This window comes from Rhineura floridana, chromosome 11 (genome assembly GCF_030035675.1).
Source record: "Rhineura floridana isolate rRhiFlo1 chromosome 11, rRhiFlo1.hap2, whole genome shotgun sequence".
NCBI lineage: Eukaryota > Metazoa > Chordata > Lepidosauria > Squamata > Rhineuridae > Rhineura > Rhineura floridana.
This window is the reverse complement of record NC_084490.1, coordinates 12,175,984-12,248,072: the sequence shown is the minus strand read 5'-3', so window position 1 is coordinate 12,248,072 and position 72,089 is coordinate 12,175,984. Positions and strand designations below refer to the sequence as shown.

The following is a 72,089-nucleotide window of genomic DNA, read 5'->3' as shown; positions in this document are numbered from 1 at the left end:
TAAATTGTTTTTTTTAAATAATGTGTTTTAAATTGATATATTTGTTTTTAATGTTTTTAATTGCTGTAAACTGCCCAGAGAGCTTTGGCTATTGTGTGATATATTAATGCAATAAACAAACAAACAAATAAAACAGATCCAAGGCCATGGCTGAGAGGAAGAGACATTCAAAAGTGCCAAGGGAGAAAAAAATGTAAAACTGGAGGGAGCAGGCATGGAAGGAGATGACCCCACCTGGAAATGACAGGTCAAAGGGCATCCTTGGCACAGTGGCACTCACATAACATATCTCCAGCCAGGAGAAGTTGCTCAGCAGGATGTACATGGGCAGACGAGCCAAGCAAGCATCTTGAACCACTATCATGATGATGATGAAGTTCTTGGCCAAAGTGAGGGTGTAGATGTTGAGCTCTTGTGCCCCGAACCAACAAAGCAGACATTACTTGTTGCACAGGACACAGAGGTGTGTGAGTAACAGCACTCCCGAGCCGGCAAACAGGAAGAAACCACTATTGAGCTTTGTGCCAGTAAAACAAACTTTATCCAAGTGCATACAGAAATAATCACCAACATAAGCTACACTCCTATCTTCTCCCACACAGCCTGGCTCTCTGGGCTTGTGTTTTATAGCCAGCCCCTTTGATCCGGTACAGCTGTGTGTCCTTCACATAATTACTGTGATATAGTTAACCCATTCCCAACATGGGGAATGACTCAGCTTAATGAGCTAACAGTAGACAGCTGTAAAGAAGATGAGAAGGAGCAGGCGTCCCTGTGGTCCAACTCTGAAGCCCAGAAGAATGAATTCCTGCACTATAGTCTCATTGATCATCTCCATCTGGATCACACACAAAACTGCATGGAGGCTAGTCTTTCATTGTTCAGTACTAATCTAAAATACTCTGTTGAATGCTTGGAATGGGCAAACCGTCTCTTTATCTGGCATGAGTTATCCCCAACATGAAGCTATTTCTGAGATTAGGGCTGCTATCTGTTAATTTGCAAGGAAACAAGTTCTTCAGAACTACTGTGTTGGTGGCAGAGGGAGGGTTAAACAAGTTTCTTTAGCACTCGGTAATGTGGCACAGACCCCGACAGACTGAGTTCAGTCTTAAGTGATCTATTTCTTCAAAATCCTCTTCATCTACTGATGGGTTTTTAACGTAGCAGCAACTGTTCTCATTGAGGATCTCTGAACAGTTATGCAGTGAGTCATCTGTTTTAAGCAATGCTCACAATGTCTGAGAATATCACTGTCTTGCTGGATCCAGAAGTCTTTGCAAATAGAATTCTGCACCAAGAAGAATTCTGCAACCAGTAGTCACTTATGGGCTACCAGAATTCTGCAACCAGCAGCCACTGATGGGCTACCAGAAACTGACCAGAGATCCCCCCCCCACCTGCAAATCTCAACTTTCTTTCTGCCGAAGTCTGGCTTATGGTTATTAAGCAAGCAGGCATCAACAATATGAATCTGCTTTAATCTATTATTTCTCCTGCAAAGCAGCAAAACGTACTGGAACCTTTCAGGCTATTCTTCAGAAATAGCATCTTAGCAAACCTAGCCCTCTAAGATGCCCATCTCATCCCTCTGTAATAACCTGATATTTCTGTACCTCAGTAGCACAGAGGAAACTGCTCCAACCAGCCAAAGATTGGATGTGCACAAAATCCCAGCATTTAGAGTCCCTGCATTCTTCATCGCTCAGAGCTGGGTTTGGTAGTGGCTAGAGAAAAGTCTGCATTGTAGGGTGTAGACTGGACAGCTTGGCCGCTGGTGCCATACTCAGCTTGAAGCCTTATTTTAAAAGGTTAGCTGAAGCTTCATCCAAGAAAGATGGCTCTTGAGGATTTGCCTTTCAAAGCTAGTTATGATTTCCATCCAAAGAAGAACTTGGAGATCGCTGAAGAGAACTAGTAATTTAAAGTATCTTGGGTTTCTTATGTACTGAGCCCTCCAAACTGGGTGAAGACAAACACTGGGGCTTGTTCTCTTTCTCATTGTTTTACTTTTTAAAAAAGTGGATTTCTGTATTGAAATAAAGTTGAAATTACAAGCAAGAGAAAGGGGAAGACATACATCACAATATAACAAGATCACTAATAAAGGAAAATAGAAAAATCAGTGATTACAACCCTTTGTATATTGTGGGTAAACATCTTCACTGAACATTGCAAAACAAAAATCAGGAGATGAGGCACTCTTATGTAACTGAGTGTTTTAATTTTATGACTTCACTTGAGTGTTTGACAGTTTTGAGGTTTTTGGTTTTCTTGACTCCTGTCCATATTATACTGCCACCTTTCTCCTAAGGAATGTTTCCTTTCTCTTGAGTAACCTGCCCAGGGCCTCTTTCACCTGATCATTTCTCAGACAGTAGATCAGGGGATTAAGAAATGGTGTGATGGCCGTGTAGAACAGCGTGACTGCCTTAGTGGCCTCTGAGCGACTTTCTCCCCCTGGAATAAAGAACTCCACTGCCACACTGCCATAAAAAAGTGTCACCACCATTATGTGGAAAGAGATGGTAGAGAAGGCCTTCCTACGACTGGCTTCGTTTGAAGATTTTATCAGGTTGAGAATGACAAAGCCATATGATAGCAAAACAAAGAATACATTGCATGAAAACAGAACATACAGAAATGTTTGGAAGACAACGGGAGCATTTCTGAGTGGAGGGCAGGCCAGGGACAGAATTGGCCCAGGATCACACAAAAAATGATCAATAATGTTAGGACCACAAAAGGACAACTTGGAGATCAAAATCACTGGGATAGAAAACCACAAGAAGCCAACAACCCAACATGTCCCTACAAAGGCATAGCAGGAATGTTGGGTCATGAGTTGTGGGTAGCGCAGAGGGTGGCAGATGGCCAAGTACCGATCCAAGGCCATGGCTGAAAGGAAGAAGGCTTCAGTGCAGCCAAGGGAGAACAAGAAGTAGAACTGGAGGAAACAGGCCTGGAAGGAGATGATTCCATAAGTGGAAATCAGGTCAGAGAGCATACGGGGCACAGTGGTGGTCACGTAGCACATCTCCATCCAGGAGAAATTGCTCAGCAGGATGTACATGGGAAGCTGGGCCAAGTGATTATCTAGAGACACCACTGTGATGATGGTGATGTTCTCAGCCAAAGTGAGCATGTAGAGAATGGAGAAAAAGCCAAGGAGCAAGAATCGTGTCCGCTGTTGAACATCAAATCCCAGCAAAATAAATTCCTGGCTGATGCTGCCATTGGCCATCTCCATCTGGAATCACATGACAGAATCACTATCATATACCATAAGGACTGAGATATAAATTACATGACATACGACATACCCTATCTGTTTTAATGGAATTCAAAGGCTAAGGAGACATATGTTTTAGACTGGATACTCCTTCCACCCATGTCTTGGATCACAAGTGAGCATTCACAAAAGTAATAATGCTCCTTTTAAACTATTAATTATAATAGTATTAAAAGGGCAACACCCACAAGCACACTTAAAATAAACACACAAAATTGTTTTGGGGCAATTTAACTCTGAATATATCCAGCAGCCTTCCATTCCCAAGTAAAAAAGAGGTAGTTTAGATCTTTGTGAAGGAAGCAAATTGGTCAGGCTGCAATTTGGATTGATAAAAAGTGAGAGAAAAACAGAAAGTTGAATGTTAGGGCTCTGAAGACCTCTTCAAATGTTTTTTACTCCCTGGAGATCAGATGTAGGAGCAGTGGACTTTGGTTATGTTTCAACCTATGTTCAGACTGTATATTTGTTTATTCACTAATTGTCAGGGAAGTTTCCTCCTTTCTATTCTGGGAGGTAAGAAATGGGATCCTGTGCATTTTTGCTGAGAATGGAATGATCATTTGCATGCTTATTGAGTTCAGTAGGATTTACTCCCCTGCAATCATGCTTAGGATAGGTGAAACTGACCACAAGGGATGGGGAGGGGAGGAGGGGGGAGCAGGAGGAGAAAGGCAGATCTGATCATTTGTATGCTGTTAGGTTCAATAGAATTTATTCCTGTGCAATCATAGCTAGGATAGGTAAAACTGACCATGGGGGGGGAGGAGGGGGAGGGGAGAGTAGAGGGAAGGAAGAAGGGGGGAAAGAGGAGCAGAAAGAGTGGGAGGGGGAAGGAGGAGATTGGAAGGGGAGTGGGGTGAAGGAAGGGGTAGGGAAGGGGGAAAAGGAAGGTGATGGGAAGGAGGAGGAGGGAAGGCAGGTTTGATCATTTGCATACATATTGAATTCAATGGGATTTACTCCCGTGCGATCATGATTGAAAATGAAATGGACTGCCTTCAAGTCGATTCTGACTTATGCGTGACCCTATTTTCATGGTAAGCGGTATTCAGAGGTAGTTTACCATTGCCTTCCTCTGAGGCTGAGAGGCAGTGACCGGCCCAAGGTCACCCAGTAAGCTTCATGGCAGTGTGGGGATTTGAACCCTAGTCTTCCTGGTAGTAGTACTAGGATAGGTAAAACTGCCCATGGGGAAGGGGGAGGGCAAAGTGGAGGGGGAGGAAGAGTTTGTTGCAACACATGCAAACATCATTCACTGTTTTTCCTCCCAGTTCCCCATAATAAATGAAAAATGATGAAAAAAATGAAAAATGGGAAGGAGGAGGAGGAGGGGGAAGGGGGGGATTGGAAGATTATGGGGGAGGGGAATGGAGGGGTTAAGGAATGGAGAGGGAAGGGGCAAGAGGTAGGGGATAGAAGGGGAGGAGGGGAATGCAGGTTTGATCATTTGCATGCCTTTTGAGTTCAAGGGGATTTACCTCTGTGCAATCATGTTTAGGATAGGTGAAACTGACCTAGGGGAGGGGCAGTGAGGGGAGGAGGAGGGGGAGGAGAGGAGATTGGGTGTGTGAGCACTGGGCAGAAGGGAAGCCCCTTTCCTTTCCAAAAGGAAAACATTGTGAACAGTATCATTGCTGTTCAGCGTTTTCCCCATCTTTTTATTCTACAGCAGGCACATGTAGCCTCCCACCCAAATTTAAACCAAAGCTGTCCCTGGCCACATCCACACCAGACCTTTATTTCACTTTAGACAGTCATGGCTTCTCCCAAAGAATCCTGGGAAGTGTAGTTAGTTGAAGGTACTGAGAGTTGCTAGGAGACGCCCTGTTTCCCTCACAGAGCTTCAATCAGAGTGGCTGACTGTTAAACTACTCTGACCACTGGCACTCTTTCAGGGGAATAGGAGTCTCCTTTCAGCACCCTTCACAAGCTACACTTCCCAGGATTCTTTGGGGGAAGCCATGAATATCTCATGTGAAATCAAAGTCTGGTGTGGCCCCCTGATTAGGCAAGCCCAGCAGCTGTGAGTCTGGTTTTAGAACACTGCCAGTTGATTCTTACTGAGCATGCCCGCCCTTATCATTGGCTTCCAGCCAAAATTTCTTAAATTAATTAAAAATCAGCCAGGCATTTTTTTTAACTTTTAAACTGCAGAAGATGAAAGTCATAGTATGGGGCAAGGCCAGTAATGGGATTACAGGTACTCTGTGAACATGGCTGATCTTTAATGAATTTCAACAGATTATGACAATTCTGACAAGAAAAAGTCCAAAAGGGGTCTGGCTTTTTCTCTCTTTTTACACTTTGAACTCTCAGTTCTCTCTGACTGTTTTGTTTATAGCCATGAAAATTGAGAGGGTTGTTAAGCAAGCGTTTCTGAGGTTTTGTTTTGAAATGAGCTTATGGGAAGCATCAGAATGGCATGTTGGGGGTGTTTTCAATTTAACTTTGCAGAATGCAAAAAATCCATACTGACTATAGTATACAGCCACTCTTGTGGCTGTATAATGAAAGCTAATATTGGAGAATACCATGACAGCTTCTGTGACCTCCTTCCAAAGGAAAGTAAACCTGAGTAAACATGGAATGTCTTACCATTCGTAGAAGTGGTGTGAAGAAACTTTATTTATCTATTTACATAATTATATACAATCAGTGGAAGCAAATGGGAATATAAGAAGAGTTCTGCACAAGGTCAATTATCGCCCCATCCTGAGGCCCGTCAAGTCTTGTAAAAACCCTCCTGCTGCTCTGTTGTTTCTGTACATTTCTGTACCATTGGTTTTACAAAAGGTTGAGGCTGTCCAAAATGGTACCTGCAAAGACCTGAGGAACTCTGGTTTGCTTTTTGTAAAGTTTTGTTAAAAATCCTACATTGCTCTGTATAACACAATGACAGAGTTCTTCTGAGCTCCACAGACAACATTCTCGACAGTGTCAAGAAGCTGGCATTAAAAAGTATCAGAAACTAAGGACAGCATAGAGCTACAAAGTTTGAAAAAATGTACAGGCAAGAATACACATATACTTCGTCACCTGTCTATCAATTTGAATGTAAGAAATAGGAAGAGACTAAAACCTCTCCCCCCTCCATAAGGGAGCATGGAGGAAATTTAATACCATTTGCTTTCCCTATAAATTCGTCTACAATTTGGCAGGCTCAGTCTACTCTGGAGGGGTCTTGTGCCTGGAAATTTCATCCGTTTCATCCATAAAACAAAAAGGCATTGCTGTTTCTACAATTTCCTTTACAGTGACTAAGGAACACACAATTTCACTGTATACAGATTGGTTTAGAACCTGGAACACAGATTGAAGTGGAGACAGTAGAGAACAATTCAGCAACTGATTGAAATTCTGTAAAAATGCAGAACTGCAGATGAAAGGAGAATCTTGGGGCCCACGCACAAGTCAAAGCTATCTATCTATGTGTCTCCTTTGACAGATAAAGATTAAGCAGGGACTCCATGGGGGTGATATACAGCCTGTAGCTTCTCCTCTCATCTGAGATAACATAAGTTTATTTTTCAGAAACCATGATGATTCTGATTAGATGACAACTATGATGTATACAAACTAAGTGCTGCAACTCCATTTGAAATAGTTTGGTTTGGGCAAGGACAGCTATGTCTTCACACTGGGTCTTCTAACCCTTTTGCGAATATTGTTACCTCTCCTGGTGAAATCTTTCATCTCTCCTTTATTGACCACAGAAATATAGCTAAATTAAATCATTTAAAATCTAATTAATCATCCAAAATGTTCAAATGTTACATTTCTTTCCTCTCTCATATTTATCTCTTATTTATTTTCAGACATTCCCAATGCCCACTGCATCATGGACATTGCCAGTGTACCCTGTAATACTTCCTCCTCTTATGAATCTATCTATCTATCTATCTATCTATCTATCTATCTATCTATCTATCTATCTATCTATCTATCTATCTATCTATCTATCTATCTATCTATCTATCTATCTATCTATCTATCTATCTATCTATCTATCTATCTGTCTGTCTGTCTGTCTGTCTGTCTGTCTGTCTGTCTGTCTGTCTGTCTAAACGTCTTACTTTTGAAAAACAGAATACCTCCTGTCATTAGCTCCATTGATGAAAACTCAGCCGAGTATTCTGACCTTTCAGTTACCAGATGCTTTGAAGGAGAGACCAAGAAAATGTTCCATTTGGCAAGCAGGGACTCCCAAACAGCTTGAAAGGGAATACATCCCAACTTCAGTTAACAAAGACATTAAGGGGGCAGGCCTATGTACATTTACCAGAGAGTACGTCCCATTGAAATACATGAGGATTGCTTCTGCAGAAATGTCTGTAGGTTTGCACTGTCACAGTCCAAGGCTGTGGCAGTAACGTTCATAAGTCAGTCATGGGACTGACTTCTGAGTAGACCTGTCTAAAATTGTTCTCTTGCCATGAAAGTGGGAGGAACATTTTCATCACACCTTAGTTTCAATTTGGGATGAAGCTGAGAGTTATGGAGACATTCCAGATGTTCCTTTTTTACAACTCAAACCTTCCCCGCTCTAATTTTAAAATTGTCTATCAAAATTTCATTGAAGAAGACCTAGCCATTTATTGACACCCCTTCAAATCCACCCCTCTATGGTTTCCACCTCAGTTTCACAAGTGGTCATAACTCCCATTTCTGTACCTCAACAGAAGTCAAAGTCTTGATCCGTCTTTTAGGAGGTTTCCCAGAAGTGCTGCGAAATGTTTGTGGGGACAGGTCGTACTTCTCTGTGCATTTAGCTGAGGCTTTGCTGCAGGGCTGATGGCATGAAGAACACAAGGGACCATACTGTAGTCCTGGTGAGAGGAAGAGTCACCAAGTATATGTGCAGACAAGAGCTGAAACGCCACTCTTTAGTAATGACTGCTGTTTTAATGAGTGACTGCAATGAACATTTGGAATATGTCTCTTGGGCACAGTAACATTTGGAGCAGAAACAATATTTGTTTGAAAACAAGATTCCAGTTCCACAAAACTTTCTCAGCAGGCATTTTTCCCCACAGAAAACTTCTGTGAATGTTGTCTTCCCCCCAAAAAAGAGTTCCACTTTGCTAAATATTCTGGAAACAGTTTTCAATGTTTGTGTGTGACAGCCACCGTCCCACCTTCTACAATGCCCCAAATGGTCAACCCAGATACTATTGCATGATTTCTGCTATTGCTGGTGCCATCAAATGGTGGTTTCAAGAAAATCAGCTTTGGGAAAATAAAAGAGCCATGTTGCTGCTGATGGGGGTGAGCCTCACTCCAAAGAAACTGCTGGAGTTTTTTCTCATCACACCCCACCCCGTTTTGTTACTGATGAATTAGGAAGAGAATGTCAGGAAAGCATTTCCTCTCAACTCCATGGTTTGTGCTTCCCAAAGAGCTGCCTCTTCCAAATGGTGACCACTTCGAAATGGAAAAAAAACAGTCTAGGCCTTGAGCAAATGAGGGAAAGACAGCTAGGAATGGAGCAGCAATTCCTTTTCTATAGATTTGTACACTGATTCTGTGGTTCTGAGCTGACTGAGCTTTGCACACATCCCAACATCTCTTGTATTGAGTGTCTGTTGATGTCTGAGCTGTTTGTGCATTGACAGATTTTTTAAAAAAAAAATTACAACACATTGTAGGCTAAGTTAAATGCAAAATATACAGATAAAGTAATACCTCAGTTCACAAAATACATGGAAAGAACAGGGACTGGTTCCTACACCACAAAGAACAGTTCAACATGTTTTATTCAAAACTAACAATGCATATGTCTGAAATGAAACAACCAGTTCAGGATAGCCTTGCATAAGTAAATAAAAACATTTTGAACCTTCTACAGACCACTTGAAGGCTTCTTCCAAAATGCATCCAGGGATGCCTGCCTTGCCTTTTTTCTTTTATTGTGTAGCATCTTGCTGTAGCAATCTAAAGTTTTGAGCACAGATATCCTCACTGTACACTCGAGCAGGCAGGCATGGGACAGCCACCACTATCCCCCCCCTCTCTCTCCTACACTTGAGCAGGCAGACAAGGGGCAGTCACCACCCTGTGTGAGAGCTGCCTGCAACAGCTGCAATCCAGCAGTCAAGCAGGACTGATAGATTGCAGCTGCTGCAGGTGGCTCTCACACGCACAGCTAGAATCGTGCTCCTTGCCAGGTTGTACAGGCACATCTGCAGTAAACGGAGCTGCCAGGGCACCTGAAGTATGGTATACTATGGAGATGTCTGCACCACCTTCCCAGCATTCCAGCCATGTGTGAGAGATCTGCGTGCAGCAGCTGCAATCCAATAGACAAGGAGCCACATTGTGACTATGTCAGAGTGTGCGTCCCCCTGCACCCAAAAAGGCTTTGCTAAGAAGGAGCTTCTTTTCTGGAGGATTTGTGAATTGAGGTATTACTGTACTATACATGTAAAATGCATGAAAGAGTCAGGTCTGATGCTCTAGTATATTTGCAGCATAATTTTATGTCAATACATATGTATTCTTATGCCGCTCAAATCCTCATTCAGTTGTGAGGCTCCCTGGTTGACCTCAGTTAAACATATCACAGAGATGCTGTCTGGATAAAATTGAAGGGGAGGGACCATTTGGAGCTCTTTGGTGGAATGGCGGATAAGCATTTAATGAATCATAAATAATATGAAAGAGGAGTTTTCAGGATAGGTTCAGGGCAAGGGCCATAGTTCAGTGGTAAACCAAATGCTTTGCATACAAAAGGTCCCAGGGTCCATCTCCAGCAGCAGCTCCAGTAGGGCTGGGATGGACCCCTATATGAAACCCTAGAGGGCCTCTGTCCATCAGTGATGACAATGCTAAGCCGGATGGACCAGTGGTTTGACTCGCCATAAGACAGATTCCTATGAACTTATAGGCTTTGGGTGTGCTTACAGATGTGGGAGATAACAGTGGTTGCCCAGTCGTACAGACATTTCTTGGGAAGAATAGTGTTTCAGTCTACACAGGTATAGATTATTTGCCTTTGGCTTCCCCTCTCCTTAATAGTTGCCTGGCCAGCTGAGCTGTGCCTTACTTGGACCCCCTTGTGGCACTGACCTTGGGCTGTGACCTGACCTCACCCCTGGATGTGTGACCCTGGCTTGTTTGAACCATGCTGCGCTATCAACCCTGCTCCCCTGCTTGGGTGTTTTGCTAAGGGTTTTGCTTATACTTCCTGTGCCTAGGCTCTTTGCCCCTGACAACCTTTGCTGGAGTGTAATAGCAGGCTCCAAAGATAAGATCTGTCTGGATGCTTGATCTGGCCACAGAACAGTCTGCACCTGGGTGTGTGTCTTGTCAAGCCAATGACTGGATGCCTCCCTTTGAATCTGCCATGTGTTGCCAAATTGTGGCACTGTGTGCCAAAGGTGGGTAGACCTCAGGCTTGTAGGATATCCTTTTCTTTTTTTACTAGCATGCCAAGATCCACCAACTGGAGTCAGATGCAAAACAGCAGCTCAGATGTTTTGCCTGAGGAAGAGGAGAGATGAAGGGAAGGCCTCAATAGGATTGGAAACCAAAATGAGAGCACAGAACTCCTAAGGTGCACAGGAATAACAGTTCATTTTGAAATGGCATATTTAAAATTAAGATGTCTGATTTTCTGAGATATTTTTAAGATGTTTCTAGTGTTTTGTCCTTTGTTTGCCACCCTGGGCTCCTTCTGGGAGGATGGGTGGGATATTATAATAATAATAATAACAACAACAACAACAACAACAACAACAATAATAATAATAAATACATTGCAGTGCAAGGTATGTGCATGGATAGTGTCATTATACAGGCAAGTCACTAGGTGGCAGTTGTATCTGGGTGAATTCAGGAATTTCCTGTTGCTGCTCTGCTTTTGTTTAAGAGAGAGAATAAAGTTCTTGTTTATCTTCCTGGCAGGTGTGTCTTCTAAGCCTTCCATGACACTCTATAGCCTTATTATGGTAGCTGTTGTGATATAACAATCTAGAAGTCGTACACTCTAGATTCACATAGACCAGTCTATATCTGACCCATGTCAATTTCACACAAACTCATGTATAAGTCTGTTTTTTCCTGTTTCCAAATTAATCTATTTATTTATCTATTTATTGTATTTATATACCGCTCCATAGCCGAAGCTGTCCGGGCGGTTTACAGTAACTTAAAACCTTAAAAACAAATATAGAAATTTAAAATCTATGCATTTTTCTTTCTAAATCCCCAGAAAAATCTGTATTTAAATAAATGTTTTATCTGAAAACTTTATTTAAATATATATTTTATCTCAATGCACGATTTCCAAAAGTACCTTATCCTAAGATAAATATTTTAAACACATTTTTTATATGCATTTTGAGCTGTATTGCCAAACTTGGAAAAGTTATGAAATTGAAGGAAAAATTATGTTTTGATCCACACATTGATCCAGGAGGTGCAGATCAGATCAGTTCACACTAGAGTTCAAAGAAATCAAATTGCTCTGGCATCCCTAAACCTGGGCTCTTAAAACTGATCATTTGGATCATGGATCCTTTCTGCCTTGGATATCCCCAGTGGAGGTGGAGTCATGATCAATATATTGTTTCTGTAATGCTGGCCAGCACAACCTATGACCTGTTCAGCTGAACATAGCCCACCCATCCTATATTGTGACCTCCCAGATTCTTCAAAAGCCCCTGTGCCAGATTACATCAGTTCTGTTTTTATTGTCTTAATTGATCATAATTATGCATTATGAAGGGAATGTATATTCTGAAACAAAAATACATATTACAATAAACCCAATACTGTGTGAGGCTGTACCTTTTCTTGAGATTTGTTGCTCCGGAACATAACATACTCCATTTTTCTATAAACAAATTATTCTGTTGCCTATGCTCTCTAACCCTTACCACATTAGTTAGTTTGACCATATAACTCTCTTATTTGACCATCAGAGAGCCAATGTGGTGTAGTGGTTAGAGTGTTGGACTGGGACCTGGGTGACCAGGTTCAAATCCCCAATCGGCCATGAAGCTCACTGGATGATCTTGGGCTCTGAGCCTAATTGTCTCTCAGCCTAACCTACATCACAGAATTTTTGTGAGGATAAAATTGGCAGGGGGAATATCATGTTTGTACACCATCTTGAGGTCCTTGGAGGAAAGGTGGGATAAAAATATAATAAATACATAAATATATACTATTTCCCAATGTCTCACAATCCACCCCTCAACTCTGGAGTTTTAATTTTCTTCCAGTTTGCAGAATTCAATATTTGAGTAGCTATTAAAAGATGCACCATCATTTCAATATTGTAAGACAAGACTGAGTCCTTTATAAATCCAAACAGTACAATCAACAGATTTAATGGTAACCAGTAACTTGTTCAATTTAATTTGTTGTTTCTGATCAAAAGTTTCTTATTTTGAGACAAAACCGACCACCTCCAAAAACGGGCTAATCTGCAATTATTGTCTTAATTCTCATGTGTTGCTAATATCAACATTACCAGGGATAAGCCTTGCATTACATTGGCTCTAAATAAGCTGCATTGGCTGCCTATTTGCTACTGTACTCAGTTGAAGATGCTTACCTATAAAGTCCTAAGCAGCTTGGAGCTCAAATATATGAAGGGGTTCCACCTCTTGTATCAACCTGCCCATACATTAAGGTTGCCGGCAGGGGGCTCTTCTCTTCAGCATTCCATTTGTAGGAGCAGTCTGCTATCCATGTACAATAGCAAGAGCCTTCTGTGTGGTATCACCCTGAGTTTGGAACAGCGGCGTCACTAGTGGGAGTGCGGAGGCATGGATGGGGGTGGTTGGCCTCTCTCACGTGTGTGTGCGTGCACACTCATCAGGAGATGCTGACCACGTGCTCCAGGCTGATGGTGGAAGGCCCTGCTTTGGGCGTGCAAAGGACTGGGTGCCGGGGGGCCCTTAGTGAGCCCCCAAATATTGTGCTGAGCATGCGCATGCATGCGAGGCCAGCCACCCATGTCCATGCCCCTGGGAGGGTGCATGCCGGAGGAGCACCCAACCAGAGGAGCAGGCCTGGGAATGCCGGCGTGCCTCCCTCACCCCACCAACGCTGCTCCCAGTCTCACCCGCCCACCTGCCTGCCTCCGAGGAGGAGTTGGCTGCTTCGACGCTGACCCGGAGCACTTCTCGGCTCCTTTGCTAGGCAACGGCACGGGCGCCGTGCCCCACAATGGGGCGGCTCTGGGTGTCACCCCCCTCATGGTGTCACCTGGGTGCGGTCCGCACCCCGTGCATCCGGCTAGTGACACCGCTGCTTTGGAATGCCCATCTCAGGAAAGTTCGACTTGTGCTAATCATGTGCCCAATCCAAAACTTTCAGTTTTCAGTGCCAGGTATTTCTTTGCCCAGGCATCTTAAATTATTGTATTTTTAGCTGATTGAAGGGTTGTCCTCCTCACAATTTTTTATTTCTGTTGAATTGATAAATACAGGGCTGTCTAGAATGCTGCCTATGGGGCTCTGATGAGCTCTTTCTGTGGGTGTGTTTGTTGTTACAGCAGAGCAACTTTAAATTTAAATTTTGAAAAAACTTAGAAGTGTTTAGTCATTTTATTTTTTTATATCCTCTGTTGCTGTGCTTTAATCAAAATCAAAATCAAAATCCAGAGGTCTTCAGTATGCTACAGACAATATTTTGGACAGCCTTGCTTCTTGCAAATTTTATGGGCCTAGAGAAACACAGACATATGAAAAATCAAAGAGCTATACAGCACAGAAAATCAGAAACAACAAAACAACAGAGTCAGATGATCACTTGCAGGGGTTGTGATCCAACTCAGGGCACTTTATGGCATCATGCTTTGAGCCAGGGAGGGAGGAAAGCACCCCAAATCACCCTGCTTCTTATTATTATCTGCCCCCTATGTGTCTAAACACCCTTAGTTTCAGGCCTTGTTTTCTGGTTCTCGAGGGGTGAAGTGAATTCTTTATCGTCCCATGTGGTTGCAGGCAACTAACAAGTCTCCAACTGAGTCTTTACTAAGCTTAGATCTGGGACATCTCATCAGGAGGTGGCTGTGGTTGAGAGCCAGCTGCTTTTTTCTTGACTGCTCCCATATTATACTGTCACTTTCTCCTCAGAAATGTTTCCTTTCTCTTTAGCAACCTGCCCAGGGCCTCTTTCACCTGATCATTCCTCAGACAGTAGATCAGGGGATTGAGAAAGGGTGTGATGGCCGTGTAGAAGACGGTTACTGTCTTGGTGACTACTGAATGATTTTCTCCACCTGGAATTAAGTACATCCCTGCGACTGGGCCATAGAAAAGTGTCACCACCATTATGTGGAAAGATATGGTAGAGAAGGCCTTCCTACGACTGGTTTCATTTGAAGATTTTATCAGGTTGAGAATGACAATGCCATATGATAGGAAAACAAAGAATACATTGCTTAAAATCAGAGCATACAGAAATATTTGTAAGATAAAGGGACCGTTTCCAAGTGGAGGGCAGGCCAGGGACAGAATTGGCCCAGGATCACACAAAAAGTGGTCAATAATGTTAGGACCACAAAAGGACAACTTGGAGATCAAAATCACTGGGATAGGAAACCACAAGAAGCCAACAATCCAACATGTCCTTACCAAGGCATAGCAGGAATGTTGAGTCATAAGTTGTGGGTAGCGCAGAGGGTGGCAGATGGCCAAGTACCGATCCACGGCCATGGCAGAAAGGAAGAAGAATTCAGTGGTGCCAAGAGAGAAGAAGAAGTAGAACTGGAGGAAACAGCCATGGAAGGAGATGATCCCATGAGGGGAAACCAGGTCAGAGAGCATACGGGGCACAGTGGTGGTCATGTAGCATATCTCCATCCAGGAGAAATTGCTCAGCAGGATGTACATGGGGAGCTGGGCCAAGTGGTTATCTAGGAACACCACTGTGATGATGGTGATGTTCTCAGCCAAAGTGAGCATGTAGAGAATGGAGAAAAAGCCAAGGAGCAAGAATCGTGTCTGCTGTTGAACGTCAAATCCCAGCAAAATGAATTCGTGGATCGTGCTGTCATTGGCCATCTCCATCTTGAATCACATAACAAGTTCACTGCCACACACAATAAGGAATGAGATACAAATTACATGACATAATACAATTCTGTCTACTCTGTTTCCTATGAAACTCAAAGGCTAAGTAAGGATGCTTTTTAGGCTGGGCATTCCTTCCACCCACTCCATGGTTTGGATCACAAGTGACCATTCCACAAAAGCAGTTGTGCTCTTTTAGACATTGTTTATTTATTTATTTCCAGCCCTTCCTCCCAGCAGGAGCCCAGGGCAGCAAACAAAATCACTAAAACACTTTAAACATCATAAAAACAGATTTTAAAATGCATTAAAACAAAACATCTTTAAAAACATTTTTTAAAAAGCTTTCAAGACTTTTTTTTAAAAAAAGGTTAAAAACATTGGGTTTTTAAAAGTTTTAAAATATATTAAAAAGCAATTCCAACACAGTAGCAGACTAGGATAGGGTCTCAACTTAAAAGGCTTGTTGAAAGAGAAAGATCTTCAATAGGTTCCGAAAAGATAACAAAGATGATGCTAATATTAATAGTGTTAAAAGGACAACACCAACCAAGACACTTAAAATAGACTACTTTGGGGCAATTTACCTCTGAATATATTTAGGAACCTTCCCCTCTCCAGTAAAAATGAGGTAGTTCAGATCTTTGTGAAGGAAGCAAAGGAGGTCAGGCTATAATTTGGATGGACAGAAAATGAGAGACAGAGAGACAGAGAGCTGAGCTTTTGGGCCCTGAAAGCATCTTTGGGTGCTGGCTCTGTGGACTTTGGCTATGCTTCAACCTATGTTCAACCTATATATCGCTTTGTAAACTGCATAGAGGGCTTAATATTCAAGAACCATATACATTTTGTTAAATAAATAATAAATAAGTATATTTATATATGAAAGGTAATATTGGAAGCCTCCACAGTCTTCCTTCCAAACGAAACCAAACCCAAGTAAGCAATGTGACCTTGGAACATCTTATCATTTGGAGAAGTGGTGTGAACATTTTTTTTCAAAATTACAAATATACAGTCAGTGGAAGCAAATGGGAACACAAGAAGAATCCTGTACAATGTCAATAAACCCTCCTGAGTTGTCTCAGGACCCGCACAAAGCCTCCTGTTATTCTGTTGTTTCCGTACTTTTCTGTACCATGGGTTTTGCAGGAAAAGAAGCTGTCCAAACCATTGTCTGAAAAATGCTGAAGAGCTCTGGATGATTATTTCTTAATTAATGCACAGCAGAGGAGGATTTTTTAAAAAATACATTAAAAGTTTCATTTTTTTAAACAAACCCTGTGTTGCTGTATTTAAGGAAATAATGCTGAAGAGCTCTGGATTATTATTTCTTAATTAATGCACAGCACTGGAGGATTTTTTAAAAACTTTCATTTTTTAAAAAAACCCTATGTTGCTATATTTAAGGAAATAACAACGAAGCTATTCTGAACTCCACTTAACAGTGTCAGGAGGATGGCACTAAAAATTACCAGACGCTAAGGAGAGCATGAAGTTGCAAAATTTGAAAAAATGTAGTGCCAAGAATACACACGGAGAATAAGGAAGAGGAAGAAACAACCCCCCTCTCATTTTCCTGAGTGATTACAGAAGAAATTTAATACTATTCACTTCCTCCACAAAGAAAACCCTTGATATATTTGTCTATAATTTGGCAGGCTTAATCCACCCAGAAGGAGCTCCTGTGCCTATAAATTTCATACACTTTGGCCCAAAAGGGAAAAGTCATAGCTCATCCTCATTATAGTGACTAGAGAACACAGAGCTTCATTTTATACAGTCAGCCTCAGAACCCAAAACACAGAAAAAAGCAGAGAGAGGAAACAGCAATTTGGAAATACACTGAAATTTTCTTTAAAAAAATGCAGAGATACAGACGAAAGGTGAATCTTGGGGCCCATGCACACCCCAAACCAATCTATATGTCCCCACTGAAAGACAAAAATAAAGCAGGCATGTCTTGATGGGGGGGTATGCATCCTGTAGCCCCTCCCCTAATTTGGGAGCACATACATTTATATTGATTAGATTCGATTTGATTTTGCACAGATGTTAAAGGAGAGTCCAGAGTTGTATGACACACACAATAGGAACATGGAATGTGAGAAGCATGAACCAGGGAAAGTTAGAAATTGTCAAGCAAGAAATGGAGTGTATCAATATTACAATACTTGGCATGAGTGAATTAAAATGAATGGGAATGGGACATTTTCAATCAGGCAACTACAAAATATTTTATGCAGGAAATGAGAAATTAAGAAGAAACTATTCCTGAATGGTTGCTTTAATAGTGAGAAGTGATGTAGCAAAAGCAATTAGGAGCTACAGTGCAATGTCTGACTGAGTGATATCAATGAAAAAACAATTAACATAACCATCATCCACGTCCATGCTCCAAGGGGAAACGCAGAAGAAGAGGAAGTGGAGAGATTTTACACACAAGTACAGGAAGAAATTGATCACACACCAAAACAAGATGTGCTGATAATCATGGGGAACTGGAATGCAAAAGTAGAGAACAGAGAAGAACTAGGCATTGTGGGAAAATGGGGCTTAGGAGATAGAAATGAAGCAGGAGAAAGACTTATTGAATGCTGTGAAGCCAATACTTTGTTTCTTGCAAACACCTTTCTTGAGCAACTGAAAAGACAACTGTACATGTGGACATCACTAAATGGTCAATATAGGGATCAAATTGATTATATAATTGGTAGCAGAAGATGGAGAAGTTCCATACTTTCTGCAAAACCAGGAGCAGATTGCGGTACAGATCATGAACTGGTAATCAGAGTAAAACTAAAGAAGAACAAGAAAGCAATCATAATGCCAAAATCCAATTTAAATAACATCCCAGTGTCAGGCCCAGGATGTGACTCAGGAACCAGACCAACGGCTGCAGTTAATTCGTGTTTTATTAGGGTAATGTCCAAACAAAGACTGCGTTTTCTCATGAAGCAATACAGGGATACAGGTCCTGTGGCATTGGGAGAAAGTTGACAGAGCAAGGGACTTCTTCCTGCCTGTTCTTTAAGAAGGGGCCAAACGGGCGCGCAATCTTTCGCTCCTCCTTAACTGCCCCTCAGGTACTGCCCGCCTTCCCCCCCTTCTTTCCTGTCTTTTCAGCTGTCTGCGTGTGCGTGGTGAGGGGGGAAGCATCACCCCCTCCTCTTCTGAAGTTTCCGATTCCAGGATGGGGGATAGGGGAGGAGCTGATGGTAAACTGCCTCCCCGCTTTTCGGCTGTGAGCAGCCCTCCCTCTTTCCCCTCTTGCTCTGAGCCTGAAAGAGGGGGAGGCGTGAGAATGTCCAGGGAGGGCTCAGGCTCCCCGTTGCTAAGCGACCTTATCACTGGCAGTTCCTCTGTTTCGTCTTCGCTCCAAAGGGGGGAAGTTCCTCCCCCTTCCCTCTGCCATCCATCCGAATACTCTTCTCCCAACTCTCCGGGATCCAGCTCCCCGGGATTGGGACCCCAGCTCTGCCTTCCGACACCCAGAAGAATATAAAGATAAAATAAGGAACAGTTTTGAGGCTTTAAACTTAGTTGACAGAGAACTAGAAAAACTATGGACTGAAGTCAGAGACACTATCCGGGAAGAATGCAAAAAGACAATACCTCTCCTTAAAAGGAGAGAAATACCTCAATGGATGACTGATGCAACTCTTAACACGGTTAAAGAGAGAAGGAAAGCAAAAACAAAATGGAACAATACAGCAACTAGTATGTAGGGACAAAGAGAACTACTACAATAGTTATTGTGTAGAAATAGAAGAGGACAACAAAAAGGGTAGAACAAGAGCCCTTTCTTAAAGATTAGAGAAATTAAAGGGAAATTTGGTAGGGATGTTGTAGGGATGTTGAATAATCAACAGGGTAACACATTGACTGACCGAGATGAAATAAAAGGAATATGGAAGCAATACACTGAAGAATTCTATAAAAGAGATGCAAGGATAACAAATTCATTCATGGAGGAATCATATGATGAAGAACCAGAAATTTTAGAATGTGAGGTGAAAGCTGCTCTTCAAATACTTGGAAGAAAGAAATCACCAGGCACAGATGGCATACCAATAGAGTTGCTAAAAGCTACTGAGACTGAACCTGTCCAAATTTTGACAAAAATGTATCAACAAATATGGAAAACTAAACAATGGCCCACAGACTGGAAGTGTTCAATATACATTCCAATTCCAAAGAAAGGGTAACCCAGGGAATGCAGTAATTATCGAACTATTGCCTTAATATCTCAAGCAAGTAAAGTAATGCTCAAGATTCTACAACAAGGGCTCTTACCATATATGGAGTGAGGATGCTAGACACCGAAGCTGGATTTAGAAAAGGAGGAGGCAGCAGAGATCATATAGCAAACATACGTTGGATAATGGAACGGACCAAGGAAGTTCAGAGGGAAATCATCCTGTGCTTAAAAGAAATAGAAGTGGCACAGCATCTGATTGTCCTGATGCGCAACCTATACTCTGCACAAGAGGCTACTGTAAGGACAGAATATGGAGAAACTGATTGGTTCCCAATTGGAAAAGGTGTGAGAAATCACCCTGTTTGTTTAACCTATATGCAGAACATATCATACGGAAAGTGGGATTGGACCAAGATGAAGGAGGTGTGAAACTGGAGGGAGAAATATCAATAATTTAAGATATGCAGACGATACCATACTAGTAGCAGAAACCAGTAATGATTTGAAACGAATGCTGATGAAAGTTAAAGAGGAAAGTACAAAAGAAGGACTACAGCTGAATGTCAAGAAGACTAAAGTAATGATAACATATGATTTATGTTATTTTAAAGTTGACAATGAGGACATTGAACTTGACAAGGATTATCAATACCTTGGCGCAGTCATTAACTAAAATGGAGGCAATAGTCAAGAAATCAGAAGAAGGCTAGGACTGGGAAGGGCAGCTACGAGAGAACTAGAACAGGTCCTCAAATGCAAAGATGTATCACTGAACACTAAAGTTAGGATCATTCAGATCATGGTATTCCTGATCTCTAAGTATGGTGAAAGTTGGACAGTGAAAAAAGCAGACAAGGGAAAAATCAGCTCATTTGAAATGTGGTGTTGGAGGAGAGCTTTGTGTATACCGCGGACTGGGAACAAGACAAATAATTGGGTGTTAGAACAAATTAAAGCAGAACTATCACTAGAAGCTAAAATGATGAAACTGAGGTTATCATACCTTGGTCACATAATGAGAAGACACGATTCACTGGAAAAGACGATAATGCTGGGGAAAACAGAATGAGTAGAAAAAGAGGAAGGCCAAACAAGAGATGGATTGGTTCTATCAAGGAAGCCACAGACCTGAACTTATAAGATCTGAACAGGGTAGTTCATGACAGATGCTCTTGGAGGTCACTGATTCACAGGGTCACCATAAGTTGTAATTGACTGGAAGGAACATAACAACAACAAACAATTATAATAGTTAATTGCTACAATTGCCCAAAAGTTTGGCTTGGGGCAATTGAAGCAGTTTTGGTCTGTGAACCTTCTTCTGAATATTGTTACCTTTCTAGTGAAATATTTTGTCTCTTCTGCTATTGAACACAGAGATATAGCAAAACTAAATACTACTACTACTACTACTATACTAAACTATTAAAATAAATTCAGCTATCACATTTCTTTCTTCTTTCATATTTATTATTTATTTATTTCCAAGCCTTCCCCAGCACAAACTGCATCGTGGACATTGCCAGTGTATTCTGAAATACTTCCTCCTCTCACAACTATATGTATCTATACATATCTGCATATAAAAAGTATCTATCTATCATCTATCTATCTATCTATCTATCTATCTATCTATCTATCTATCTATCTATCTATCTATCTATCTATCTATCTATCTATCTATCTATCTATCATATTTATCTCTTATTTATATTCAAACATTCCCAATGCCCACTGCATCATGGACATTGCCAGTGTACCCTGTAATACTTCCTCTTATGAATCTCTCTGTCTGTCTGTCTGTCTGTCTGTCTGTCTGTCTTACTTTTGAAAAACAGAATACCTCCTGTCATTAGCTCCATTGATGAAAACTCAGCCGAGTATTCTGGCCTTTCGGTTACCAGATGCTTTGAAGGAGAGACCAAGAAAATGCTCCATTTGGCAAGCAGGGACTCCCAAACAGCTTGAAAGGGAATACACCCCAACTTCAGTTAACAAAGACATTAAGGGGACAGGCCTATGTACATTTACCGGAGAGTACGTCCCATTGAAATACATGAGGATTGCTTCTGCAGAAATGTCTGTAGGTTTGCACTGTCACAGTCCAAGGCTGTGGCAGTAACGTTCATAAGTCAGTCATGGGACTGACTTCTGAGTAGACCTGTCTAAAATTGTTCTGTTGCTAATACTCACTACAGACCTGTGTGAGTTTTGCACAATCAAAGGGTTGGGAGGAAACTAATACGATCTTCATGAAGGAAATCATCTCATCAAAGTCTTCCACTTACTTATGTTAATATGTCTGCTTTCCATTCATGGGTTCAGTGAAATGAGGACTCCCACAAAAACTGGGGGAGGAAAAGTTTGGTGAAATTTTCAGGTAGAGAGAAAAGGTAGCCACTTACCTTCCTTAACTTCATGAGGTGTCTGAGGATATATTTTTAAACCAAACAGAAAATGTTTGACTGCCTCATAAACCTCAATATGATGAGTGGCAAATTTCCTGCTTCTTGAAAAATTCACTGAAACTTGCTCACTGCCCAGAAAGAAACAACAGAAGAATGTTTTAGCAGGGAACAAACAGACCCATGAAAGTGGGAGGAACATTTTCATCACACCTCAGTTTCAATTTGGGATGAAGCTGAGAGTTATGGAGACATTCCAGATGTTCCTTTTTTACAACTCAAACCTTCCCCGCTCTAATTTTAAAATTGTCTATCAAAATTTCATTGAAGAAGACCTAGCCATTTATTGACACCCCTTCAAATCCACCCCTCCATGGTTTCCACCCAAGTCTCATAAATGGTCATAACTCCCATTTCTGTACCTCAACAGAAGTCAAAGTCTTGATCCGTCTTTTAGGAGGTTTCCCAGAAGTGCTGCGACATGTTTGTGGGGACAGGTCGTACTTCTCTGTGCATTTAGCTGAGGCTTTGCTGCAGGGCTGATGGCATGAAGAACACAAGGGACCATACTGTAGTCCTGGTGAGAGGAAGAGTCACCAAGTATATGTGCAGACAAGAGCTGAAACGCCACTCTTTAGTAATGACTGCTGTTTTAATGAGTGACTGCAATGAACTTTTGGAATATGTCTCTTGGGCACAGTAACATTTGGAGCAGAAACAATATTTGTTTGAAAACAAGATTCCAGTTCCACAAAACTTTCTCAGCAGGCATTTTTCCCCACAGAAAACTTCTGTGAAAGTTGTCTTCCCCCCAAAAAAGAGTTCCACTTTGCTAAATATTCTGGAAACAGTTTTCAATGTTTGTGTGTGACAGCCACCGTCCCACCTTCTACAATGCCCCAAATGGTCAACCCAGATGCTATTGCATGATTTCTGCTATTGCTGGTGCCATCAAATGGTGGTTTCAAGAAAATCAGCTTTGGGAAGATAAAAGAGCCATGTTGCTGCTGATGGGGGTGAGCCTCACCCCGAAGAAACTGCTGGAGTTTTTTCTCATCACATCCCACCCCATTTTGTTACTGATGATTTAGGAAGAGAATGTCGGGAAAGCATTTCCTCTCAACTCCATGGTTTGTGCTTTCCAAAGAGCTGCCTCTTCCAAATGGTGACCACTTTGAAATGCAAAATAAACAGTCTGGGCCTCGAGCAAATGAGTGACAGTCTGCTAGGGATGGAGCAGCAATTCCTTTTCAATAGATTTGTACACTGATTCTGTGGTTCTGACTTGACTGAGCTTTGTATGCATCCCAACACCTCTTTTATTGAATGTCTGTTTCTTTCTGAGCTCTTTGTGCCTTGACAGTTTTTTCTTTAAAAAAAACCCACGACACATTGTATACAAAGTTAAATGCAAAAAATATAGATAGCATAATACCACTGTTAATGAAGAACATGCATTATTTTTTTAACAGAAAACTTGGTACCAGAGGTAGGAATCCCATGGACATTATAGGGATTGGTTCCTATACCACAAAAAAAGAAGAGCAGTTCAATATGTTTTATTCAAATCTAACAATGCATATGTCTGAAATGAAACAACCAGGTCAGATAAGCCTTGCATAAGTAAAGAAAAACTTTTTGAACCTTCTACACGCCTCTTGAAGGCTTCTTCCAAAACGAATCCAGGGATGCCTGCCCTGCCTTTTTTTCTTTTATCGTGTGGCATCTTGCTGTAGCAATCTAAAGTTTTGAGCACAGTTTTCCTCACTGTACACTCTTCACACTGTACACTCGAGCAGGCAGACATAGGGCAGCTACCACCATCCTGTGGCTCTCTGTCTCTCTCTCTCTCTCTCTCTCTCCTCTACACTTGAGCAGGCAGGCAAGGGGCAGTCACCACCCTGTGTGAGAGCTGCCTGCAACAGCTGCAATCCAGCAGTCAAGCAGGACTGATAGATTGCAGCTGCTGCAGGTGGCTCTCACACGCACAGCTAGAATCGTGCTCCTTGCCAGGTTGTACAGGCACATCTGCAGTAAACGGTGCTGCCAGGGCACCTGAAGTATGGTATACTATGGAGATGTCTGCACCACCTTCCCAGCATTCCAGCCATGTGTGAGAGATCTGCGTGCAGCAGTTGCAATCCAATAGACAAGGAGCCACATTGTGACTATGTCAGAGTGTGCGTCCCCCTGCACCCAAAAAGGCTTTGCTAAGAAGGAGCTTCTTTCCTGGAGGATTTGTGAATTGAGGTATTACTGTACTATACGTGCAAAATGCATGAAAGAGTCAGGTCTGATGCTCTAGTATATTTGTAGCATAATTTTATGTTAATACATATGTATTCTTATGCCGCTCAAATCCTCATTCAGTTGTGAAGCTCCCTGGTTGACCTCAGTTAAACATATCACAGAGATGCTGTCTGGATAAAATTGGAGGGGAGGGACCATTTGGAGCTCTTTGGTGGAATGGCGGATAATCATTTAATGAATCATAAATAATATGAAAGAGGAGTTTTCAGGATAGGTTCAGGGCAAGGGCCATAGTTCAGTGGTAAACCAAATGCTTTGCATACAAAAGGTCCTAGGGTCCATCTCCAGCAGCAGCTCCAGTAGGGCTGGGATGGACCCCTATATGAAGCCCTAGAGGGCCTCTGTCCATCAGTGATGACAATGCTAAGCCGGATGGACCAGTGGTTTGACTCGCCATAAGACAGATTCCTATGAACTTATAGGCTTTGGGTGTGCTTACAGATGTGGGAGATAACAGTGGTTGCCCAGTCGTACAGACATTTCTTGGGAAGAATAGTGTTTCAGTCTACACAGGTATAGATTATTTGCCTTTGGCTTCCCCTCTCCTTAATAGTTGCCTGGCCAGCTGAGCTGTGCCTTACTTGGACCCCCTTGTGGCACTGACCTTGGGCTGTGACCTGACCTCACCCCTGGATGTGTGACCCTGGCTTGTTTGAACCATGCTGCGCTATCAACCCTGCTCCCCTGCTTGGGTGTTTTGCTAAGGGTTTTGCTTATACTTCCTGTGCCTAGGCTCTTTGCCCCTGACAACCTTTGCTGGAGTGTAATAGCAGGCTCCAAAGATAAGATCTGTCTGGATGCTTGATCTGGCCACAGAACAGTCTGCACCTGGGTGTGTGTCTTGTCAAGCCAATGACTGGATGCCTCCCTTTGAATCTGTCATGTGTTGCCAACTTGTGGCACTGTGTGCCAAAGGTGGGTAGACCTCAGGCTTGTAGGATATCCTTTTCTTTTTTTACTAGCATGCCAAGATCCACCAACTGGAGTCAGATGCAAAACAGCAGCTCAGATGTTTTGCCTGAGGAAGAGGAGAGATGAAGGGAAGGCCTCAATAGGATTGGAAACCAAAATGAGAGCGCAGAACTCCTAAGGTGCACAGGAATAACAGTTCATTTTGAAATGGCATATTTAAAATTAAGATGTCTGTTTATTGAGATATTTTTAAGATGTTTCTAGTGTTTTGTCCTTTGTTTGCCACCCTGGGCTCCTTCTGGGAGGATGGGTGGGATATAAATTTAATTACTTAATTACTTAATTACTTAATTAATAATAGTAATAATAATAATAACAATAATAATAATAATAAATACATTGCAGTGCAAGGTATGTGCATGGATAGTGTCATTATACAGGCAAGTCACTAGGTGGCAGTTGTATCTGGGTGAATTCAGGAATTTCCTGTTGCTGCTCTGCTTTTGTTTAAGAGAGAGAATAAAGTTCTTGTTTATCTTCCTGGCAGGTGTGTCTTCTAAGCCTTCCATGACACTCTATAGCCTTATTATGGCAGCTGTTGTGATATAACAATCTAGAAGTCGTACGCTCTAGATTCACATAGACCAGTCTATATCTGTCCCATGTCAATTTCACACAAACTCACGTATAAGTCTGTTTTTTCCTGTTTCCAAATTAATCTATTATCTATCTATCTATCTATTTATTTATTGTATTTATATACCGCCCCATAGCCGAAGCTCTCTGGATAGTTTACAGTAACTTAAAACCTTAAAAACAAATATAGAAATTTAAAATCTATGCATTTTTCATTCTAAATCCCCAGAAAAATCTGTATTTAAATAAATGTTTTATCTGAAAACTTTATTTAAATATATATTTTATCTCAATGCACGATTTCCAAAAGTACCTTATCCTAAGATAAACATTTTAAACACATTTTTTATATGCATTTTGAGCTGTATTGCCAAACTTGGAAAAGTTATGAAATTGAAGGAAAAAAATATGTTTTGATCCACACATTGATCCAGGAGGTGCAGATCAGATCAGTTCACACTAGAGTTCAAAGAAATCAAATTGCTCTGGCATCCCTAGACCTGGCCTCTTAAAACTGATCATTTGGATCATGGATCCTTTCTGCCTTGGATATCCCCAGTGGAGGTGGAGTCATGATCAATATATTGTTTCTGTAATGCTGGCCAGCACAACCTATGACCTGTTCAGCTGAACATAGCCCACCCATCATATATTGTGACCTCCCAGATTCTTCAAAAGCCCCTGTGCCAGATTACATCAGTTCTGTTTTTATTGTCTTAATTGATCATAATTATCCATTATAAAGGCCCTGTATATTCTGAAACAAAAATACATATTACAATAAACCCAATACTGTGTGAGGCTGTACATTTTCTTGAGATTTGTTGCTCCGGAACATAACATACTCCATTTTTCTATAAACAAATTATTCTGTTGCCTATGCTCTCTAACCCTTATCACATTAGTTAGTTTGACCATATAACTCTCTTATTTGACCATCAGAGAGCCAATGTGGTGTAGTGGTTAGAGTGTTGGACTGGGACCTGGGTGACCAGGTTCAAATCCCCAATCGGCCATGAAGCTCACTGGATGATCTTGGGCTCTGAGTCTAATTGTCTCTCAGCCTAACCTACATCACAGAATTTTTGTGAGGATAAAATTGGCAGGGGGAATATCATGTTTGTACACCATCTTGAGGTCCTTGGAGGAAAGGTGGGATAAAAATATAATAAATACATAAATATATACTATTTCCCAATGTCTCACAATCCACCCCTCAACTCTGGAGTTTTAATTTTCTTCCAGTTTGCAGAATTCAATATTTGAGTAGCTATTAAAAGATGCACCATCATTTTGATATTGTAAGACAAGACTGAGTCCTTTATAAATCCAAACAGTACAATCAACAGATCTAATGGTAACCAGTAACTTGTTCAATTTAATTTGTTGTTTCTGATCAAAAGTTTCTTATTTTGAGACAAAACCGACCACCTCCAAAAACGGGCTAATCTGCAATTATTGTCTTAATTCTCATGTGTTGCTAATATCAACATTACCAGGGATAAGCCTTGCATTACATTGGCTCTAAATAAGCTGCATTGGCTGCCTATTTGCTACTGAACTCAGTTGAAGATGCTTACCTATAAAGTCCTAAGCACCTTGGAGCTCAAATATATGAAGGGGTTCCACCTCTTGTATCAACCTGCCCATACATTAAGGTTGCCGGCAGGGGGCTCTTCTCTTCAGCATTCCATTTGTAGGAGCAGTCTGCTATCCATGTACAATAGCAAGAGCCTTCTGTGTGGTATCACCCTGAGTTTGGAACAGCGGCGTCACTAGTGGGAGTGCGGAGGCATGGATGGGGGTGGTTGGCCTCTCTCACGTGTGTGTGCGTGCACACTCATCAGGAGATGCTGACCACGTGCTCCAGGCTGATGGTGGAAGGCCCTGCTTTGGGCGTGCAAAGGACTGGGTGCCGGGGGGCCCTTAGTGAGCCCCCAAATATTGTGCTGAGCATGCGCATGCATGCGAGGCCAGCCACCCATGTCCATGCCCCTGGGAGGGTGCATGCCGGAGGAGCACCCAACCGGAGAAGCAGGCCTGGGAATGCCGGCGTGCCTCCCTCACCCCACCGACGCTGCTCCCAGTCTCACCCGCCCACCTGCCTGCCTCCGAGGAGGAGTTGGCTGCTCTGACGCTGACCCGGAGCACTTCTTGGCTCCTTTGCTAGGCAACGGCACGGGCGCCCTGCGCCACAATGGGGCGGCTCTGGGTGTCACCCCCCTCATGGTGTCACCTGGGTGCGGTCCGCACCCCGTGCATCCGGCTAGTGACACCGCTGCTTTGGAATGCCCATCTCAGGAAAGTTCGACTTGTGCTAATCATGTGCCCAATCCAAAACTTTCAGTTTTCAGTGCCAGGTATTTCTTTGCCCAGGCATCTTAAATTATTGTATTTTTAGCTGATTGAAGGGTTGTCCTCCTCACAATTTTTTATTTCTGTTGAATTGATAAATACAGGGCTGTCTAGAATGCTGCCTATGGGGCTCTGAAGAGCTCTTTGTGTGGGTGTGTTTGTTGTTACAGCAGAGCAACTTTAAATTTAAATTTTGAAAAAACTTAGAAGTGTTTAGTCATTTTTTTTTTTTTATATCCTCTGTTGCTGTGCTTTAATAAAAATCAAAATCAAAATCCAGAGGTCTTCAGTATGCCACAGACAATATTTTGGACAGCCTTGCTTCTTGCAAACTTTATGGGCCTAGAGAAACACAGACATATGAAAAATCAAAGAGCTATACAGCACAGAAAATCAGAAACAACAAAACAACAGAGTCAGATGATCACTTGCAGGGGTTGTGATCCAACTCAGGGCACTTTATGGCATCATGCTTTGAGCCAGGGAGGGAGGAAAGCACCCCAAATCACCCTGCTTCTTATTATTATCTGCCCCCTATGTGTCTAAACACCCTTAGTTTCAGGCCTTGTTTTCTGGTTCTCGAGGGGTGAAGTGACTTCTTTATCGTCCCATGTGGTTGCAGGCAACTAACAAGTCTCCAACTGAGTCTTTACTAAGCTTAGATCTGGGACATCTCATCAGGAGGTGGCTGTGGTTGAGAGCCAGCTGCTTTTTTCTTGACTGCTCCCATATTATACTGTCACTTTCTCCTCAGAAATGTTTCCTTTCTCTTTAGCAACCTGCCCAGGGCCTCTTTCACCTGATCATTCCTCAGACAGTAGATCAGGGGATTGAGAAAGGGTGTGATGGCCGTGTAGAAGACGGTTACTGTCATGGTGACTACTGAATGATTTTCTCCACCTGGAATTAAGTACATCCTTGCGACTGGGCCATAGAAAAGTGTCACCACCATTATGTGGAAAGATATGGTAGAGAAGGCCTTCCTACGACTGGTTTCATTTGAATATTTTATCAGGTTGAGAATGACAATGCCATATGATAGGAAAACAAAGAATACATTGCTTAAAATCAGAGCATACAGAAATATTTGTAAGATAAAGGGACCGTTTCCAAGTGGAGGGCAGGCCAGGGACAGAATTGGCCCAGGATCACACAAAAAGTGGTCAATAATGTTAGGACCACAAAAGGACAACTTGGAGATCAAAATCACTGGGATAGGAAACCACAGGAAGCCAACAATCCAACATGTCCTTACCAAGGCATAGCAGGAATGTTGAGTCATAAGTTGTGGGTAGCGCAGAGGGTGGCAGATGGCCAAGTACCGATCCATGGCCATGGCAGAAAGGAAGAAGAATTCAGTGGTGCCAAGAGAGAAGAAGAAGTAGAACTGGAGGAAACAGCCATGGAAGGAGATGATCCCATGAGGGGAAACCAGGTCAGAGAGCATACGGGGCACAGTGGTAGTCACGTAGCACATCTCCATCCAGGAGAAATTGCTCAGCAGGATGTACATGGGGAGCTGGGCCAAGTGGTTATCTAGGAACACCACTGTGATGATGGTGATGTTCTCAGCCAAAGTGAGCATGTAGAGAATGGAGAAAAAGCCAAGGAGCAAGAATCGTGTCTGCTGTTGAACGTCAAATCCCAGCAAAATGAATTCGTGGATGGTGCTGTCATTGGCCATCTCCATCTTGAATCACATAACAAGTTCACTGTCACACACAATAAGGAATGAGATACAAATTACATGACATACTACAATTCTGTCTACTCTGTTTCCTATGAAACGCAAAGGCTAAGTAAGGATGCTTTTTAGGCTGGGCATTCCTTCCACCCACTCCATGGTTTGGATCACAAGTGACCATTCCACAAAAGCAGTTGTGCTCTTTTAAACATTGTTTATTTATTTATTTATTTATTTATTTCCAGCCCTTCCTCCCAGCAGGAGCCCAGGGCAGCAAACAAAATCACTAAAACACTTTAAACATCATAAAAACAGATTTTAAAATACATTAAAACAAAACATCTTTAAAAACATTTTTTAAAAAGCTTTCAAGACTTTTTTTTAAAAAAAGGTTAAAAACATTGGGTTTTTAAAAGTTTTAAAATATATTAAAAAGCAATTCCAACACAGTAGCAGACTAGGATAGGGTCTCAACTTAAAAGGCTTGTTGAAAGAGAAAGATCTTCAATAGGTTCCGAAAAGATATCAAAGATGGTGCTAATATTAATAGTGTTAAAAGGACAACACCAACCAAGACACTTAAAATAGACTACTTTGGGGCAATTTACCTCTGAATATATTTAGGAACCTTCCCCTCTCCAGTAAAAATGAGGTAGTTCAGATCTTTGTGAAGGAAGCAAAGGAGGTCAGGCTATAATTTGGATGGACAGAAAATGAGAGACAGAGAGACAGAGAGCTGAGCGTTTGGGCCCTGAAAGCATCTTTGGGTGCTGGCTCTGTGGACTTTGGCTATGCTTCAACCTATGTTCAACCTATATATCGCTTTGTAAACTGCATAGAGGGCTTAATATTCAAGAACCATATACATTTTGTTAAATAAATAATAAATAAGTATATTTATATATGAAAGGTAATATTGGAAGCCTCCACAGTCTTCCTTCCAAACGAAACCAAACCCAAGTAAGCAATGTGACCTTGGAACATCTTATCATTTGGAGAAGTGGTGTGAACATTTTTTTTCAAAATTACAAATATACAGTCAGTGGAAGCAAATGGGAACACAAGAAGAATCCTGTACAATGTCAATAAACCCTCCTGAGTTGTCTCAGGACCCGCACAAAGCCTCCTGTTATTCTGTTGTTTCCGTACTTTTCTGTACCATGGGTTTTGCAGGAAAAGAAGCTGTCCAAACCATTGTCTGAAAAATGCTGAAGAGCTCTGGATGATTATTTCTTAATTAATGCACAGCAGAGGAGGATTTTTTAAAAAATACATTAAAAGTTTCATTTTTTTAAACAAACCCTGTGTTGCTGTATTTAAGGAAATAATGCTGAAGAGCTCTGGATTATTATTTCTTAATTAATGCACAGCACTGGAGGATTTTTTAAAAACTTTCATTTTTTAAAAAAACCCTATGTTGCTATATTTAAGGAAATAACAACGAAGCTATTCTGAACTCCACTTAACAGTGTCAGGAGGATGGCACTAAAAATTACCAGACGCTAAGGAGAGCATGAAGTTGCAAAATTTGAAAAAATGTAGTGCCAAGAATACACACGGAGAATAAGGAAGAGGAAGAAACAACCCCCCTCTCATTTTCCTGAGTGATTACAGAAGAAATTTAATACTATTCACTTCCTCCACAAAGAAAACCCTTGATATATTTGTCTATAATTTGGCAGGCTTAATCCACCCAGAAGGAGCTCCTGTGCCTATAAATTTCATGCACTTTGGCCCAAAAGGGAAAAGTCATAGCTCATTCCTCATTATAGTGACTAGAGAACACAGAGCTTCATTTTATACAGTCAGCCTCAGAACCCAAAACACAGAAAAAAGCAGAGAGAGGAAACAGCAATTTGGAAATACACTGAAATTTTCTTTAAAAAAATGCAGAGATACAGATGAAAGGTGAATCTTGGGGCCCATGCACACCCCAAACCAATCTATATGACCCCACTGAAAGACAAAAATAAAGCAGGCATGTCTTGATGGGGGGGTATGCATCCTGTAGCCCCTCCCCTAATTTGGGAGCACATACATTTATATTGATTAGATTCGATTTGATTCCACAGATGTTAAAGGAGAGTCCAGAGTTGTATGACACACACAATAGGAACATGGAATGTGAGAAGCATGAACCAGGGAAAGTTAGAAATTGTCAAGCAAGAAATGGAGTGTATCAATATTACAATACTTGGCATGAGTGAATTAAAATGAACAGGAATGGGACATTTTCAATCAGGCAACTACAAAATATTTTATGCAGGAAATGAGAAATTAAGAAGAAACTATTCCTGAATGGTTGCTTTAATAGTGAGAAGTGATGTAGCAAAAGCAATTAGGAGCTATAGTGCAATGTCTGACTGAGTGATATCAATGAAAAAACAATTAACATAACCATCATCCACGTCCATGCTCCAAGGGGAAACGCAGAAGAAGAGGAAGTGGAGAGATTTTACGCACAAGTACAGGAAGAAATTGATCACACACCAAAACAAGATGTGCTGATAATCATGGGGAACTGGAATGCAAAAGTAGAGAACAGAGAAGAACTAGGCATTGTGGGAAAATGGGGCTTAGGAGATAGAAATGAAGCAGGAGAAAGACTTATTGAATGCTGTGAAGCCAATACTTTGTTTCTTGCAAACACCTTTCTTGAGCAACTGAAAAGACAACTGTACATGTGGACATCACTAAATGGTCAATATAGGGATCAAATTGATTATATAATTGGTGGCAGAAGATGGAGAAGTTCCATACTTTCTGCAAAACCAGGAGCAGATTGTGGTACAGATCATGAACTGGTAATCAGAGTAAAACTAAAGAAGAACAACAAAGCAATCATAATGCCAAAATCCAATTTAAATAACATCCCAGTGTCAGGCCCAGGATGTGACTCAGGAACCAGACCAACGGCTGTAGTTAATTCGTGTTTTATTAGGGTAATGTCCAAACAAAGACTGCGTTTTCTCATGAAGCAATACAGGGATACAGGTCCTGCGGCATTGGGAGAAAGTTGACAGAGCAAGGAACTTCTTCCCGCCTGTTCTTTAAGAAGGGGCCAAACGGGCGCGCAATCTTTCGCTCCTCCTTAACTGCCCCTCAGGTACTGCCCGCCTTCCCCCCCTTCTCTCCTGTCTTTTCAGCTGTCTGCGTGTGCGCGGTGAGGGGGGAAGCATCACCCCCTCCTCTTCTGAATTTTCCGATTCCAGGATGGGGGATAGGGGAGGAGCTGATGGTAAACTGCCTCCCCGCTTTTCGGCTGTGAGCAGCCCTCCCTCTTTCCCCTCTTGCTCTGAGCCTGAAAGAGGGGGAGGTGTGAGAATGTCCAGGGAGGGCTCAGGCTCCCCGTTGCTAAGCGACCTTATCACTGGCAGTTTCTCTGTTTCGTCTTCGCTCCAAAGGGGGGAAGTTTCTCCCCCTTCCCTCTGCCATCCATCCGAATACTCTTCTCCCAACTCTCTGGGATCCAGCTCCCCGGGATTGGGACCCCAGCTCTGCCTTCCGACACCCAGAAGAATAGAAAGATAAAATAAGGAACAGATTTGAGGCTTTAAACTTAGTTGACAGAGAACTAGAAGAACTATGGACTGAAGTCAGAGACACTATCCGGGAAGAATGCAAAAAGACAATACCTCTCCTTAAAAGGAGAGAAATACCTCAATGGATGACTGATGCAACTCTTAACACGGTTAAAGAGAGAAGGAAAGCAAAAACAAAATGGAACAATACAGCAACTAGTATGTAGGGACAAAGAGAACTACTACAATAGTTATTGTGTAGAAATAGAAGAGGACAACAAAAAGGGTAGAACAAGAGCCCTTTCTTAAAGATTAGAGAAATTAAAGGGAAATTTGGTAGGGATGTTGTAGGGATGTTGAATAATCAACAGGGTAACACATTGACTGACCGAGATGAAATAAAAGGAATATGGAAGCAATACACTGAAGAATTCTATAAAAGAGATGCAAGGATAACAAATTCATTCATGGAGGAATCATATGATGAAGAACCAGAAATTTTAGAATGTGAGGTGAAAGCTGCTCTTCAAATACTTGGAAGAAAGAAATCACCAGGCACAGATGGCATACCAATAGAGTTGCTAAAAGCTACTGAGACTGAACCTGTCCAAATTTTGACAAAAATGTATCAACAAATATGGAAAACTAAACAATGGCCCACAGACTGGAAGTGTTCAATATACATTCCAATTCCAAAGAAAGGGTAACCCAGGGAATGCAGTAATTATCGAACTATTGCCTTAATATCTCAAGCAAGTAAAGTAATGCTCAAGATTCTACAACAAGGGCTCTTACCATATATGGAGTGAGGATGCTAGACACCGAAGCTGGATTTAGAAAAGGAGGAGGCAGCAGAGATCATATAGCAAACATACGTTGGATAATGGAACGGACCAAGGAAGTTCAGAGGGAAATCATCCTGTGCTTAAAAGAAATAGAAGTGGCACAGCATCTGATTGTCCTGATGCGCAACCTATACTCTGCACAAGAGGCTACTGTAAGGACAGAATATGGAGAAACTGATTGGTTCCCAATTGGAAAAGGTGTGAGAAATCACCCTGTTTGTTTAACCTATATGCAGAACATATCATACGGAAAGTGGGATTGGACCAAGATGAAGGAGGTGTGAAACTGGAGGGAGAAATATCAATAATTTAAGATATGCAGACGATACCATACTAGTAGCAGAAACCAGTAATGATTTGAAACGAATGCTGATGAAAGTTAAAGAGGAAAGTACAAAAGAAGGACTACAGCTGAATGTCAAGAAGACTAAAGTAATGATAACATATGATTTATGTTATTTTAAAGTTGACAATGAGGACATTGAACTTGACAAGGATTATCAATACCTTGGCGCAGTCATTAACTAAAATGGAGGCAATAGTCAAGAAATCAGAAGAAGGCTAGGACTGGGAAGGGCAGCTACGAGAGAACTAGAACAGGTCCTCAAATGCAAAGATGTATCACTGAACACTAAAGTTAGGATCATTCATATCATGGTATTCCTGATCTCTAAGTATGGTGAAAGTTGGACAGTGAAAAAAGCAGACAAGGGAAAAATCAGCTCATTTGAAATGTGGTGTTGGAGGAGAGCTTTGTGTATACCGCGGACTGGGAACAAGACAAATAATTGGGTGTTAGAACAAATTAAAGCAGAACTATCACTAGAAGCTAAAATGATGAAACTGAGGTTATCATACCTTGGTCACATAATGAGAAGACACGATTCACTGGAAAAGACGATAATGCTGGGGAAAACAGAATGAGTAGAAAAAGAGGAAGGCCAAACAAGAGATGGATTGGTTCTATCAAGGAAGCCACAGACCTGAACTTATAAGATCTGAACAGGGTAGTTCATGACAGATGCTCTTGGAGGTCACTGATTCACAGGGTCACCATAAGTTGTAATTGACTGGAAGGAACATAACAACAACAAACAATTATAATAGTTAATTGCTACAATTGCCCAAAAGTTTGGCTTGGGGCAATTGAAGCAGTTTTGGTCTGTGAACCTTCTTCTGAATATTGTTACCTTTCTAGTGAAATATTTTGTCTCTTCTGCTATTGAACACAGAGATATAGCCAAACTAAATACTACTACTACTACTACTGCTACTATACTAAACTATTAAAATAAATTCAGCTATCACATTTCTTTCTTCTTTCATATTTATTATTTATTTATTTCCAAGCCTTCCCCAGAACAAACTGCATCGTGGACATTGCCAGTGTATTCTGAAATACTTCCTCCTCTCACAACTATATGTATCTATACATATCTGCATATAAAAAGTATCTATCTATCTATCTATCTATCTATCTATCTATCTATCTATCTATCTATCTATCTATCTATCTATCTATCTATCTATCTATCTATCTATCTATCTATCTATCTATCTATCTATCTATCTATCTATCTATCATCTATCTATCTATCTATCTATCATATTTATCTCTTATTTATTTTCAAACATTCCCAATGCCCACTGCATCATGGACATTGCCAGTGTACCCTGTAATACTTCCTCCTCTTATGAATCTCTCTGTCTGTCTGTCTGTCTGTCTGTCTGTCTTACTTTTGAAAAACAGAATACCTCCTGTCATTAGCTCCATTGATGAAAACTCAGCCGAGTATTCTGGCCTTTCGGTTACTAGATGTTTTGAAGGAGAGACCAAGAAAATGCTCCATTTGGCAAGCAGGGACTCCCAAACAGCTTGAAAGGGAATACATCCCAACTTCAGTTAACAAAGACATTAAGGGGACAGGCCTATGTACATTTACCAGAGAGTACGTCCCATTGAAATACATGAGGATTGCTTCTGCAGAAATGTCTGTAGGTTTGCACTGTCACAGTCCAAGGCTGTGGCAGTAACATTCATAAGTCAGTCATGGGACTGACTTCTGAGTAGACCTGTCTAAAATTGTTCTGTTGCTAATACTCACTACAGACCTGTGTGAGTTTTGCACAATCAAAGGGTTGGGAGGAAACTAATACGATCTTCATGAAGGAAATCATCTCATCAAAGTCTTCCACTTACTTATGTTAATATGTCTGCTTTCCATTCATGGGTTCAGTGAAATGAGGACTCCCACAAAAACTGGGGGAGGAAAAGTTTGGTGAAATTTTCAGGTAGAGAGAAAAGGTAGCCACTTACCTTCCTTAACTTCATGAGGTGTCTGAGGATATATTTTTAAACCAAACAGAAAATGTTTGACTGCCTCATAAACCTCAATATGATGAGTGGCAAATTTCCTGCTTCTTGAAAAATTCACTGAAACTTGCTCACTGCCCAGAAAGAAACAACAGAAGAATGTTTTAGCAGGGAACAAACAGACCCACGAAAGTGGGAGGAACATTTTCGTCACACCTTAGTTTCAATTTGGGATGAAGCTGAGAGTTATGGAGACATTCCAGATGTTCCTTTTTTACAACTCAAACCTTCCCCGCTCTAATTTTAAAATTGTCTATCAAAATTTCATTGAAGAAGACCTAGCCATTTATTGACACCCCTTCACATTCATCCCTCCATGGTTTCCACCCAAGTGTCACAAGTGGTCATAACTCCCATTTCTGTACCTCAACAGAAGTCAAAGTCTTGATCCGTCTTTTAGGTGGTTTCCCAGAAGTGCTGCGACATGTTTGTGGGGACAGGTCGTACTTCTCTGTGCATTTAGCTGAGGATTCGCTGCAGGGCTGATGGCATGAAGAATACAAGGGACCATACTGTAGTCCTGGTGAGAGGAAGAGTCACCAAGTATATGTGCAGACAAGAGCTGAAATGCCACTCTTCAGTAATGACTGCTGTTTTAATGAGTGACTGCAATGAACTTTTGGAATATGTCTCTTGGGCACAGTAACATTTGGAGCAGAAACAATATTTGTTTGAAAACAAGATTCCAGTTCCACAAAACTTTCTCAGCAGGCATTTTTCCCCACAGAAAACTTCTGTGAATGTTGTCTTCCCCCCAAAAAAGAGTTCCACTTTGCTAAATATTCTGGAAACAGTTTTCAATGTTTGTGTATGACAGCCACCGTCCCACCTCCTATAATGTTCCGAAATTGTCAGCCCAGCTGCTACTGCATGATTTCTGTTATTGCTGGTGCCATCAAATGGTGGTTTCAAGAAAATCAGCTTTGGGAAGATAAAAGAGCCATGTTGCTGCTGATGGGGGTGAGCCTCACTCCGAAGAAACTGCTGGAGTTTTTTCTCATCACATCCCACCCCATTTTGTTACTGATGATTTAGGAAGAGAATGTCGGGAAAGCATTTCCTCTCAACTCCATGGTTTGTGCTTTCCAAAGAGCTGCCTCTTCCAAATGGTGACCACTTTGAAATGCAAAATAAACAGTCTGGGCCTCGAGCAAATGAGTGACAGTCTGCTAGGGTTGGAGCAGCAATTCCTTTTCAATAGATTTGTACACTGATTCTGTGGTTCTGACTTGACTGAGCTTTGCATGCATCCCAACACCTCTTTTATTGAATGTCTGTTTCTCTCTGAGCTCTTTGTGCCTTGACAGTTTTTTCTTTAAAAAAAACCCACGACACATTGTATACAAAGTTAAATGCAAAAAATATAGATAGCATAATACCACTGTTAATGAAGAACATGCATTATTTTTTTAACAGAAAACTTGGTACCAGTGGTAGGAATCCCATGGACATTATAGGGATTGGTTCCTATACCACAAAAAAAGAAGAGCAGTTCAATATGTTTTATTCAAATCTAACAATGCATATGTCTGAAATGAAACAACCAGGTCAGATAAGCCTTGCATAAGTAAAGAAAAACTTTTTGAACCTTCTACACGCCTCTTGAAGGCTTCTTCCAAAACGAATCCAGGGATGCCTGCCCTGCCTTTTTTTCTTTTATCGTGTGGCATCTTGCTGTAGCAATCTAAAGTTTTGAGCACAGTTTTCCTCACTGTACACTCTTCACACTGTACACTCGAGCAGGCAGACATAGGGCAGCTACCACCATCCTGTGGCGCTCTCTCTCTCTCTCTCTCCTCTACACTTGAGCAGGCAGATTCTTTGAGCACAGATATCCTCACTGTACACTCGAGCAGGCAGGCATGGGACAGCCACCACTATCCCCCCCCCTCTCTCTCCTACACTTGAGCAGGCAGACAAGGGGCAGTCACCACCCTGTGTGAGAGCTGCCTGCAACAGCTGCAATCCAGCAGTCAAGCAGGACTGATAGATTGCAGCTGCTGCAGGTGGCTCTCACACGCACAGCTAGAATCGTGCTCCTTGCCAGGTTGTACAGGCACATCTGCAGTAAACGGAGCTGCCAGGGCACCTGAAGTATGGTATACTATGGAGATGTCTGCACCACCTTTCCACCATTCCAGCCATGTGTGAGAGATCTGCGTGCAGCAGTTGCAATCCAATAGACAAGGAGCCACATTGTGACTATGTCAGAGTGTGCGTCCCCCTGCACCCAAAAAGGCTTTGCTAAGAAGGAGCTTCTTTCCTGGAGGATTTGTGAATTGAGGTATTACTGTACTATACATGCAAAATGCATGAAAGAGTCAGGTCTGATGCTCTAGTATATTTGCAGCATAATTTTATGTTAATACATATGTATTCTTATGCCGCTCAAATCCTCATTCAGTTGTGAGGCTCCCTGGTTGACCTCAGTTAAACATATCACAGAGATGCTGTCTGGATAAAATTGGAGGGGAGGGACCATTTGGAGCTCTTTGGTGGAATGGCGGATAAGCATTTAATGAATCATAAATAATATGAAAGAGGAGTTTTCAGGATAGGTTCAGGGCAAGGGCCATAGTTCAGTGGTAAACCAAATGCTTTGCATACAAAAGGTCCCAGGGTCCATCTCCAGCAGCAGCTCCAGTAGGGCTGGGATGGACCCCTATATGAAACCCTAGAGGGCCTCTGTCCATCAGTGATGACAATGCTAAGCCGGATGGACCAGTGGTTTGACTCGCCATAAGACAGATTCCTATGAACTTATAGGCTTTGGGTGTGCTTACAGATGTGGGAGATAAAAGTGGTTGCCCAGTCGTACAGACATTTCTTGGGAAGAATAGTGTTTCAGTCTACACAGGTATAGATTATTTGCCTTTGGCTTCCCCTCTCCTTAATAGTTGCCTGGCCAGCTGAGCTGTGCCTTACTTGGACCCCCTTGTGGCACTGACCTTGGGCTGTGACCTGACCTCACCCCTGGATGTGTGACCCTGGCTTGTTTGAACCATGCTGCGCTATCAACCCTGCTCCCCTGCTTGGGTGTTTTGCTAAGGGTTTTGCTTATACTTCCTGTGCCTAGGCTCTTTGCCCCTGACAACCTTTGCTGGAGTGTAATAGCAGGCTCCAAAGATAAGATCTGTCTGGATGCTTGATCTGGCCACAGAACAGTCTGCACCTGGGTGTGTGTCTTGTCAAGCCAATGACTGGATGCCTCCCTTTGAATCTGCCATGTGTTGCCAAATTGTGGCACTGTGTGCCAAAGGTGGGTAGACCTCAGGCTTGTAGGATATCCTTTTCTTTTTTTACTAGCATGCCAAGATCCACCAACTGGAGTCAGATGCAAAACAGCAGCTCAGATGTTTTGCCTGAGGAAGAGGAGAGATGAAGGGAAGGCCTCAATAGGATTGGAAACCAAAATGAGAGCGCAGAACTCCTAAGGTGCACAGGAATAACAGTTCATTTTGAAATGGCATATTTAAAATTAAGATGTCTGTTTATTGAGATATTTTTAAGATGTTTCTAGTGTTTTGTCCTTTGTTTGCCACCCTGGGCTCCTTCTGGGAGGATGGGTGGGATATAAATTTAATTACTTAATTACTTAATTACTTAATTAATAATAGTAATAATAATAATAACAATAATAATAATAATAAATACATTGCAGTGCAAGGTATGTCCATGGATAGTGTCATTATACAGGCAAGTCACTAGGTGGCAGTTGTATCTGGGTGAATTCAGGAATTTCCTGTTGCTGCTCTGCTTTTGTTTAAGAGAGAGAATAAAGTTCTTGTTTATCTTCCTGGCAGGTGTGTCTTCTAAGCCTTCCATGACACTCTATAGCCTTATTATGGCAGCTGTTGTGATATAACAATCTAGAAGTCGTACGCTCTAGATTCACATAGACCAGTCTATATCTGTCCCATGTCAATTTCACACAAACTCACGTATAAGTCTGTTTTTTCCTGTTTCCAAATTAATCTATTATCTATCTATCTATTTATTTATTGTATTTATATACCGCCCCATAGCCGAAGCTCTCTGGATAGTTTACAGTAACTTAAAACCTTAAAAACAAATATAGAAATTTAAAATCTATGCATTTTTCTTTCTAAATCCCCAGAAAAATCTGTATTTAAATAAATGTTTTATCTGAAAACTTTATTTAAATATATATTTTATCTCAATGCACGATTTCCAAAAGTACCTTATCCTAAGATAAACATTTTAAACACATTTTGATATGCGTTTTGAGCTGTATTGCCAAACTTGGAAAAAGTTATGAAATTGAAGGAAAAAAATATGTTTTGATCCACACATTGATCCAGGAGGTGCAGATCAGATCAGTTCACACTAGAGTTCAAAGAAATCAAATTGCTCTGGCATCCCTAGACCTGGGCTATTAAAACTGATCATTTGGATCATGGATCCTTTCTGCCTTGGATATCCCCAGTGGAGGTGGAGTCATGATCAATATATTGTTTCTGTAATGCTGGCCAGCACAACCTATGACCTGTTCAGCTGAACATAGCCCACCCATCCTATATTGTGACCTCCCAGATTCTTCAAAAGCCCCTGTGCCAGATTACATCAGTTCTGTTTTTATTGTCTTAATTGATCATAATTATGCATTATGAAGGGAATGTATATTCTGAAACAAAAATACATATTACAATAAACCCAATACTGTGTGAGGCTGTACCTTTTCTTGAGATTTGTTGCTCCAGAACATAACATACTCCATTTTTCTATAAACAAATTATTCTGTTGCCTATGCTCTCTAACCCTTACCACATTAGTTAGTTTGACCATATAACTCTCTTATTTGACCATCAGAGAGCCAATGTGGTGTAGTGGTTAGAGTGTTGGACTGGGACCTGGGTGACCAGGTTCAAATCCTCTATCGGCCATGAAGCTCACTGGATGATCTTGGGCTCTGAGCCTAACTGTCTCTCAGCCTAACCTACATCACAGAATTTTTGTGAGGATAAAATTGGCAGGGGGAATATCATGTTTGTACACCGTCTTGAGGTCCTTGGAGGAAAGGTGGGATAAAAATATAATAAATACATAAATATATACTATTTCCCAGTGTCTCACAATCCACCCCTGAACTTTGGAGTTTTTATTTTCTTCCAGTTTGCAGAAATCAATATTTGAGTAGCTATTAAAAGATACACCATCATTTCAATATTGTAAGACAACACTGAGTCCTTTATAAATCCAAACAGTACAATCAACAGATCTAATGGTAACCAGTAACTTGTTCAATTTAATTTGTTGTTTCTGATCAAAATTTTCTCTTTTTGGGACAAAACTGACCCCCCCCCAAAAAAATCGGGTTAATCTGCATTTATTGTCTTAATTCACATGCGTTGCTAATGTCAACATTAACAGGGTTAAGCCTTGCATTACCTTGCCTCTAAATAAGATGCATTGGCTGCCTATTTGCTACTGAGCTCAGTTGAACATGTGTGCCTATAAAGCCCTAAGCAGCTTGGGGCTCAAATATATGAAGGGGTTCCACCTCTTGTATCAACCTGCCCACGCATTAAGGTTGCCGGCTGGGGGATCTTCTCTTCAGCATTCCACTTATAGGAGCAGTCTGCTATCCATGTACAATAGTGAGAGCCTTCTGTGTGGTATCACCCTGACTTTGGAATGCCAATCTCAGGAAAGTCCGACTTGAGCTAATCATGTGCCCAATCCAAAACTTTCAGTTTTCAGTACCAGGTATAAACATATTTCTTGCCCAGGCATTTTAAATTATTGTATTTTTAGCTGATTGAAGGGTTGCCCTCCTCACATTTTTTTTTATTTTTGTTGAATTGATAAATACAGGGCTGTCTAGAATGCTGCCTATGGGGCTCTGAAGAGCTCTTTGTGTGGGTGTGTTTGTTGTTAAAGCAGAACAACTTTAAATTTAAATTTTGAAAAAACTTAAAAGTGTTTAGTTTTTTTAAAAAAATCCTCTGTTGCTGTGCTTTAACAAAAATCAAAATCAAAATCCAGGGTTCTTCAGTATGCCACAGACAATATTTTGGACAGCCTTGCTTCTTGCAAACTTTACGGACCTAGAGAAACACAGACATATGAAAAATCAAAGAGCTATACAGCACAGAAAAGCAGAAACAACAGAACAACAGAGTCAGATGATCACTTGCAGGAGTTGTGATCCAACTCAGGGCACTTTATGACATCATGCTTTGACCCAGGGAGGGAGGAATGCACCCCAAATCACCCTGCTTCTTATTATTATCTGCCCCCCAAGTGTCTAAACACCCTTGTTTTCAGGCCTTGTATTCTGGTTCTCGAGGGGTGAAGTGAAGTGAATTCTTTATCGTCCCATGTGGTTGCAGGCAACTAACAAGTCTCCCACTGAGTCTTTACTAAGCTTAGATCTGGGACATCTCATCAGGAGGTGGCTGTGGTTGAGAGCCAGCTGCTTTTTTCTTGACTCCTCCCATATTATACTGTCACTTTCTCCTCAGAAATCTTTTCTTTCTCTTTAGCAACCTGCCCAGGGCCTCTTTCACCTGATCATTCCTCAGACAGTACATCAGGGGATTGAGAAAGGGTGTGATGGCCGCGTAGAAGATGGTTGCTGTCTTGGTGACTACTGAATGATTTTCTCCACCTGGAATTAAGTACATCCCTATGACTGTGCCATAGAAAAATGTCACCACTATTATGTGGAAAGATATGGTAGAGAAGGCCTTCCTACGACTGGCTTTGTTGGAAGATTTTATCAGGTTGAGAATGACAAAGCCATATGATAGCAAAACAAAGAATGCATTGCTTAAAAGCATAGCATACAGAAATATTTGTAAGATAAAGGGACCGTTTCCAAGTGGAGGGCAGGCCAGGGACAGAATTGGCCCAGGATCACACAAAAAGTGGTCAATAACGTTAGGACCACAAAAGGACAACTTGGAGATCAAAATCACTGGGATAGGAAACCACAGGAAGCCAACAATCCAACATGTCCTTACCAAGGCATAGCAGGAATGTTGAGTCATAAGTTGTGGGTAGCGCAGGGGGTGGCAGATGGCCAAGTACCGATCCAAGGCCATGGCAGAAAGGAAGAAGAATTCAGTGGTGCCAAGAGAGAAGAAGAAGTAGAACTGGAGGAAACAGCCATGGAAGGAGATGATCCCATGAGGGGAAACCAGGTCAGAGAGAATACGGGGCACAGTGGTAGTCACGTAGCACATCTCCATCCAGGAGAAATTGCTCAGCAGGATGTACATGGGGAGCTGGGCCAAGTGGTTATCTAGGAACACCATTGTGATGATGGTGATGTTCTCAGCCAAAGTGAGCATGTAGAGAATGGAGAAAAAGCCAAGGAGCAAGAATCGTGACCGCTGTTGAACGTCAAATCCCAGCAAAATGAATTCGTGGATGGTGCTGTCATTGGCCATCTCCATCTTGAATCACATAACAAGTTCACTGTCACACACAATAAGGAATGAGATACAAATTACATGACATACTACAATTCTGTCTACTCTGTCTGTTTCCTATGAAACACAAAGGCTAAGTAAGGATGCTTTTTAGGCTGGGCATTCCTTCCACCCACTCCATGGTTTGGATCACAAGTGACCATTCCACAAAAGCAGTTGTGCTCTTTTAAATATTATTTATTTATTTATTTGTTTGTTTATTTATTTATTTATTTATTTCCAGCCCTTCCTCCCAGCAGGAGCCCAGGGCAGCAAACAAAATCAGTAAAACACTTTAAACATCATAAAAACAGACTTTAAGATACATTAAAACAAAACATCTTTAAAAACATTTTTTAAAAAAGCTTTCAAGACTTTTTTTTAAAAAGGTTAAAAACATTGGGTTTTTTATGTTTTAAAATATATTAAAAAGCAATTCCAACACAGTAACAGATTAGGATAGGGTCTCAACTTAGATCTTCAAAAGATCTTCAATAGGTGCCGAAAAGATATCAAAGATGGTGCTAACATTAATAGTGTTAAAAGGACAACACCAACCAAGACACTTAAAATAGACTGCTTTGGAGCAATTTACCTCTGAACATATTTAGGAGCCTTCCCCTCTCAAGTAAAAATGAGGTAGTTCAGATCTTTGTGAAGGAAGCAAAGGAGGTCAGGCTATAATTTGGATGGACAGAAAATGAGAGAGAGAGAGACAGAGAGCTGAGCGTTTGGGCCCTGAAAGCATCTTTAGGTGCTGGCTCTGTGGACTTTGGCTATGCTTCAATCTATGTTCAACCTATATATCACTTTGTAAACTGCATAGAGGGCTTAACATTCAAGAAGCATATACATTTTGTTAAATAAATAATAAATAAGTATATTTATATAGGAAAGGTAATATTGCAAAACATTGGAAGCCTCCACAGTCTTCCTTCCAAAGGAAACCAAACCCAAGTAAGCAATGTGACCTTGGAACATCTTATCATTTGGAGACGCGGTGTGAACATTTTTTTTAAAACAAATTACAAATATACAGTCAGTGGAAGCAAATGGAAACACAAGAAGAATCCTGTACAATGTCAATAAACCCTCCTGAGTTGTCTCAGGACCCGCACAAAGCCTCCTGTTATTCTGTTGTTTCCGTACTTTTCTGTACCATGGGTTTTGCAGGAAAAGAAGCTGTACAAACCGTTGTCTGAAAAATGCTGAAGAACTCTGGATTTATTTATTTTTGTTAATGCACAGCAGTGGAGGATTTTTAAAAAAATACATTAAACGTTTCATTTTTTTAAAACAAACCCTGTGTTGCTGTATTTAAGGAAATAACAACGAAGCTCTTCTGAACTCCACTTAACAGTGTCAGGAGAATGGCACTAAAAATTACCAGACGCTAAGGAGAGCATGAAGTTGCAAAATTTGAAAAAATGTAGTGCCAAGAATACACACAGAGAATAGTTGGTAATATTTTAATCATTTTCAGGTAAGGAAGAGGAAGAAACAACCCCCCTCTCATTTTCCTGAGTGATTACAGAAGAAATTTAATACTATTCACTTCCCCCACAAAGAAAACCCTTGATATATTTGTCTATAATTTGGCAGGCTTAATCCACCCAGAAGGAGCTCCTGTGCCTGTAAATTTCATGCACTTTGGCCCAAAAGGGAACAGTCATAGCTCATTCCTCATTTTAGTGACTAGAGAACACAGAGCTTCATTTTATACAGTCAGCCTCAGAACCCAAAACACAGAAAAAAGCAGAGAGAGGAAACAGCAATTTGGAAGTACACTGAGTTTTTCTTTTAAAAAATGCAGAGATACAGACGAAAGGTGAATCTTGGGGCCCATGCACACCCCAAACCAATCTATCTATATGTCTCCACTGAATGATAAAAAATAAAGCAGGCATGTCTTGATGGGGGGGTATGCATTCTGCAGCTCCTCCCCTAATTTGAGATCACATAAATTTATATGTCAGAAACAATGACGTTTTTGATCAGATTCGATTTGATTTTGCACAGATGTTAAAGGAGAGTCCAGAGTTGTATGACGCACAAAATAGGAACATGGAATGTGAGAAGCATGAACGAGGGAAAGTTAGAAATTGTCAAGCAAGAAATGGAGTGTATCAATATTACAATACTTGGCATGAGTGAATTAAAATGAATGGGAATGGGACATTTTCAATCAGGCAACTACAAAATATTTTATGCAGGAAATGAGAAATTAAGAAGAAACTATTCCTGAATGGTTGCTTTAATAGTGAGAAGTGATGCAGCAAAAGCAATTAGGAGCTATAGTGCAAGGTCTATTCCCTAGACCAGTTGGTCATGGAACTGACCAGAGGGACGGCAACCCTGGACTTAATCCTCAGTGGGGACCTGGGCCTGGTGCGAGATGTAAGTGTTGTTGAACCGATTGGGAGCAGTGACCATAATGCTATTAAATTAAACATACATGTAAATGGCCAATTGCCAAGAAAATCCAACACGGTCACATTTGACTTCAAAAGAGGAAACTTCACAAAAATGAGGGGATTGGTAAAAAAAAAGCTGAAAAACAAAGTCCAGAGGGTCACATCACTCGAAAATGCTTGGAAGTTGTTTAAAAACACTATATTAGAAGCCCAACTGGAGTGCATACCGCAGATCAGAAAAGGTACCGCCAGGGCCAAGAAGATGCCAGCATGGTTAACGAGCAAAGTCAAGGAAGCTCTTAGAGGCAAAAAATCTTCCTTCAGAAAATGGAAGTCTTGTCCGAATGAAGAAAATAAAAAAGAACACAAACTCTGGCAAAAGAAATGCAAGAAGACAATAAGGGATGCTAAAAAAGAATTGGAGGAGCACATTGCTAAGAACATAAAAACCAACAGCAAAAAATTCTATAAATACATTCAAAGCAGGAGACCATCTAGGGAGGCGATTGGACCCTTGGATGATAAGGGAGTCAAAGGTGTACTAAAGAACGATAAGGAGATTGCAGAGAAGCTAAATGAATTCTTTGCATCTGTCTTCACAGTCGAATATATAGGGCAGATCCCTGAACCTGAACTAACATTTGCAGGAAGGGATTCTGAGGAACTGAGACAAATAGTGGTAACGAGAGAGGAAGTTCTAGGCTTGATGGACAATATAAAAACTGACAAATCACCGGGCCCGGATGGCATCCACCCGAGAGTTCTCAAAGAACTCAAAGGTGAAATTGCTGATCTGCTAACTAAAATATGTAACTTGTCCCTCGGGTCCTCCTCCGTGCCTGAAGACTGGAAAGTGGCAAATGTAACACCAATATTCAAAAAGAGATCCAGAGGGGATCTCGGAAATTACAGGCCAGTTAGCTTAACTTCTGTCCCTGGAAAACTGGTAGAAAGTATTATTAAAGCTAGATTAACTAAGCACATAGAAGAACAAGCCTTGCTGAAGCAGAGCCAGCATGGCTTCTGCAAGGGAAAGTCCTGTCTCAGTAACCTATTAGAATTCTTTGAAAGTGTCAACAAGCATATAGATAGAGGTGATCCAGTGGACATAGTGTACTTAGACTTTCAAAAAGCGTTTGACAAGGTACCTCACCAAAGACTTCTGAGGAAGTTTAGCAGTCATGGAATAAGAGGAGAGGTCCTCTTGTGCAAAAGAAATTGGCTGAGAAGCAGAAAGCAGAGAGTAGGAATAAACGGACAGTTCTCCCAATGGAGGGCTGTAGAAAGTGGAGTCCCTCAAGGATCGGTATTGGGACCTGTACTTTTCAACTTGTTCATTAATGACCTAGAATTAGGAGTGAGCAGTGAAGTGGCCAAGTTTTCTGATGACACTAAATTGTTCAGGGTTGTTGAAACAAAAAGGGATTGTGAAGAGCTCCAAAAAGACCTCTCCAAACTGAGTGAATGGGCAGAAAAATGGCAAATGCAATTCAATATAAACAAGCGTAAAATTATGCATATTGGAGCAAAAAATCTTAATTTCACATATACGCTCATGGGGTCTGAACTGGCAGTGACCGACCAGGAGAGAGACCTCGGGTTGTAGTGGACAGCACGATGAAAATGTCGACCCAGTGTGCAGCAGCTGTGAAAAAAGCAAATTCCATGCTAGCAATAATTAGGAAAGGTATTGAAAATAAAACAGCCGATATCATAATGCCGTTGTAAAAATCTATGGTGCAGGCGCATTTGGAATACTGTGTACAGTTCTGGTCGCCTCATCTGAAAAGGATATTATAGAGTTGGAAAAGGTTCAGAAGAGGGCAACCAGAATGATCAAGGGGATGGAGCGACTCCCTTATGAGGAAAGGTTGCAGCATTTGGGGCTTTTTAGTTTAGAGAAAAGAAGGGTCAGAGGAGACATGATAGAAGTGTATAAAATTATGCATGGCATTGAGAAAGTGGATAGAGAAAAGTTATTTTCCCTCTATCATAATACTACAACTCATGGACATTCAAAGAAGCTGAATGTTGGAAGATTCAGGACAGACAAAAGGAAGTACTTCTTTACTCAGCACATAGTTAAACTATGGAATTTGCTCCCACAAGATGCAGTAATGGCCACCAGCTTGGATGGCTTTAAAAGAAGATTAGACAAATTCATGGAGGACAGGGCTATCAATGGCTACTACCGTGATGGCTGTGCTGTGCCAACCTAGTCAGAGCAGACCTTGGAAAAGTTACTTTTTTGAACTACAACTCCCATCAGCCCCAGCCAGCATGGCCACTGGATTGTGCTAATGGGAGTTGTAGTTCCAAAAAGTAACTTTTCCAAGCTCTGAGTCAGAGGCAGCATGCTTCTGAAAACCAGTTGCCGGAAGCCTCAGGAGGGGAGAGTGTTCTTGCACTCGGATCCTGCTTGCGGTCTTCCCCCAGGCACCTGGTTGGCCACTTTGAGAACAGGATGCTGGATTAGATGGGCCACTGGCCTGATCGAGCAGGCTCTTCTTATGTTCTTATGTTCTTATGTCTCACTGAGTGATATCAATGAAAAACCAATTAACATAACCATCATCCAAGTCCATGCTCCAAGGGCAAACGCAGAAGAAGAGGAAGTGGAGAGATTTTACGCACAAGTACAGGAAGAAATTGATCACACACCAATACAAGATGTGCTGATAATCATGGGCAACTTGAATGCAAAAGTAGAGAACTAGGAATTGTGGGAAAATGGGGCTTAGGAGATAGAAATGAAGCAGGAGAAAGACTTATTGAATTCTGTGAAGCCAATACTTTGTTTCTTGCAAACACCTTTCTTGAGCAACTGAAAAGACAACTGTACATGTGGACATCACCAAATGGTCAATATAGGGATCAAATTGATTATATAATTGGTAGCAGGAGATGGAGAAGTTCCATACTATCTGCAAAACCAGGAGCAGACTGCGGTACAGATCATGAACTGGTAATCAGAGTAAAACTAAAGAAGAACAACAAAGCAATCATAATGCCAAAATCCAATTTAAATAACATCCCAGAAGAATATAAAGATAAAATAAGGAACAGATTTGAGACTTTAAACTTAGTTGACAGAGAACTAGAAGAACTATGGACTGAAGTCAGAGACACTATCAGGGGAGAATGGAAAAAGACAATACCTCTAGTTAAAAGGAGAGAAATACCTCAATGGATGACTGATGCAACTCTTAACATGGTTAAAGAGAGAAGGAAAGCAAAAACAAAAGGAGATAGAAACACAGTTAGAACCCTAAATGCAACAATACAGCAACTAGTATTGTGTAGAAATACAAGAGGGCAACAAAAAGGGTAGAACAAGAGCCCTATTCTAAAAGATTAGAGAAATTAAAGGGAAATTTGGTAGGGATGTTGAATAATCAACAGGGGAACACATTGACTGACCAAGATGAAATAAGAGGAAGATGGAAGAACTCTATAAAAAAGATGCAAGGACAAAAAAATCATTCATGGAGGAATCATATGATGAAGAACCAGAAATTTTAGAATGTGAGGTGAAAGCTGCTCTTCAAATATTTGGAAGAAAGAAATCACCAGGCACAGATGGCATACCAATAGAGTTGCTAAAAGCTACTGAGACTGAACCTGTCCAAATTTTGACAAAAATGTATCAACAAATATGGAAAACTAAACAATGGCCCACAGACTGGAAGTGTTCAATATACATTCCAATTCCAAAGAAAGGGGATCCCAGGGAATGCAGTAATTATTGAACTATTGCCTTAATATCTCAAGCAAGTAAAGTAATGCTCAAGATTCTACAACAAGGGCTCTTACCATATATGGAGGAAGAATGCTAGACACCGAAGCTGGATTTAGAAAAGGAAGAGGCACCAGAGATCATATAGCAAACATACGTTGGATAATGGAACGGACCAAGGAAGTTCAGAGGGAAATCATCCTGTGCTTAAAAGAAATAGAAGTGGCACAGCATCTGATTGTCCTGATGCGCAACCTATACTCTGCACAAGAGGCTACTGTAAGGACAGAATATGGAGAAACTGATTGGTTCCCAATTGGAAAAGGTGTGAGAAATCACCCTGTTTGTTTAACCTATATGCAGAACATATCATACGGAAAGTGAGATTGGACCAAGATGAAGGAGGTGTGAAACTGGAGGGAGAAATATCAATAATTTAAGATATGCAGACGATACCATACTACTAGCAGAAACCAATAATGATTTGAAATGAATGCTGATGGATAATGGAATGGACCAAGGAAGTTCAGAGGGAAATCATCCTGTGCTTTATAGATTACAGCAAAGCCTTTGATTGTGTGGATCATGGAAAGCTATGGAATGCCTTAAAGGAAATAGAAGTGGCACAGCATCTGATTGTCCTGATGCACAACCTATACTCTGCACAAGAGGCTACTGAAAGGACAGAATATGGAGAAACTGATTGGTTCCCAATCAGAAAAGGTGTGAGACAGGGGTGTATTTTATCACCCTGTTTGTTTAACCTATATGCAGAACATATCATACGGAAAGTGGGATTGGACCAAGATGATGGAGGTGTGAAAATTGGAGGGAGAAATATCAATAATTTAAGATATGCAGACAATACCATACTGCTAGCAGAAACCAATAATGATTTGAAATGAATGCTGATGAAAGTTAAAGAGGAAAGCACAAAAGAAGGACTACAGCTGAATGTCAAGAAGACTAAAGTAATGATAACATATGATTTTTGTAACTTTAAAGTTGACAATGAGGACACTGAACTTGTCAAGGATTATCAGTACCTTGGCTCAGTCATTAACTGAAATGGAGGCAATAGTCAAGAAATCAGAAGAAGGCTAGGACTGGGAAGGGCAGCTACGAGAGAACTAGAACAGGTCCACAAATGCAAAGATGTATCACTGAACACTAAAGTTAGGATCATTCAGATCATGGTATTCCTGATCTCTAAGTATGGTGAAAATTGGACAGTGAAAAAAGCAGACAAGGGAAAAATCAACTCATTTGAAATGTGGTGTTGGGGGAGAGCTTTGTGTATACCGCGGACTTGGGAACAAGACAAATAATTGGGTGTAAGAACAAATTAAAGCAGAACTATCACTAGAGGCTAAAATGATGAAACTGAGGTTATCATACTTTGGACACATAACGAGAAGACACGATTCACTGGAAAAGACGATAATGCTGGGAAAAACAGAATGAGTAGAAAAAGAGGAAGGCCAAACAAGAGATGGATAGATTCCATCAAGGAAGCCACAGACCTGAACTTATAAGATCTGAACAGGGTGGTTCATGACAGATGCTCTTGGAGATCACTGATTCATAGGGTCAACATAAGTTGTAATTGACTGGAAGGAACATAACAACAACAAACAATTATAATAGTTAATTGCTACAATTGCCCAAAAGTTTGGCTTGGGGCAATTGAAGCAGTTTTGGTCTGTGAACCTTCTTCTGAATATTGTTATCTTTCTAGTGAAATATTTTGTCTCTTCTGCTATTGAACACAGAGATATAGCCAAACTAAATACTACTACTACTACTACTATACTAAACTATTAAAATAAATTCAGCTATCACATTTCTTTCTTCTTTCATATTTATTATTTATTTATTTCCAAGCCTTCCCCAGCACAAACTGCATCGTGGACATTGCCAGTGTATTCTGAAATACTTCCTCCTCTCACAACTATATGTATCTATACATATCTGCATATAAAAAGTATCTATCTATCATCTATCTATCTATCTATCTATCTATCTATCTATCTATCTATCTATCTATCTATCTATCTATCTATCTATCTATCTATCTATCTATCTATCTATCTATCTATCTATCTATCTATCTATCTATCTATCTATCTATCTATCTATCTAACTTTCAAAAAGCAAAATATCTCCTGTCTTTAGCTTCTGTTGATGAAAATTCAGCTCCTTTTGGCAAGGAGGTAGTCCCAAACTGCTTGAAAAGGAATATATCCCAAATTCAGTTAAGAAAGACACTAAAGGGCCAATCCTTACCTCATATATACACTTACCTCAGAATACATCCCATTGAACTACATGGGAATTACATCTGCAGAAATATCTATAGGCTTGCACCATCACAGTCCAAGGGTATGGATTGTGGATTAATGGAATTAGATGGGACTGACTTCTGTATAGGATTCTTCTGTCGCTAACACTGACAATAGACCTATGTGGGTTTTGTGCACATCAAAGGGTGGAGTGGGAAAAGGTTATAGGTCTGCATGAAGGAAAGCACTTCCACTTAATTATGTTAAAGTGTTTTGTTTCCATTAATAGGTTCAGTGAAATGGGGATTCCCACAAAGACTGAGGGAGGACCATGTTTGGTGAAATTTTCAGGTGGTGAGAAAAGGTAGACAACTACCTTCCTTAACTTCATGAGGTGTCTGAGGATTTTTTTTTCAAGCAAAAGGGAAACGTTTGGCCACCTCATAAACCTAAATACTGTGAGTGGCAAATTTTCCACTTCCTAAAAAAATCATTGAAATTTGCTCTCTCTCAAGGGAAAAAAAAAAACCTTAACAGGGAATGGACTGGCCCATGAAAGTGGGGAGATGACTTTCTGCCCACCTTAATTAAAATTAGAGCTGAGAGTTATAGAGACATGCCATAATTCCTTTCTCCAACTCCAAGCCCGCCCCCTCCAATTTTAAAATTGTCTATCAATATATCCCTGAAGAAGCCCTAGCCTTTATTGACAACCCAGTCAAATCCATCCCTCTATGGTTTCCACCCAAGTTTCCTGTATGGTCAAAACTCCCCTTTCTGTACCTCGACAGGAGTGAAGTCTTGATCTGTCCTGTAGAAGGCTTCCCAGAAAGGCTGTGACAGATTTATGGGGACAGGTCATACTTCTCCCTGCATTTAACTGATGCTGCTCTGTGGGCCTGATGGCATGAAGAACACAAGGGACCATATTGTAGGGTTGATGGAAGGAAGAGTCTCCTAGTATATGTGCAGAACAGAGCTGAAATGCAAATCTGTAGTACTGGCTGCAGTTTTAATGAGTGTCCCTTGTGTACAATATCATTTGGTGCAGAAACAACATTTGTTTGAAGACAAGATTCCTCTTTTCCCAAGCGTTTGCAGAAGACATTTGTGTCAGAGAAAATGTATGTAAATTTTCCTTTCTGCCTCAAAAAAGAAGTCCACAAAAATAGATGTGCAAGGAGGAAAGAGAACACAATTGTGATTTCATTACAAGCAACACATATTAATATTTATTTTAATTAATTAATTAATTAAATTTATTAGTCGCCCATCTGGCTGGCAGTCCAGCCACTCTGGGCGACGTACAAAATAAAAACATATGAATACATTAAAACATTAAAAAATCTCCAACAATAATAATAATAAAACCTAACCCTAATAAAGGTGATGAAAGACTAGTAGCAGCTTTAACATTGGGAGAAGTAAATATGTCTGTCCAGAGAAAAAGAGGAGTTGCTATTATCATAAGCAGTTCTTGTCCTTCTTGCAGTCTCCGTAGTTTGTCCTTTCTTTCTACCTAGCAGCAAGAATACATCTTTCCTGTAGGGGGGTTGTCTAAGATCAGTACTTCCTGGAAGTTATTCTCTGCAAATACTACAACACAATAAGTGCTGGTGGATGTTAAAAATCTCTTCCCGAAATGTCAAACGTAAATTGTGAAAACTTTGCAGAGTCCTAGGCATGTCTCCAGCTGTGCATGAGCTGATGTCCAGGCACTCATTCAGAATTCACTGTATACTTAACTTACAGTACAAAGGTATATATGTCTAATTGAGAAATAAGTCTTTTTGTCTTTAATGGGCTTACTCCCAGAGAAGTGGGTACAGGGTGGTAGCCTGGGCTTTAATTGGGATCCGGAAAACAAGTTTCTTGTGCCTTCAACAGCTATATCTCCACAAACAGGTCCAACATGACATAACTGACTTCCCATGGTAAGCATCAGGTTATCCGGGCAAAGGTTCAGACGTAGACCCTGGCTTAATTTATGCATAATTTATGTTGGTGTAAGCCCTGAAAAATGGGTGCGTAAGTGCCAGGGATGGGAACAGGGCAGTTGTTCAGAGTCTCAGAGGGTCTTAGGCCCTTTACTTTCTTTGGCAGTCAGGCCCCAGCAGGGTCTCTATGTCTCCAGCATACTACGAGCCAATCAGCGTGAAATGGGAGTGTGTTAGCCACTGGGAAGAGTCTTCTAACTTGCTTTCTTGTTGTTTCATGCGACTGGAATTCCTATTAGTTCCTACTTCAAAAAAAACTGTGGAGAGTGAGAATTCTGTAACTGCAAAAGAAGAGACAGTGTATACTGATGGTAGCATCCCATCGACATCATCAAGCAGTTTGGTAGCAGCAGTAGATAAACATGTAGACACTGAATCCAGTAATTCAAGCAATAACTTTGACAGTGAGAAAGGACAGTGAAATTGCGACAGTGCTAGAGAAACAGAAAGCAGTATTCAAGCCTGGCCAGATTATTCTATAATCTTATAAGGGGGCGTTGCTGTGAAGGGGCATGGCTGTGACTATTACGAAGGGACTCTGCACTTCTGAATTTGCCACTACACTGCTGGGTAGGAACAAGGGGGGAACTTAAATCTGTATTTTACAGGCTTGTTTTCCTGGCTTGGGCTGGCTCAGCCATCAGTATCCTTGCTCCTAAAGACAGACTGGATTTGGCAGGCTTTACACTGGTTTAATTTAAATTGGTATAAATTATGCTAGTTTCCATGACTCAGGATTGCTCCTGAAGGCTAAACTGTATTTATAGGAATACAAAAAAAGATTGGAGGTGTAGTGCCAAAAAAGCAGATAATGCAAACATATTCTGACCATGTGCAATAATTAGAACATTTTGGATGGAAATAGACTGAGCCATTGAGGTAATCACTGGATATGCACCACTAATAATTTTACTAGTTAGCTTGTTTGTTATGTTAAGGATTTGGTTTTGGAAATGGGAAATGATTGTACACTAATTCAATAATAGGCAAATAACCTTGCTGTTTCAGAATGTACTTATAGCCAACCAATATGTCTATCAAACTTTAAAAGGCAGGAAAATTCGCCAGGTATAGTGAATGCACCAGGGGAGCAGGAGACCTGACCTCCTGTCTGAGATATTGTACTGCCCTACAAATGTGTAAAAATGGAAACACATTTGGGTTGGTCATTCACAGACCAATTCACTTCCTGTGTAGCTTGGAAGAATTTTATAACATGTGCCCCTGAGCATATGGTGAGTGGTGGCAACACCTGAAATCAGCCCAAATAACAGAAACAAGACATGTGTTGTGCTGATCTTGTTTTAGCTGGGAGGAAGCAACAATATTAAGACAGTTCAGATAGTAACTTTGAATATGTTTGATTTACTTAGCAATTTTAGTGAATTTTAGGAAATCATTTTTTTTGCGTCTTTTTCTGTGAATATGTGAAGTACAGCAACACTTTGTAACACCAAAAACACAATCATGGAATAATGGCACTGTGTATTCTGCAGATTAGTTTCCAATGGACATGAGGAGTGTCTCAGTTTGCACTTGATAAAACAGTTGTAGGTGAAATATATTCTAGCAAAATTCTAGGTGCGCTCTATGTTTTCAATTGACCATGCCCACCTTTGCTTAAGTGGAGTGGTTTAAGCATAGCAGGCTGAAAACATGCATCTTGGGCAGGCCAAGTTCAAGTCTGTGGCTTCCTTTATGGAATCAATCCATCTCTTGTTTGGCCTTCCTCTTTATCTACTCCCTTCTGTTCTTCCCAGAATTATTGTCTTCATGGGGGGAGAAGGAGGAGTGAGTGAGTGAGTGAGTGAGGGCTGGAGTGCGCAGGGGAGGAGGAAAAAGGAATAGGGGAGGGTGGAAGAAGGGAGGAGGAAGGGAGAGGAGAGGGGAAAGGCAGGTCTGATCATTTGCATACGTATTGAGTTCAGTGGGATTTACTCCCTTGCAGTCATGATTAGGATAGGTAAAACTGACCATGGAGGAGGAGGAGGGGGAGGGGAGACGATAGGGAAGAAGGAAGGGAGGGGAGAGGGGAGGGGAAGGAGGAGGAGGGGAAAAGAGGAGACTGGAAGGAAAGGGGTAGGGGTAGGGGTAGGGAGGGGCAAAGAAAGGGGGCAGAAAGGGCAAGAGGAGGGGATAGGAGGGAGGAGGAGGGGAGGGCAGGTTTGATCATTTGCATGCTTTTTTAATTCAGTGGGATTTATCCATGTGCAATCATGCTTAGGATAGGTGAAAATGACCTGGGGAGGGGCAGGGAGAGGAGGAGGAGGGCAGGAAGGGGAGGGGTGTGGAGGGGAGGTGATTTATGGGTGGGCACTGGGCAGAAGGGAAGCACCTTTCCTTTCCCAAAGGAAAATACAGTGAACAATATCATTGTTTTTCAGTGTTTCCCCTACTTTTTTATTCTACAGCAGACACATGTAGTCTCCCTCTCAAATTTAAACCAAAGCCATCTCTGGCCACATCCACACCAGACCTTTATTTCACTTTAGACAGTCATGGCCACTCCCAAAGAATCCTAGGAAGTGTAGTTAGTGAAGGGTAATGAGAGTTGCTAGGAGAGGTCCTGTTCCCCTCACACAGCTTCAATCTGAACAGCTGCCTGTTAAACTACTCTGGCCACTGGATCTGTGTCAGAGGAATAGGAGTCTCTGCTCAGCACCTTTCACAAACTACACTTCCCAGGATTCTTTGGGAGAAGCCATGACTGTCTAAAGTGAAATAACAGTGTGGTGTGGGTGTGGTCCCCTGATTAGCCAAGCCAAGCAGCTGTGAGTCTGGCTTTTAGAACACTGACAGTTGGTTCTTACTGAGCATGGCCAGGCTTATCATTGACTCCAATGCTAAATTTCTTAAATTAATTAAATATCAGCCAGGCATTTTTTTTACTTTTAAACTCCAGAAGATGAAAGTCAGAGTATGGGACAATATCAGTAATAAGATCACAGTTACTCTGTGAACATGGCTGATTTTTAATTAATTTCAACAAATTATGAGAACACGGACAGAAAAAAGGGGTCTGTTTTTTTCTCTATTTTTACACTTTGAACTCTCAATTCTCTCTGACTGTTTTGTGTATTGGCATGAAATTTTAGAGGGTTGTTAAGCAATCGTTTCTGAGTTCAGGACTATAGGTTTCCTAAGGTTTTGTTTTGAAATGAGCTTATGGGAAGCATCAGAATGCCATGGGGGTGTTTTCAATTTAACATTGTGGAAATAAAAAAATCCATGCTGCCTATAGTGTACAGCCACTCTTGTGGTTATATAATTAACAGTAGCTAATGTGGACATTAGTAATAACTGCAAAAAGCTAAATCACCTTTGCTTCATGAAGGGATAATTGAGGTATCGGAAATAGTCCATATCATAAAATTGATAAATTTAGTGTGAAGCGAAACACAATCCAAAAACTTTTATTGAAAAATGGAAGATTTTTTTTATTATGTATTGGAGTAATAAAATTCAGAATAATGTCAATCCATATATTTTATCAAGAACTTTGTAAGACAAATTAGTTTTATAATTTAATCAAATCAATGGTTATAATTTATTGATTATTGATATTACATAATTTTCTTTATACATGCAACTGTTTTATATATGCTATTATATTGTGCATTGTAAATTGTCTCATGGGAAGTGATTCATAAATGAAATCAACAGCAATATCTATCTATCTATCTATCTATCTATCTATCTATCTATCTATCTATCTATCTATCTATCTATCTATCTATCTATCTATCTATCTATCTATCTATCTATCTATCTATCTATCTATCTATCTATCTATGCCTTTCTGCTGATTTTACATATCTTGATAATAGCAATAAGAAAAGAAAAAAGTTCTTATTGTTGAATTTATCTATTTATTTAATTTATATCCTGCCCTTTCTCCCAGTAGGAGCCCAGTGCGGCAAACAAAATCACCAAAAACAGTTTAGAAATCATAACTTTAAAATATATTAAAACACAACAACCATTAAAAACATATTAAAACAAAACATCTTTAAAAACATTTTTTTTAAAAAAAGGTTAAAAATATATTGAAAACCAATTCCCACACAGATGCAGACTGGGATAAGGTCTCTAGCTAAAAGGCTTGTTGAAAGAGAAAGGTCTTCAGTAGGCACCGAGAAGATAACAGAGATGGCACCTATCTAACATTCAAGGGGAGGGAATTCCAAACGGTTGGTGCCACTACACTAAAGGTCCGTTCCTTATGTTGTTCACATATGCACGTATTCATATATGTTGGGATTTATTAGTCCATCTAAAACGTCAAAATTAGTATTTGTTTAATATTTCTGAGGTGGTGTCATACACAGTCGGTGTCTTTAACCATTTAATCCACTTCCCTTTAAAACAGAGAGATCTTGTAAAGAAGATTGCCAAAGATCACACACACACACACACACACACACACACACACACAGACTCACACACACACACACCTAATGTAGTCAATTGTATATTCAATAACAAGGTCTAAACAGTATATCTACCCATTCATACTTACCCCAGCATACAACTCAGGTGGCCAACTTAAGTACAACTGATCAGGGAAAGGCTTGGGTCCTGGCAGTGCACACACTGCCTCTAGGTGTCAATATGTTATTCTCCAGAATCCTATGTGCATTGCCTGTTCTTTATACTGTTCTGCTTCTCCTTGAAGTTGTAACTGGGCTATGTTAATCATAGTAGGCAACTTTCCCAGACCCCAACCTGACCCCCCCCATCACTGCCATTATTATTATTATTATTATTATTATTATTATTATTATTATTATTATTATTATTATTATTATTATTATTACTACTACTACTACTACTACTACTACTACTCGCCCTTCACCAGGGCAGCCCTTCACTCGGGTTGGGTGGTTACAACAATTTAAAATTCAGTATTAAAACAGTTAAAACCAATGGCAACCCCAAGAATAGGGTGGGTCCTGAAAACATGCATCTCAGGTGTCAAAGGCCAGGGCAAAGAGGTACATTTCTGTGGGGAGGGAATTCTACAACTTAAGGGCTGCCCCTCTCCTGGCCCAGAGAACACCCTCTCTTGGCACAACCCACAAATGTCTGAGAGGGGTGGAACTGCCGGGAGGACGCATCACAAGGACCCCCTCTGCTGTTCCTAATACCTGGGAAGATCTGTAGGAAAGGTGGCGGTCTTGCCGATATTGGGACTAAGTTGCATGATCACCTTGAATCAAGCGCAGAGATGAATTGGCAACCAATGCAGCTGTTTTAAAACAGGGGTTATATGAGTTCTAAAGGCAACCCCAGCCAGTAATCTGGTGACTGCATTTTGCACTTGCTAAAGTTTCCAAGTCGTCTTCAAGGGTAGCAGTAGTCTTCAAGCAGTAATCCAATCTGGATATTCCCAGAGCATGGAGTGAAGTGGCTAAGTCTGGGGTGGGGGTGGGGGTGGAGGTTTATTTCTTGCTCTTTCTTCCCTGAAAATAATGAAGAGGTGACTGCGGGATGTGTATTCTTGCTGGACTTATTAAAACCTGACAGCTTCACACTGGTCTTTCTGCTGCTTCTTTGTGTCTTCTTTAAGGCTATCCAGAAAGTGAGGTTATCTTGTGAGGCTGCCTGAGGAGGTCCGAAGAGCTCTGCTTTGGGGGATTTTTTGTTGTTGTTGTTAAATAGAGCAGCATAGGATATATTAAAAAATAAAAGGAAGCTTGTAACTTAAAAAAGCCTCTGCTGCTGTGCTTTAACAAGAACAAATATAAAAATCCAGAGGTCTTCAGTGCTCCACAGGCAACATTTTAGACAACCTGACTTCTTGCAAACCCCATAGACCTAGAGAAAGATGGGGATATGGGAAAATATATAGCTGTATGGCACAGAGCATATAGAGCAACATTATGAGTTTTGAGGACTATGACCTAACTTTGGGCATTTGATTCTCATAATTCTTTGAATCAGGGAGCAGAGAGAGGAAATCACCCTGTTTCACTTCATTATTCGCCCCCTGCACAAAGGCTCTGCACACCCCTAGTTCCAGGCCTTGTATTCTGGTACTCAAAGACAGAAGCAAATTGTCTATATGGTTGACACACAACCAACAATTTCCTTGCTGGTCTGGAGCATCTTCATAATAAAGCACAAAGAAGGAGAGGAGGCACTCTTATGTAGGTGAGTGTTTTAATTTTATGACCTCAGTTGAGTGGTTGAGAGTTCTGAGGTTTTTCTTTTTCTTGACTCCTCTCATTATACTGTCATCTTTCTCCTCAGAAAAGTTTCCTTTCTCTTGAGTAACCTGCCCAGGGCCTCTTTCACCTGATCATTTCTTAGACAGTAGATCAGGGGGTTAAGAAAAGGGGTGATGGCCGTGTAGAAGAGTGTGACTGCCTTGGTGGCCTCTGAGTGATTATCTCCACCTGGAATAAAGAACTCCAGTGCCACACTGCCATAAAAAAGTGTCACCACCATTATGTGGAAAGATATGGTAGAGAAGGCCTTCCTACGACTGGCTTCATTTGAAGTTTTTATCAGGTTGAGAATGACAAAGCCATATGATAGCACAACAAACAATACATTACTTGAAAACAGAACACACAGAAACATTTGGAAGACAAAGGGGGCATTTCTGAGTGGAGGGCAGGCCAGGGAGAGAATTGGCCCAGGATCACACAAAAAGTGGTCAATAATGTTAGGACCACAAAAGGACAATTTGGAGGTCAAAATCACTGGGACAAGAAACCACAGGAAGCCAACAATCCAACATGTCCCTACCAAGGAATAGCAGGAATGTTGAGTCATAAGTTGTGGGTAGCGTAGAGGGTGGCAGATGGCCAAGTACCGATCCAAGGCCATGGCTGTAAGGAATAAGCCTTCAGTGCAGCCGAGAGAGAACAAGAAGTAGAACTGGAGGAAACAGGCCTGGAATGAGATGATTCCATAAGGGGAAATCAGGTCAGAGATCATACGGGGCACAGTGGTGGTCACATAGCACATCTCCATCCAGGAGAAATTGCTCAGCAGGATGTACATGGGAAGCTGGGCCAAGTGGTTATCTAGGGACACCACAGTGATGATGGTGATGTTCTCAGCCAAAGTGAGCATGTAGAGAATGGAGAAAAAGCCAAGGAGCAAGAATCGTGTCTGCTGTTGAACATCAAATCCCAGCAAAATGAATTCCTGGCTGATGCTCCCATTGGCCATCTCCATCTGGAATCACATGACAGAATCACTATCACATACCATAAGGACTGTGATACAAATTACATGACATACTACAGTTCTGTCTACTCTTTTTTCATAGAACTCAAAGGCTAAGGAGACTTGACTTTTAGTCTGGGTACTCCTTTAACCCATGTCTTGGATCACAAGTGATCATTCACAAAAGCAGCTATGGTCCTTTTCAACTATAAATAATAATATTAAAAGGGCAACTCCAACAAACATACTTAAAATAAACACACAAAATTGCTTTGAGGCAATTTAACTCTGAATATATCCAGGAGCCTTCCCTTGCCAAGAAAAAATGAGATCGTTCAGATCTTTGTGAAGGAAGCAGATTGGTCAGGCTGCAATTTGGATGGATGAAAAGCGAGAGAAACACAGAAAGCTGAACTTTATGGCTCTGAAAGCCTCTTCAAGTGCTTTTTTCTCCCTGGAGATCAGATGTGGGAGCAGTGGACTTTGGTTATGCTTCAACCTATGTTCTTAAAAAATAAATAAATTACATAATATATAATCAGTGGAAGCAAATGGGAACATAAGAAGAATCCTGCACAAGGGCAATTCCCATCCCATCCCAAGTTTCCTCCTGTTTCTCTGTTGTTTCTGTACATTTCTCTATACCATAGGTTTTGCCAAAAAGATGAGGCTGTCCAAAATGGTGCCTGCAAAATACTGAAGAACTCTGATTTGCTTTTTGTTAAAGCATAGCAGTGGGAGATTTTTTTTAAAAAAAGTTAAGAGTTTCATTTAGGTCTTTAAAAAATCCTGCATTGTTCTGTATAACACAACAACGGAGCTCTTCTGAGCTCCACGGGCAACCTCTTCTCAACAGTGTCAGGAGGATGACATTAAACAGTACCAGAACCTAAGGACCATATACAGCTACACATTTGAAAAAAAAAATGTACAGGCAGGAATACACAAATAATTGGTCACCTGTCTATCAATTTTAAGGTGAGAAAGAGGAAGAGACTAACCCCTCTCCCCCCTCCATAAAGGATCATGGAGAAAATTTAATACCATTTGCTTCCCCCATAAAAAGGCTCTGGATATACTTGTCTACTATTTGGCAGGCTCATTCTACTCTGGAGGGGTCCTGTGACTGAAAATTTCATCCATAAAGTAAAACGTCATAGCTGTTTCTAGATTTCCAATTTATAGTGACTAAGGAACACACAGTTGCACTTTATACAGATTGGTTTAGAACCCCAAACATGGATTGAAGTGGAGACAGTAGAGAACAATTCAGAGATGGATTGAAATTTTGTAAAGATGCAGAGATATAGATAAAAGGTGAATCTTGGGGCCCATGCACACCCTAAAACTGTCTATCTCTATGTCTTCACTGACAGATAAAGATTAAGCAGGGATGCCATGGGTGGGATATACAGCCTGTAGCTTCTCCTCTCATCTGAGATTACATAAGTTTATTTTTCAGAAGCCATGATGTTTCTGATTAGATGACAACTATGATGTATAAGAACTAAGTGCTGCAACTGCATTTGAAATAGTTTGGTTTGGGGCAAGGACAGCATTGTCTTCAGACTGGGTCTGCTAACCTTCTTGCAAATATTGTTATCTCTCCTGGTGAAATCTTTCATCTCTCCTTTATTGACCACAGAAATATGGCTAAATTAAATCATTTAAAAATTAACTAGTTAAAAAATGTTTAACTGTCATATTTCTTTCCTCTCTCATATTTATCTCTTATTTATTCCAGGCTTTGCCCACTGCATCATGGACATTGCCAGTGTATCCTGTAATACTTCCTCTTCTTATGAGTCATCTCTCTCTCTCTCTCTCTCTCTCTCTCTCTCTCTCTCTCTCTCTCTCTCTCTCTCTCTCTCTCTCTAATCATTTCTTACTTTCAAAAAGAGGAATATCTCCCATCATTAATTCCTGTTGATGAAAATTCAGCCGAACATTCTGAACTTTCAGTTAGCAGATGCCTTGAATGCAAGATTTAAAAACTGAGAATTTGAATGAATTCAAATATATGAATGAGAGACTCAAAAAATCCTTTCAGCAAGCAAGGACTCCCAAACAGCTTGAAAGGGAATGCATCCTAACTCTAGTAAACAAAGATATTAAGGGAGCAGTCGTATGTACACTTACTTGAGAGTGCATCCCATTGAGCTACATGGAGCTTCCTTCTGAGGAGACATCTAAAGGCTTGCACAGTGCAAGGCTCTACACACTTTCTTGGAAGTAAGTTTCGTTTAATGAAATGGGAGTGACAGTAGACCTGTGTAGGATTGACTGTTGCTAACAGCATAGACCTCTGTGGGTTTTGCGCAAGTCAGGGGGATGGGAGAAAGGTAATGTCTGCATGAAGGAGATCAGGTGATTAAAGTTATGTTAATGTGTTTTGTTTCCATTCATGGGTTCAGTAAAATGAGGATTTGCACAAGGACTGGGGGAGGACAAAGTTTGGTGAATTTTTTTCAGGTGATGGGAGTGTAAACAATGACCTTACTGAACTTTATGAGGTTTCTGAGGATTTTGTACAGCAAAAGAGAAAACATTTGTCCACCTCATAAACTTAAATAAAGTGCATACCAAACTTCCCATTTCACCGAAATCCACTCTCCTGAAAAAGGCACTTTAGCAGGGAATGAATAGACGCATGGAACTGGGGAGATGATTTTCAGCTCACCTTAGTTGAAATTAGGGATGTAGCCAAGAGTTATGAAGACATCTTATGATTCCTTTTTCCAACTCCAGCCTCTCTCTGCCTCTCATTTTACAATTGTCCATCAAAATTTCCTTGAAGAAGCCATAGCCATTTATTGACACCTGTTCAAATCCATCCCTCAATGTTTTCCACCCAATTTCCCCAGGTTGTGATAACTCCCATTTCTGTACCTCAATAGGAGTTAAATCCTTGATCTGTCCAGTAGAAGCTTTTCCAGAAGTGCTGTGACATGTTTATGGGAACAGGTCATACTTCTCTGGGTATTTAACTGAGGCTTCGCTCCAGGGCTGATGGCATGAAGGACACAAGGGATGATATTGTAGTATTGGTAGGAGTCACCAGGTGCATGTGCAGACCAGAGCTGAAATGCAACTCTTTAGTTCTAACTGCAGTTTTAATGAGAGTATGCAATGAACTTTTGGAATGTCTCTTGGGCAACATATCATTTGGTTCAGAAACGACATTTGTTTGAAGGCAGGATTCCACTTTTGCCAAACTTTCTCAGAAGATATTGTTTTCAGAGGAAAACGTTTGAGAATTTCCCCTTCCCCCTCAAAAACAAAGTCCACTAAGCTAAATTTGCAAAGTCTTTGAGGAAAGAGAACACAGCTTTAACTTAATTAACAAGCAACACACGTTAAGGGTACAATCCTATAGGTAGATACGCCAGGCCAAGGACAGTTAGGATGTGGCGTACTTTAAGCCAGCTGAACTTGGAAATGGAAATGGACTGCCTTCAAGTCGATTCCGACTTATGATGACCCTATGAACAGGGTTTTCATGGTAAGTGGTATTCAGAGGGGGTTACCATTGCCTTTCTCTGAGGCTGAGAGGCACACTGGCTCTCTGCTCAGCTGAACTTAAGCTGCCTTAAATTCCTCAGTGTAGGATTGCTCTGTAAGGAAGGTGACAAAAGACTATTAGAAGCTTTACAATTGGGAGAAGCAATATCTGCCTGCTGAGAGAGAGAAAAAAGAGTTGCTGTTGTCATGAGCAGGACATCACCAACTGAGTTTTTGGAATGGATAAAGATGTTGCTGAACTACAACTCCCATCAGCCCTAGCAAACATGGCCAATGGCTAGGGATGATGGGAGTTGTAGTGCAGCAACATCTGGAGGGCCAACATCTGGGACAAAGGATATAGAGGGTATATTTTGGAGATGTGGCTCATTTATTAGATAAATCATACTTAATAGGCTGCATTTATGTGCCTAATAATGATCAAAATATTTTTTATTTAAAAAACCAACAAAATAATAATTTAGATAAGGGGAGACTTTAATGCAGTTATCAATCCTAAAAACAATAGATTGAGTCCAAGAAGCCTAAGTGGCACACAAAGTATTTTTGAGTAATCTATGACATAAGCATTTTATTGAGACTTCCCTTCTCCCACATAATTCATACTCTAGAATTGATCCTTTTTACCTTCCCATTTCTTACAAAGACAGTGATAAAAGTACAGATACATTCTGATCATGTGCCAATAAGCACTGAAGAAATACAAGAATATGATAAGGCCTGAAGCAGAAATCGGTGATGGCATTGTGACAATTTACTTTTGCAAAATCATGCAGTCATTTAGGAAGCATCTGCAAAGATGCAGGAATAGTTTTATAAAGATAACTCTGAGAAACTCTCTAACATATAGGAGCTTCTAAAGCTGTAATGAGAAAAAAACATTTTCAAAAAGCAATTATCTTAAGAGAGACAAAAATAACTACAGTCTTAAAAGTAAGACATTCAGTTTAGAAAAACTTGCTTAACGGCAACTTATAAAAAACTGGAAACTTTAAGAAAACAACTAGATAATAACTGTGGACAAATTGAAAATAGAAGTTATTGGGAAACAAAATACAAAAGGGCAATAAAGCTGATAAACTATCACAGAAAAAACAGCCAAGTACTATGGTTCTATGACTAAATGATGGAGAGAAAGCTTGTATTAGATCTAGTGATATCATGAATCAGTTTAGTAAATATTATGAAAGATTTTATACTTCTGCTTGCTCTCCAAAGACAGAAATATAAGAGCATATTTGGATAAAATTAGGCTATTACATTTGACTAAAACAAATACTCAAACTTTGCAAAGTCAAGTATTGTGTCATGAATTACATAAAACCATTATGAATTTGAAGACTAATAAAGCTCCAGGCCCTGATGGTTTCCCTGCAGAATATTATGGAGCTTTTGTAAATGAACTGCAACAACTGCTCCTGCAGGAAAACATTTTTCCTAAAACTTGGGAAGAAACAAACATTATAGTAATTTTTAAAAAAGACTAAAGGTATAACCAAACTAGAATCTTATTGGTCAATTGCACATCTAAATCAAGATTTTAAAATATGGATGGATATGTTTGCAAAAAGATGAAATAAAATTATTGGAAATTACATTGCGGATGGTCAGGCTGGGTATCGCCAGCAGGTTTAGTAAGAAAATATGGCCCCATTCAAGACAAAACTGAGTTTGAAATGTTAGACTAGACTAAAAAAGTAATATATAAATTATATGTTGTTGTTATGGACTTTGAGTTATTAAATACTAGCTATCAGACTAAATGGGAGTGAGATACAGGGGATGAATACCGAGAGAAACTTGGAAATGGCTATGGAAGTATGTTCCATATCAAACTAGCAGTGTCAGCTTGAAATTTTTTTTTATAAAGTATTCTTATGTTGGGACTTAACTACATTAAAGCTAAATCATGTTTGTAGGGATACATAGAATTGTATTGGAGGTGTAGTGCCAGAAATGCATAGATGTCCCATATATTTTGGTCATACCCACTGATTAGAACTTTTTGGATGGAAATAATCTGAGAGATAAGAGCCCTCTGAGCCTGCTGGTAGAATCGTTGAGAACAGCCCAGAAATCCCCCCTCTCCTATCAGAGCCATCTGAAGATAAAAATGCCTTGGCATCCAGCCCAGACCTAGCTGAGGAGCAAATCAAAAGTGGCCAGCCAGAGTTACCATCTCCTATCTCTCCAAGATCAGGGAGAAAAGCCAGATGCCAGCTTCAGCTTGAGAAGCTACTATCAGCTCTTCAAAAGAGCTTTCTTTTAGCAATAAAGGCTAGAAAGTCCAAGATTTAACCTGCAGAGGGAAGTCTTCACCCCTCTGCCATTTTTTGATCAGGTAACCTTCCTCGTAGACTGTGGGGATGCTGTGGACTTAATATATCTCAATTTCAGCGAAGCTTTTAACAGAGTGCTCCATGATATTTTGATTAGCAAGCTAGCTAAATGTGGGCTGGATGGAACAACTATCAAATGGATCCACAGTTGGCTACAGAATCATACTCAAAGAGTGCTTATCAATGGTTCTTTCTCAGACTGGAGGAGGTAATGAGCAGGGTACCGTAGGGCTTGGTCCTGGGCCCAGTGCTCTTTAACATTTTTATTAATTACTTGGATGAGGAAGCGCAGGGATTGCTCATCAGATTTGCTGATGACACAAAACTGGGAGGGATAGCTAATACCCTGGAGATAGAAACAAAATTCAAAGCGAACTTGAGAAGCTACAGCACTGGACCGATAGCAACAGAATGAAATTTAACAGGGATAAGTGCAAAGTTCTACACCTAGGAAAAATAAATCAAATGCACAGTTATAAGATGGGGGATACTTGGCTCAGCAATACTACATTTGAGAAGAATCTTGGGATTGTTGCTGATCACAAGCTGAATATGAGTGAACAGTGTGAAATGGCTGCAAAAAAGGCAAGTGCTATTTTAGGCTGCATTAACAGAAGTATAGTTTCCAAATCATGTGAAGTATTAGTTCCCTGCTTTTCAGCACTGGTTAAGCCTGTGATTGTCTGTTGCAACTATTAGTCTTTTCCACCTTTACCATGCCTAGTTTGTATCCTGAGATAAGCCCAGTGTGTTCCTGTATTCTGATTTATGCCTACAGTGTAATAATGTGTTCCTGTACTGATTTCCTGAATAAAGCTTCATGCAGAAAAATCCAGTTACAGGAGTCCTGAGTCTGCTTCTTGGTTGGGAGCCAGGACATTAATAGGCATTTAACCAAATTGGTTAAATTTAACCAAATTGGGGTTGCCGTAAGTTGTATTATTTATTTATTTTATTTATTTATTTTATTACATTTTTAGACCGCCCTATAGCAATAAGCTCCCAGGGCGGTGTACAGCATAATAAAACAGGTTAAAATACAAGTGGATGTAAATACAATACACAATAAAACATAATTTAAAATTTTCAATTTTAAATTCAAATTTTTAAATTTTTAAAATGCCTGGGTGAAGAGGTAGGTCTTTACCTGGCGCCGAAAAGATAACAAAGAAGGCGCCAGGCGTATCTCATCAGGGAGGGCGTTCCATAGTTCGGGGGCCACCACTGAGAAGGCCCTAGCTCTAGTTATCGTTCTCCGTGCCTCCCTATGCGTTGGGACACGGAGAAGGGCCTTCGACGTCAAGCACAGCGACCGGGTAGGTACATAGCGGGAGAGGCGTTCCACCAGGTATTGCGGTCCGATGCCGTTAAGGGCTTTATAGGTAAGAACCAACACTTTGAATCTGGCCCGGAAACATATTGGTAGCCAGTGCAGCTGGGCCAGGACAGGTGTTATATGATCAATTTTTTTTTGTCCCAGTAAGAACTCTGGCCGCAGCATTCTGCACCAGCTGAAGTTTCCGAACCGTCTTCAGAGGTAACCCTATGTAGAGTGCATTACAGTAGTCCAATCTAGAGGTTACCAGAGCATGGATAACTGTGGCAAGGTTCTCCTTATCCAGATAGGGTCGTAGTTGGGCTACCAGCCGAAGCTGGTAGAACGCATTCCGTGCCACTGAGGCTACTTGAGCCTCCAGTGACAGGAGTGGATCTAATAAGACCCCCAAACTACGGACCTGCTCCTTTAGGGGGAGTGTAACCCCATCTAGGGCAGGTCGGACATCAACCATCTGGGCAGAGAGCCCCCCCACCAACAGCATCTCAGTCTTGTCAGGATTGAGTCTCAGTTTATTAGCTCTCATCCAGTCCATTATCGCGGCCAGGCAGTGGTTTAGTACATTAACAGCCTCACCTGAAGAAGATGAAAAGGAGAAGTAGAGCTGCGTATCATCAGCATATTGCTGGAAACGCACTCCAAATCTCCTAATGACCTCACCCAGCAGCTTCATATAGATATTAAAGAGCATGGGGGACAGAACTGAACCCTGTGGGACCCCATATTGGAGTACCCAGGGACTCGAGTAATGCTCCCCAAGCACCACCTTCTGGAGACGATTCTCGAGGTAGGAGCACAGCCACTGCCAAGCAGTGCCTCCAACTCCCAAGTCCGCAAGTCGCCCCAGAAGGATACCATGGTCGATGGTATCAAAAGCCGCTGAGAGATCAAGGAGAACCAACAGAGTTACACTCCCTCTGTCTTTCTCCCGACAGAGGTCATCATACAGGGCGACCAAGGGTGTTTCTGTACCAAACCCCGGCCAAAAGCCCGATTGACATGGATCCAGATAATCAGTTTCATCCAAGAGAGCCTGGACCTGGTGAGCGACCACACGCTCTAAAACCTTGCCCAGGAACGGAACATTTGCTACCGGTCTATAGTTGTCAAGATTTTCAGGGTCCAAGGAGGGTTTCTTTAGGAGCGGTCTCACCACCGCCTGTTTCAGGCAGGGTGGTACCACTCCCTCTCGTAAAGAGGCATTGATCACCTCCTTGGCCCATCCGGCTGTTCCGTTCCTGCTAGCTTTTATTAGCCATGAGGGGCAAGGATCCAGAGCAGAAGTGGTCGCCCGCACCTGTCCAAGCACCTTGTCCACATCCTCGAGCTGAACCAACTGGAATTCATCCAATAAAACAGGACAGGACTGTGCTCCGGACACCTCATTAGGCTCAACTGCTACAATATTGGAGTCAAGGTCCCGGCGGATGTTTGTGATCTTATCTTGGAAGTGTCTCGCAAACTCATTACAGCGGGCTATTGATGGTATTATTGCGTTCTGAGGACCAGAGTGTAAAAGTCCCCGAACAACCTTATAAAGTTCTGCTGGGCGGTTAGAAGATGACTGAATGGAGGCATCAAAGTACTGCTTCTTCGCTGCCCTCACCGCCTTCACATAGAGCTTGGTAGAGATCTTCACAAGTGCAAGACCACAGCCGTCGGGAGTTCGTCTCCATTTGCACTCAAGCCGTCTCCTTTCTTGTTTCATCACTCTTAGCTCCGGGGTAAACCACGGAGCCAATTGAGCTCTGCAGAGGAGAGGGCGCACCGGGGCGATCGTGTCAACTGCCCGGGTCATTTCCGTATTCCACAGATTGACCAGGGTTTCGACAGGAGCGTCAGTTTTATCAGCCGGAAAACTCCCCAGAGCCTTCTGAAAACCTTCAGGATTCATTAGTCTCCGGGGGCGGACCATCTTAATTGGTCCTCCACCCTTGCAGAGGGGAGAAAACATTGTGAGCCTACACCTCAATAGGCGATGATCTGTCCATGACAGAGGAATAGACGTAAAATCCCTCACTCCCAGATCACCATCCCCTGTTCCAGTAGCAAAAATTAAGTCTAGAGTGTGCCCCAAAATATGCGTAGGGCCAGTAACAAATTGAGACAGCCCCATGGCTGTCATGGAGGCCATGAAGTCCTGAGCTGCCCCAGACAAAGCGGTCTCGACATGAATGTTGAGATCCCCCAATACCATAAATTTGGGGGATCGCAACACCAAACCCGAGACCACCTCCGTCAGCTCAGTTAGGGAGGCTGTTGGGCAGCAGGGTGGACGGTACACCAACAGTATTCCCAGTCTGTCTCGCTGACCCAACGTAATATGGAGACACTCCAGACCATTAGCTACCTGGATAGGGTGCCTAATGAGAGGGATGGAACTTCTATAGACCACAGCGATTCCCCCTCCCCGACCCTCGGATCTACCCAGATGCTGAACCGAGTACCCAGGTGGGCACAGCTGGGAGAGATTAATGCCTCCCAGATCGCTCACCCATGTCTCAGTAATAAACGCCAGATCGGCTGCCTCATCCACAATTAAATCATGGATGAGGGAAGCTTTATTATTTACCGATCTGGCATTAAGAAGCAGCAACTGGAGATCCGAGAGTTGGCTGATAGAACTACCAGCAATCCTGTGGATGTGGGGAGGACCGGAACACGGTACAGCCACCAATTGTCTGGGCCGAGTTCCCCTCAACTGGCATGTCCTCCTCACAACGCCATACCTCCCATTACCCGTCACTATGCTAACAGGGCCCCCCTCTGGTCCCCCCTCCCAATACCCTATCCTCCCGCCCAGGCACATAATAAAATAAAATAAAAATAAAATAAAATAAAAATACACACACACTCACAACATACAGTCATACAAACATCCACTCATTCCATTCAGGTCTACACAACAACCACAGTCCCATGCTCCATGCGCACCAACGCAGCTCTCAAACCATTCTTCCCGGGAAAAGCGCCACCTGGAGCCTGGTCCTGCAAGGTGCCCACATGCAGAGCAGGAGCCCAAGAAGGAGAGAGCAGAGATGTTGGCCAAGCAGCAGCAGCAGCAGCAGCAGCAAAGCAGGCAGATGGCTCTCCCTCCCTGGGCAGTGATGGTCCTCTTCCCTTGCAGGCACTGGATCTCCCAAGCCCCCTCAGCCAGCCGGCTTATATATCCCTTCCAGAGAAGGGACAGGTGGAACAGTATCAGGCACAGCTGGCTGAGTACCTGGAGCCTGGTCCTGCAAGGTGCCCATGTGCAGAGCAGGAGCCCAAGAAGGAGAGAGCAG

The 72,089-nt window shown here is 41.3% G+C and overlaps 5 protein-coding genes across 5 annotated transcripts; all 5 read right to left on the bottom strand.

Moving 5' to 3' along the window:
• Window positions 1-2,290: 2,290 nt before the first annotated feature.
• On the bottom strand, window positions 2,291-3,250 carry LOC133367382 (olfactory receptor 11G2-like). Its single transcript, XM_061591484.1, has one exon. It carries the CDS (start codon window positions 3,248-3,250, stop codon window positions 2,291-2,293), a length of 960 nt encoding a protein of 319 aa, XP_061447468.1.
• Window positions 3,251-14,367: 11,117 nt separating this feature from the next.
• Window positions 14,368-15,318, bottom strand: LOC133367381 (olfactory receptor 11G2-like). The gene has a single exon (XM_061591483.1). The coding sequence runs from the start codon at window positions 15,316-15,318 to the stop codon at window positions 14,368-14,370; it is 951 nt and encodes a 316-aa protein (XP_061447467.1).
• A 13,561-nt stretch (window positions 15,319-28,879) lies between these two features.
• LOC133367380 (olfactory receptor 11G2-like) lies at window positions 28,880-29,824 on the bottom strand. Its single transcript, XM_061591481.1, has one exon. It carries the CDS (start codon window positions 29,822-29,824, stop codon window positions 28,880-28,882), a length of 945 nt encoding a protein of 314 aa, XP_061447465.1.
• Window positions 29,825-43,034: 13,210 nt separating this feature from the next.
• Window positions 43,035-43,979, bottom strand: LOC133367379 (olfactory receptor 11G2-like). The gene has a single exon (XM_061591480.1). It carries the CDS (start codon window positions 43,977-43,979, stop codon window positions 43,035-43,037), a length of 945 nt encoding a protein of 314 aa, XP_061447464.1.
• Window positions 43,980-60,657: 16,678 nt separating this feature from the next.
• On the bottom strand, window positions 60,658-61,611 carry LOC133367378 (olfactory receptor 11G2-like). The gene has a single exon (XM_061591479.1). The coding sequence runs from the start codon at window positions 61,609-61,611 to the stop codon at window positions 60,658-60,660; it is 954 nt and encodes a 317-aa protein (XP_061447463.1).
• Window positions 61,612-72,089: the final 10,478 nt, after the last annotated feature.

Bases quoted from the DNA above. Each gene is read 5' to 3' on its own strand.
- LOC133367382 (XM_061591484.1), bottom strand. From the start codon at position 3,250: ATGGAGATGGCCAATGGCAGCATCAGCCAGGAATTTATTTTGCTGGGA.
- LOC133367381 (XM_061591483.1), bottom strand. From the start codon at position 15,318: ATGGAGATGGCCAATGACAGCACGATCCACGAATTCATTTTGCTGGGA.
- LOC133367380 (XM_061591481.1), bottom strand. From the start codon at position 29,824: ATGGCCAATGACAGCACCATCCACGAATTCATTTTGCTGGGATTTGAC.
- LOC133367379 (XM_061591480.1), bottom strand. From the start codon at position 43,979: ATGGCCAATGACAGCACCATCCACGAATTCATTTTGCTGGGATTTGAC.
- LOC133367378 (XM_061591479.1), bottom strand. From the start codon at position 61,611: ATGGCCAATGGGAGCATCAGCCAGGAATTCATTTTGCTGGGATTTGAT.